General features: G+C 39.0%; 1 protein-coding gene across 1 annotated transcript; it reads left to right on the forward strand.

Annotated features, from left to right (window-relative positions):
- Positions 1 to 8,002: 8,002 nt before the first annotated feature.
- Positions 8,003 to 29,024, forward strand: RPE65 (retinoid isomerohydrolase RPE65). The gene is made up of 14 exons (XM_029229591.1): positions 8,003 to 8,063; positions 9,187 to 9,269; positions 10,938 to 11,088; positions 12,570 to 12,677; positions 12,781 to 12,922; positions 16,375 to 16,522; positions 17,878 to 17,959; positions 18,198 to 18,330; positions 18,441 to 18,580; positions 19,243 to 19,372; positions 26,091 to 26,205; positions 26,303 to 26,397; positions 26,512 to 26,623; positions 27,913 to 29,024. The coding sequence occupies exons 1-14, from the start codon at positions 8,053 to 8,055 to the stop codon at positions 28,062 to 28,064; spliced, it is 1,602 nt and encodes a 533-aa protein (XP_029085424.1). The 5' UTR covers positions 8,003 to 8,052; the 3' UTR covers positions 28,065 to 29,024.
- The last annotated feature ends 43,065 nt before the right edge of the window (positions 29,025 to 72,089 follow it).

The raw sequence follows: 72,089 nt of genomic DNA on the forward strand, positions 1-72,089 counted from the left end.
GTGAGGGGCAGGACCCACCAGCAAGAGGGCACTCTGATATCCCCTGCAGGAGAGAGAGAGGCAGAATGTACATGGTCAGGAGGATGTATATACATATATCCCTCCTTCTCTATGACCTTTTTGGATGATGCAAGGGCCAACTAAGTTCTGGTGATGGGGGAGGAGAAAAGAGGGGCAGGGTGAGTTGCCTCACATGTCATTTTTGGGGGTGCAGGAGAAGTAAGTGCAGAGCTTTTGATAGTCTATTGGTTTTCACCCTGGGGGAGCAGCATGGTGGCTGCCAGTTTCCATCCTGACGGGTGTTGAATGATTTAGCCAAATGTCATTGTGCTAGGGTGATTTAATTCTATCTACAATAAGCAAGAAGCCCACAATCAAAAGTGGAAGACAGACATGCTAACAAATGAAACGACATGATGTGATATATACAAAAATAGACTTATATGTGAGTTTCAGAAAAAGTACAAAAGAGAGCATCCTGTCTGAGGCATCATAGAAAAGCAATGCTCTATCAGGGTTGTGATAGAAACTGGGAATTTACCAGGTGGACAAGGGAAAGAAGGGAGTTCCAAGCAAAGGAGCTAGCCTGTGTGAAGAAAGGGAAGCATGAAACAGTTGACAAGAAGCAGTGAACAGCTTGGTACTGCTGGAGCACAGATGAAAGGGGAGAGTGGCAGATGTTGACACAGAAGTAGGCAGGGGTCAGGTGTGTGAGATCTTATATAGCTGTGCTAAAGTGCTTGGACTTTATCCAGTGGTAATGCAGACCTCTTCAACGGTGCCAAATATAGAAGGGACATGATCTGATTTTCCTTTAAGAGGAATGACTCTGACAGTATGGTTGGGGAATGGTTGAAGGCACACAGTAGGGGCAAGTCAGCTGAGAAGCTTCCAGGGGCATCTGTCTACAAGGAGCGCTAAAATATCACTGAGCATGTAATGAAATCAAGAAAATAACATTTACCGAAACTTCCATTTGTGGATGGAAGTAATACTTATAACAGTACAGACCTTAGAATCCGACTGCTTTGGTTTGAATCCTATTTCTACTGAACAAGTTCCTTCAGGGTAAGGAGGATCAGGGGGTGCTACAGGAGGGAAGAAGGATAGACAAGTAAGCCCCATGGAGAAGATGAACGTTTTATAGCATCTCAGATTTTACTGTGAATTTTTGATATACCCATTCCCACTCAACCTTTCCTCCTTTAGTCTTAAAGAATAGTGTAATATTCATTCAGCTGCTCAAGCAAAAACCTAGAAATCCAACTTGGTTCTCCCAGGTGCCATGCTACAAAAATTGCCCGGGTTTTTCATCCTTTTCTATGTCCGTGGCCTTTGCCATGTGACACTGTAGTTCTCACTAATGACTAAAAAGGCAGAGGCTATTTTCACACCCCTTGATGCATGGACTGGACTCATGACTTGTTGGATTGACCTAATGGAAGATGGCAGAAGTGACAGTGTATTTGTTCTGAGCCTTGGCCTTAGGCAGCTTTTCATGTTTCTACTTGCTCTCTTTCATCTCTGCCATTGCCAGGAGAATATGCCCAGGTCACCCTACTGGAGAGGAGACCTGTGTAGTAAAGCCAAGCTACCCCACGCATCTCAGCTGAGACCTGGATCAGCTGAAAGGCAGGCAAAGGCCAGTTACAAGAGCAAGTCCACCCAATATCAGCAAATCTACCTTAATGTTGTATGACACTGAGGTTTGGTGTTAATTTTTATGCTGTAATTTTTATGCTGCAATATTTGCAATAAATAAATGATATACCCCATTACCCCATTTTCTTTCATCCTAGACATATCAGTTATATCACATGAGTCCTATATTCCTACTTACAAAACAGATCTCAAATCCATTCACTTTTTTCCATCTTCATTGTCCCACTCTAGTTTGAGAACCATCATACCTCATCTGAACTACTGCTTTATCTACTTCCATGCCAGACACTTATAATCTATACTTCAAATACCAGGGAGAGTGATTCTCCCCCAAATAACATATATTAGATCACCTCAGTCACTGCCCTGCTTAAAATCCTTTAATATCTTCTCACTGCTCTCAGAATATAATCCAAACGCCTCATGATGACCTCATGGTCTGCCTAATACCAAGATGAAAAAGTAGCTTTTATTTTACCTTCAGAAATGGTTTCTTCAAAGAAGTGTGGGATCAATTCTTATTTAGAAATCTCTGCTTGAAGAAAGTTGATTTACTGTTTCAACTCATGGAATATTATTTTGGTAAAAGTACCAAAATATATCAAAATGAAACAGTTTCTTTGGAAAACACAGAAATCAAACATGATGATTTGATTTTACCAAATAGCAAAAAATTAAGGTGGAGAATAAGAGGAGGGGATGAAAGAAAAAATAACAATCCATTGGTGGTCCAGTGTATCACATTGAAATGACAAAAGGATACAATTAGACCTGAAAGAGAAGTCTACATTTGGAGCTTTGGAGAGTATATAACCCAGCTGTTCTCTAACTTCACAGGGACCGGAGAACAGAGGAAATAAGTTACCCTGAGGTAGGAGGTATAAGATGGAAGATTAGACATGAAATCAAACTCCCTCAGAATCAGCATTGGTAAGTATTACTTAATACCTACATACAGTACTTAGCTAAAAAGTGCTTTTGCTTATTTTGCTCCGTTTATACCTGAAGACCTTGGGGTCTAGTGAGGTTCAGTGGATAGTAATTAGTTTTCATTCTGACATTAATCACACATGGTAACTTGACAATTCACACGATCCATGAGTCTGTAAGCCTTCCCATAGTGAATTGCCATTATTTGTATTTTTAAAACAAATAGCCATCAAGCAGCGGCCTGATATAAAGCCTACCAAAGATGCAAAATAAAATGCAAAAATCACTAAAATCAGTTCCTGTTTTTAAATAATGTGGCTACAGCCCCAGAATACCAAAGGCAGCACGGGAATACCTAAGAAAGGCATTTGGTGCAGTTGTGGGCACCAGTAAGATTGACTTTAATCTCCCTGGAAGAGATATTCAGTATTAACTGCAGTTTGTCAATGCCCTGTCCCTCAGGGCATAATGTTGTGCAGTAGTGTAGTATAGTGTAGTGTAGTTTTCTGGCACCTGGCTACCGCAAAGCCTTCTCCTTTGGCCCCTTGTAATGGGAGGTGTACAGGAAGAAGAGCAGCTGGGTCCTGGTATTCCTGGAATTTCTCTTCAGTGGACTGCCAGTGTACAGGTATCACAACGTGGCACATGGCTGTACTCAAGGAGATGAGACTCCTTCTGAAAAAATGAAACCCAGCAGAAGTGGTACAGAAGACAGAAAATCCTTCTAGCATGTGCCTCCCAAACTGCCTTCTCTCCCTCTGTTCCCTTCACCAGGAGTGTCCTCTCCATTTTCTCTGCCTTCTCCACACCCTGCCTATCCTTCAGATTCCAACTCATCACACTTCCCTATAAAGCTTTCAACGTATACAACCCCCAGTGACCTCTTTCTTTAATAAACATATATCTCAATCAGAATTTATTCTCTCTGCATCGCTGACACATCACACACAGACTACACTATCCCAATGAACTGTACCATAATTCAAGCCAGAAACCTACTCGTAATCCTTGTCCTGCCTTTTATTTCTCCATACATTCACCAATCACAAAGTTTGATCAGTCTTCCTCTGGAATATCTCTTAAATATCATATCCATCCGCAACCCATCCCCCTACATCAACTACCTTCATTTGTTTGGTCTCTCTCTAATTTATCTTGCCCAAATCTCCCATTCCTACATATTGTCCACAATGGAATTAGAGTGGTCTTAATAAAAGGCAAATCAGATCATGTCACTCTTCTGAATAAAATATTTCAGTGATTCCCTCTGTTCTGGTGATATGGGTATCAATTTCTTTACATAGTTCACAAGGCTCTGCAAAATCTGGCCTATGATTATCTCTAGTCTAGCTTCATCTCTTGCCATTTCCCCAAATCATGCTCGTTTCCAGACTTTTTTAAATTCCCCTAAGCCGTGCCTGAACACTCTTCTCCCTACACTTTTACTGGCTAACATTTACATATTCTTCCTATCTCAGCTTAGATACGTCCTCAAAAATCTTTCCGGGACCTCCATATACCAATATAGATGTTCATTATATGTGATACCACAGTATCCTATATTACCATCATTTTCTAGAGACAGAGCTCTTATCTGTAAACAGTGAAATCAACTCTAGTTAATCAAAGCGGCAAACAAAATTTTTAAATATTAGGTAGCTAACAGAATCTCTGGGATCACTAAAGAATGAGACCTGGGGATCACCAGGCCAGTGATAATGCTCCAGGCTTCACTGTGGAATGGCTCCACACTACAGCTGCCTTGGATGAGTGGAGACAACACTGATGCTAAGCACTGGGTGCTACCACTAGGACCTCTGGCTCTGCCTCTTATTGATGGAGCCCAGGTCACATTCCTGAATCCTCACTGCAAGGCATGCTGGGACAGTAAGGTTTTGTCATCTACCTTGAGAAGTGCTCAGATTGTTTTATAGGTTTGTTGAAGAGCTTGAGGGTGACTAGCCATAACCACTTGTTAATTTTTTATATCAGTTTTTTTAATATTTCTTTTTTTAACATCTTTATTGAAGTATAATTGCTTTACAATGGTGTGTTAGTTTCTGCTTTATAACAAAGTGAATCAGCTATACATATACATATATCCACATATCCCCTCCCTCTTGTGTCTCCTTCCTACCTTCCCTATCCCTCCCGTCTAGGTGGTCACAAAGCACCGAGCTGATCTCCCTGTGCTATGCGGCTGCTTCCCACTAGCTATCTATTTTACATTTGGTAGTGTATATATGGCCATGCCACTCTCTCACTTCGTCCCAGCTTACCCTTCCCCCATCCATGTCCTCAAGTCCATTCTCTATGTCTGCGTCTTTATTCCTGCCCTGCCCCTAGGTTTTTCAGAACCTTTTTTTTTTTTTTTTTAGATTCCATATATATGTGTTAGCATATGGTATTTGTTTTTCTCTTTCTGGCTTAGTTTACTCTGTATGACAGTCTCTAGGTCCATGCACCTCACTACAAATAACTCAATTTCGTTTCTTTTTATGACTGAGTAATATTCCATTGTATATATGTGACACATCTTCTCTATCCATTCATCTGTCGATGGACACTTAGGTTGCTTCCATGTCCTGGCTATTGTAAATGGAGCTGCAATGAAAATTTTGGTACATGACTCTTTTTGAATTATGGTTTTCTCAGGGTATATGCCCAGTAGTGGGATTGCTGGGTTGTATGGTAGTTCTATTTTTAGTTTTTTAAGGAACCTCCATACTGTTCTCCATAGTGCCTGCATCAATTTACATTCCCGCCAACAGTGCAAGAGGGTTCCCTTTTCTCCACACCCTCTCCAGCATTATTGTTTGTAGATTTTTTGATGATGGCCATTCTGACTGGTGTGAGGTGATACCTCATTGTAGTTTTAATTTGCATTTCTCTAATGATTAGCGATGTTGAGTATCCTTTCATGTGTTTGTTGGAAATCTGTATAACTTCTTTGGAGAAATGTCTATTTAGGTCTTCTGCCCATTTTTGGATTGGGTTGTTTGTTTTTTTGATATTGAGCTGCATGAGCTGCTTGTATATTTTGGAGGTTAATCCTTTGTCAGTTGCTTCATTTGCAAATATTTTCTCCCATTCTGAGGGTTGTCTTTTCGTCTTGCTTATGGTTTCCTTTGCTGTGCAAAAGCTTTGAAGTTTCATTAGGTTCCCTTTGTTTATTTTTGTTTTTATTTTCATTTCTCTAGGAGGTGGGTCAAAAAGGATCTTGCTGTGATTTATGTCATAGAGTGTTCTGCCTATGTTTTCCTCTAAGAGTTTTATAGTGTCTGGCCTTACATTTAGGTCTTTAATCCATTTTGAGCTTATTTTTGTGTATGGTGTTATGGAGTGTTCTAATTTCATTCTTTTACATGTAGCTGTCCAGTTTCGGCAGCACCACTTATTGAAGAGGCTGTCCTTTCTCCACTGTACATTCCTGCCTCCTTTATCAAAGATAAGGTGACCATGTGTGCATGGGTTTATCTCTGGGCTTTCTATCCTGTTCCATTAATCTATATTTCTGTGTGTGCCAGTACCATACTGTCTTGATCACTGTAGATTTGTAGTATAGTCTGAAGTCAGGGAGCCTGATTCCTCCACCTCCGTTTTTCTTTCTCAAGATTGCTTTGGCTATTCGGGGTCTTTTGTGTTTCCATACAAATTGTGAAATTTTTTGTTCTAGTTCTGAGAAAAATACCAGTGGTATTTTGATAGGGATTGCACTGAATCTGTAGATTGCTTTAGGTAGTATAGTCATTTTCACAATGTTGATTCTTCCAATCCAAGGACATGGTATATCTCTCCATCTGTATCATCTTTAATTTCTTTCATCAGTGTCTTATAGTTTTCTGCATACAGGTCTTTTGTCTCCTTAGGTAGATTTATTCTTAGGTATTTTATTCTTTCTGTTGCAGTGGTAAATGGGAGTGTTTGCTTAATTTCACTTTTAGATTTTTCAACATTAGTGTATAAGGATGCAAGAGATTTCTGTGCATTAATTTTGTACCCTGCTACTTTACCAAATTCATTGATTAGCTCTAGTAGTTTTCTGGTAGCATCTTTAGGATTCTCTATGTATGGTATCATGTCATCTGCAAACAGTGATAGTTTTACTTCTTCTTTTCAATTTGGATTCCTTTTATTTCTTTTTCTTCTCTGTTTGCGGTGGCTATAACTTCCAAAACTATGTTGAATAATAGTGGTGAGAGTGGGCAACCTTGTCTTGTTCCTGATCTTAGTGGAAATGGTTTCAGTTTTTCACCATTGAGAATGATGTTGGCTCTGGGTTTGTCATATATGGCCTTTATCGTGTTGAGGTAAGTTCCCTCTATGCCTATTTTCTGGGGGTGGTTTATCACAAATAGGTGTTGAATTTTGTTGAAAGCTTTTTCTGCATCCTCTGAGATGATCATATTGTTTTTCTCCTTCAATTTGTTAATATGGTGTATCATATTGATTGATTTGTGTATAGTGAAGAATCCTTGCATTCCTGGGATAAAGCCCACTTGATCATGGTGAGTTTCTAAAAGAATGTTAAAGTTGTCAGCTGGTATAGTAAGTATCTTGTCTGTTTCCAGGGGACTCCTTTGGTCAGTACCATGTCTGTGCTGGCAAACAACTGAGGCTAAATAAAGGAGTGTGGAAATATGAATGAAATAGTGCTATTTACTATCTGAGTGCAGCACACGTACCAATGAGCAGGAAGGTGATGTGGAGATCAGGAACGCATTAGTAACAAGCAAAGATATGAAAGGGGTTCATCTGCAGCAAATCAAAAGAACATAACTGAAGCCCTCAGCCTGGTCGGAATTGGGCCCTGAATGGAGCCTATAAGGTGACCAGGGAGAGTTAGAAGTGCTATAATATGCTTCCATAACACTCCATACTTCTCCAATCATAGCACTTACAAAATTTTATTGAAGAGTTTGTTAGTTTCTTGTTATTCTTGCAGAGTTACAAGATGTGTGAAGACAGAGATGGCTCATCCATGCCTGCTCCATAGAAAATGTGTAATAGATATTTTTAAAAATAAATAAGTGAATGAATAAATGAATGGGGGTAAAAATGAGGGCACAGAAGTGGAAGAGGGAGGTAGGCACCAGAGAATGTTGCCTGGTTCCAGTGGGGTGACCCGGATCAGCACAGGCCTGATGCTAGCCACTCCCACACAACTCCTTTCTTTCTAATCCACTTCTCATTCTCTTTGGGAAGGATTGAGGTCTCTGGAAAATAGCCAAAAAACAATTAAGGGAGCGGCCAGCCCAAATTAATGCTCAAGCATCAGGAGTATCTGAGCACTGAAAGCCACTTCTATTCACACTCTCTCAGATCAAGGGGTGAGAAAGGGTTCCCAAAGCCATAACTCTTTTTAGGTGGATTTAGAAGGCATATAAAGGCCCCTGGCTGAGGACTTGCCTCCTCATTCCACAACTGGTGCCAGTACTCTCAATCCTCCACTGAGAGAAAATGTCCATCCAGTAAGTATCTCTGGGAGATTATTTTTTTAATTCCTTAGTGTGTTGATGGTAAATGGTCTATTTCAAGAGCTCCTGAAGAGGATTGATGACCCTTTTAGGGAAGGCCTTGGCTCATGGTTGGGGAGTTTCTTCCTATTTATGTATTGAAGCAAATATCTAGAATTCAGGTCTAAATTACAGTGGGGTTTGTGTGGCTTGGAATGGGCCTTGGAAGTAGTAGTGAGCATGAAGATTTCAATGAGGCAGACCTGGGTTCCACTTCTTGCCCAGCCATTTCCTGGCTGTGTGATTTTGGGCAAATTACTTTTTGAAGTCTTGGCTTTTCCTTATATAGAATGAGTAGTACTTACCCCCATTATGGTGTTGTGAGATTTAAATGAACAAATAGCATACAAAGTCCTTTTTATAGTATGTGGCACATGGTAAGTGCTTAATAAAAAATAACTATCATAATTAGGCAGTCTGGTCAGAGCTCTCACTCTAAGAAGTTATAACATGGAGCCAAAGTGAGAAGGGAGAAAATAATCAAAAATATAAGACCTAAATCTCCTTGTCTGACTATACTTAAAACGTACTGTAGCTCTTGGAGACTGGTGATGAAGTGAGATGATGGGAAGAAGTGATGGTATAATACGGGTGAATAACAAAGGATGACAAACTGACCCCCAAACCTGTGGTCTCCCAGTGCATAAGAGAGAGAGGAATGAGACCATCTGGAAGGCAAGAGAATAAATGATGCAGTAAAAGCTGAGGGTAGGGACAGGGCAGGCTAATTCTGCAGGAAGGACTCGGTCAGGAAGAGAAGTGACAATGGCGGGATTTTTTGACTTGTCTTCAGAAATATGGGAAAACTACAGAGGGCAAGCAAGTCCACTGTGGCATTAAAAGGGAGGTCATTTTCTCCTTCATCAGAGGACGAGCACTGACCTGGGCCCCTTTGCCAACCTGATACATTTCTACCACCACACCACACCAAAACACTGTGTGCTCCCAGCCCAGGCTAGACTGGCAGTATGCACCACCATTGAGCAGAGAGCATCTTTTCTCCTGGAGCTCTGCCTCTGTCTCCGTGGACTTCCTGAGATTCCACATGAGCTTCCTCCTCATTATTCCACCATTTCAGAGTCGAACATCCTGCTGGTGGTTACAAGAAACTGTTTGAAACTGTGGAGGAACTGTCCTCACCGCTCACAGCTCATGTTACAGGTTGGTCTCACCTATCTTGAAGCCATCTTCTCTTTTCTGTCTCAATCTCTCTTCTCTGTTCTCTTATTCATTGGCATCTCTCAGTACGGGCTCCCCGTGTGGGCTACAGAGAGAGGAATCTGGACATTTGGGCTTTTTATACTAAGAACCCATTTCCTCTTTTCTTTACTTCTCTAATATAGAAAAATGCTACCTAACTGGAATTCCTTAACAACTGGGACTATACCTTTGTCATCTTTAAGCTGTCAGTGCCTAGCTCAGTGCCTGGCACATAGAAAATGTCCTGTAAATGTCTGTTCTATCGGTTGCAGAATAAATGAAGGCCTGGTGACAAGCATCTGGGAATATGACAATAAAGGGTGGTAGGTTTCATGCCCATTATATCAGAAGTCTTGGTTCTGGAGTCAGGCAGATGTAGGTGCTAATTGTAGCTCTATTATTTTACTATCTGTGAATCCTTCAACAAGTTACTTAAACTTTCTGAGTCTCAATTCATTCACCTACCATAAACCAAATTTTACCTCATCGAGATGTTGTGAAGATTAAATGAGATAATGTAAATCGAAAGATTCACACAGTATCCAACACAAAGTTATCAATAGATGGTTGTTATTATTACTACTGCTATCATTATCCAAAGTCACCACATGACCCACATAGCATCCTTGCTTAGACATGGTGTTATAGGAAGATCCAAAGCCTGGGCAGGTCTCTTTCCTCCCAATTGTCTCTTATGCAAAATAGAAGGAATGAGCCCGGTGCTCTTTCTCAACTAGATTCTGATGCTAACAATCTAGGTTCTAGCAATCAAATTAATGCTGTGCCTTTTAGTTAAGCCATGCCTTCTTTTCAAATTTTTATCAGAAATATACATCCTTGTAAAGTGGGCTGCTGAAATTGAGCTATATGAAATAATACATTTGTTTTTTTTTTTAATGGCAAGGATTATAAAAACACTGCCAAATGCTGCACTTTTCAAAGGATCAAAGGGCACAAACCTAACTGTTTAGACTGAACAGACTTAAGGCCTTTCTTGTGTGCCCCTCATTTTGCAGAGAAGGACACGGAGGCCTAGAGATGGCACATAGCAAATCCTGAACCAGAATTCAGGTCTCTGACAGCCCTTTGCACTTTCTGCTACAGCAGGTTGACCTTTATCTGGACAGTAGCCCATATTCTCAAAGGAATATAGGTCTATATTTTAAGAAGCCAGTATTCTTGTTGTTTCATTTAAACAGTTTGTTCTGTAGACACATCTTTGTTTAGTATCTAGATCCCTGCTTCTAATCCATCCCTCCTATATATCAAGAAATTTGAAATTTTTCTTAAAAGTGAGACAGTAAAAAGGCAAATGTATTGGTAGCTGGGGAAATCTGTTAGATGGAAAATCCCATTCCATTCGAGATACTTTTCCCTGTCTCCTTCCAACCCTTTATCTAAACTCTGAGATGTTGCCACATTTCCTACCACTTGGTCTCCTAGTGAAAGGAGAGTAGGCCAGCAGGCATTTCCTGAGAGCTACCCCCCGTGAGAACTGGGAATGGAAATGACTGCCAGCTTTAGAAGTAAGAGGCTGCCCAATCGGGCTGCTTAGATAATCACTGCTCTTTACCTGGGTGAGAAGGGCAGGGGTAAGAAGCAATGTTCTGAGTCTTGCCTTCATCACAGGCAGGATCCCCCTCTGGCTGACCGGCAGTCTCCTTCGATGTGGGCCAGGACTCTTTGAAGTTGGATCTGAGCCATTTTACCACCTGTTTGATGGGCAAGCTCTCCTGCACAAGTTTGACTTTAAAGAAGGACACGTCACATACCACAGAAGGTAAAGAACACTAGGGCCCACTCCTCCTAGGGTTCGGACCTATCTCAGCTCCTCCCTCCATGTACTTTTCAACCTCCTGAACCCAAGAGGAGACTTTTATGCTCGCTTCCACTCAGAATCCTCCTGGGCCAGTGAGTCTGTATGGACACCTCGGAGATGTACTATGGGATAAAGAAGCAGCTAAGAACTAGGGCTTTGGGGTCTGACGTGCCTGGCTTCAAATCCCATATGCCCTACATACCATTTGCCTAGGTGGGTGCCCTTTGGCAAGATGTTAATCTCTAATTCTTTGCTTTGTCATCTATAAAAATGGGAGAAATAAGAGAATTTACTTCAGGGTTTATTACAAGGATTAAATGAGAACATGGTTCCTAGCCCATAGGAAGCATTTAATAATAATAATAGTTATTATTATTAAACCATGGGTCTCTTGATGTCTTTCCTTTTTTATAATCAGAAAGGCCAATGGGAAGGAGGGAGGGGTGTCACAAAGGAGGCAAGGACCAAATATGTCATAATAATACAAGAAAGAGAAGTTTTCTAAAAACAGAAGATTGTTGCTAAAAGGCTTGAAGCCCTAAGCCATCACTCCAATTTCATTACAAAGATTCATTAACACCACAATAAATAGTTTGTCTTATGCCTTAATATTCAGGCCTGTTAGCAGCTTTGTTGATCACCACAGATTTCAGGCATTCTGAAGAGACATCAAAAGAAAGAATAAATGGAGTCTTGAAGTAGTCAGGATAACTTGGACTGTAATAGAAGAGAAATAGATCAGGTCAAGCAGAAATTTAGTTATGAAAGCATATTTTGGAGGTCAGGCAAAGCCTTTATATGCCTTCTAAAGACCTTGGTACTTTTTCCTCTTTATGAAAGTGCAAAATCAGATTTTAATTGGCTCTCCACATGAGAAATCCTAGGCAACGTACGCCATCTAGTCTGGGAGATATGGTTCAGGAGGTCTGCCTGTGCAAGAGACCAGATTCAAGGATATCTACTTTTAAAAGTAGCAAAATAAATTTTTAAATTGAAGAAAAACATAAGAGGGACATGAGGAAGATTGAAAGGAATATAATTCAGCATAACATGTTCTATACTTCCCCGCTCAGTGTAGATTGTTGAATTATAGGCTACAGGAAGTCAGAGGTCCAATGTGAACTACCCATGGGGCTGCATAGTGTGATATGGAACAGGCATGTTTTCTGGCTCTGGCCACATATGCCGATCACTTCATTTCTCTGAACCTTGATTTCCTCATATGTCACTGTGAAGTTTATAAGACACAAATTTAAGCTCGTGGCACATTGTCTCTTTCTCCTTCAGTCACCCCAAGAAAGTTACGAGACTCTTCATTCTTCATGTTGTGGATTTATGATTCTGACTTTAGGAGGTCACATAGAATGACCATTCTAAGCTCCCCATGGACTATACTAATTGCCCTTGTCTGTGACCCTTTCCCGTGTCTCAATGTCCTTCAGGTTCATCCGCACTGATGCTTACGTACGGGCAATGACTGAGAAAAGGATCGTCATAACAGAATTTGGCACCTGTGCTTTCCCAGACCCCTGCAAGAATATATTTTCCAGGTTACTGAAACCCAACTGCAAGTTATTAAAGACATTTTACATTAGCCCTTTTTCTCTCATGGCTTGAAAGTTACTGGACTGAAAAATCCATTTGCTTCTGCAGGTTTTTTTCTTACTTTCGAGGAGTGGAGGTTACTGACAATGCCCTTGTTAATATCTACCCAGTGGGGGAAGATTACTATGCCTGCACAGAGACCAACTTCATTACAAAGATTAATCCCGAAACCTTGGAGACAATTAAGCAGGTAGGACACAGTGCTCAGACCATATCGCTCAGGAATTTAGAATTTGCAACTTAGAATTAAATCAGCTGTGCATTTGGGTTTGAAGAATATGAGAGCCAGATAGATTAAGTTTCAAATCCCTGCTTTGTCATCAACTACTAGCAATGTGACATAGGACAAACTTTGTTTCTCCATCTGCGAAATTTTAAACATTTATTATGTGGATTGGAGGAAAACCGTATAAAATGCCTAACATATTTATTTGTGACACAAATATTTATTGAGTCCCTTCCATGTACCAGAACTTATGCTAGATGCAAAAGATATACCAATGAGTAAGACAACATGGTCCCTGCTCTTCATGGTTTTTATAGACTAGCATGGAACTGGCACATTTAATATTGAAAACCCTACCATTCATTGTTCTAGGAAAGTGTGTTGTACCAACTTGCCCCTTCTTATAGACACTTCTTGTTAGAAATAAAGCTATATCTTAAATGAAAAAGCATAGAGAAACATGTCAGCAGTATTAAAAAGTGATAAATTTTGATGAGAACTTAGGCAATCTTGGTGCAGCATTTGATAAGATAGATCTACATTTTCAACCAATATTTATTAAGATGTAACCATTTGCGAGGCATTGTTCTTGTCTTCAGAAAGCTTAACACCTAGGTGGAGAAATCAAATAAATACATTACTTAACTATAATAGGACACAGAATGTGAGGACTCTTTTTCACAGAGGGAAAACCTTCTATGAAAGAACAAAGATTGCTTCTGGCAGTAGTTGGTGGATGTGAAGTGGGGCAGATCAAGGAAGGTTTAAAAGTCTTGCACTTGAGTTAGAAGTTAAAGGGAAGGCACAACTTCATTGATTTTGGAGAAAGAACATTTCATATACAGGGAGTACCATGATCAGCTGTATAGAGGTGGGAAACTGGAGGATAAAGAATAATTTATTTGGCTAGATTTGCAGTATTTCTCAATGGAGGTGGCAGTGGCGTTGGGCCGGTGGTACTTCATCATTGTGGGGACTGTCCCACCCACTGCAGAGGTTTGGTATCCCTGATTCCACCTACTAAACACTAGACATGTCCTCAATCATTGTACAAACTCCAAATGCTCACCAACATTTCCAACTCTCCCCCTAGGGGGCAATAGCACTCCCAGGTGAGAACTAGTGATCTAAAGCATGCCACGTCAAGGGGAATAGTGAAACACAGGGTAGGGTGAAACTAGAAGTTTGAATAATGGACAAAAATTTGGAATAAGTCATTTAGCTGATGGGAAGCTACTCAAAGTTTTTGTTCAGGGAAGTGGTATAAGCAGAGCCGTACTTTAGGTTATTTAATCTGGAAGCCACATGTAAGCTGTATGGGAGGACAAAAGAGATAAGGGATAGCTAGGAGACCAGTTAAGTGGAATAGAAGACCCGAACTAGATATTCATGTAGTAGGAATAGAAAGGAAAAGGAGTCCCAACAATGGGTGTCAATGTCACAAGCTGATTTATAATCCCCAACAGACTATTTACTAAGGCTTAACATATTCTCGATAGCTCTTTCTTAGTTTAGATGTATGTTTGAAACCACGTATGAGCGTGTGTGTAGATCATTTAGAGAAATACCGAAGCTGAGTTTCTAAACCATCCATTTGACTTTGACAGTGAATCCAATTACCATAGTAATTTAATTGGAAGTGTGAAGTTCATGGTATGGCTCCAGAATAGACTTTATTAGGAGTCAGGTTTCATTGTGAGCAGCACTATACCCTGACTTCGTATAAAAATGTAGTTTTAAAATTTTGAGTGTTTTTTTGTTGGTTTACTATTACTGAAATAGACTCCTAACAAGTTCCTTTGCCTCCAGCCCGATTCCCTTAAATTCAGCTTCCTTAATTCAGTAGAAGCAATTTTCTTTTCTAAAATGCAAGTATAAATGTGTTATTCCAATTAGTGCACCCATAGTTTCCAAGATAAAGTTAAAAGCACAGACCTTTGTGGCTGGCCCATTTTATTTCTCCTCTTCCATGTGTGAGTATCACCACAGCCATGCTGAATGACTAGTAATCCCCAAGCAGCATTCACTTTTTGCAACTCTATGCCTTTACATTAGGGTTCCTACTCCCTAGAACACACTGTCATCCTTCTCCATCTGGTAAATTTTACTCATCTTTCAAGCATGTGTTGGAGTCATTGCCCTTGGGAAGCCCTGCCTAATCCCCTAGTCTGGGTTAGATGGCCTTACTTTACAGATATCATTTTGCACCTACTGCACTGTATACCAGCTTATTGGTCTAATACAGTGCTATTAAATGGAACTTTCTACAACGATGGAAATGTTCTATGTCTTCATTGTCCAAGTGCTATTGAGCACTTGAATGTGGCTAATGTGACTGAGGAACTGAATTTGAAGTTCTATCTAATTATGGTTAACTTACATTTAAATTGCTATATGTGGCTACCATAGTGGACAGTGCAAATCTAGACTGAAGTTCTTGAAAGCAAGGGCCATCTCTGTTTTCCTAGACCCTGACACAGCACCTGGCATATAATAGAAGCTCAAGGAATACTTGATGAATGACTGAATGACTGAATGAATGTCTTGCCTTTTATTTAAATGAGGGTGCTAAAAACTCCCTATGCTTTAAAACATACTCCCCTAATCACATAGAAAGAATTTTGGTTAGACAAATATATACTCCATCGATTATTCATTCAATAAATCTTTATTGAGCAGGTTCCAGGTAGAAATTCTAGTGCTCTACATCCTTAGATAAGTCATTTGATCTCTCTGACACCTCAAGTTCTTCTTATGTAAACTGAGAGGTTTGTGGTAGATTAGTGGTTTTGAATTTTTTATGAGAATCCAAAACGAATTAAAGCACTGAATCGTATCTTCAAAAAGTTTCCATTAACTCCAGGAATTCATGTTTCCCCTGAAGTCTATTTAGGTTAAGACTTTCTATACTAGATGAATCCTGAAGTTCCTTTCAGTTCCAAATTCATTCTGTATGTAAGATACTGGATTTGGTATTTAGGTTGTATCATAAAAAATTGCCATTTTTATAAAATGAAAATTATTGACTATCAGCATACAATTCAATGTAATTCAATAAGGGGAATGTAAAGAAGTTTCAGGATTCAAATTCGTCACTGTTTGAAGACAAACTGCATGTGCAAAAGGAAAGTAACCAACCAGAGTAATATATGGCCTACATCAATTGAAAAGCTCAATCAGGGAGAACTTGAAGATTTCAGAGGCATGAGGGGTCAGCATGGGGGTCAGAGGAGAGCTCAGCACTAAAGATGGGACTTCTATAGACTTAAAAGAGGGTAAGACCCAGAGAGATGGAAAGAAAGAGAAAGCACACTTAGGGTGAGGGTGCAAATGGTAACGGTGAGGTCAGACTGAGGAACCAAAGGTGTAATACGATCTTCCTCTTAACATGGGTGACGTTTGTTCTCCTTCCATAGGTTGATCTTTGCAACTATGTCTCGGTCAATGGAGCCACTGCTCACCCCCACATTGAAAATGATGGGACTGTTTACAATATTGGTAATTGCTTTGGGAAAAATTTTTCAATTGCCTACAATATTGTAAAGATCCCTCCACTACAAGCAGGTCAGTTTACCACTTTGACTCTTTTTAAAACAAGTATCTAGGGGCTTCCCTGGTGGCACAGTGGTTGAGAGTCTGCCTGCTGATGCAGGGGACACGGGTTCGTGCCCCGGTCCGGGAAGATCCCACATGCCGCGGAGTGGCTGGGCCTGTGAGCCATGGTCGCTGAGCCTGCACGTCCGGAGCCTGTGCTCCACAATGGGAGAGGCCACAACAGTGAGAGGCCCGTGTATCGCAAAAAAAAAAAACAAAAAACAAGTATCTATAACATGAGAAAGTTACTGGAAATACAGGGTGTCAGATCAGAAATATCAGGATAGCACTATATGGACAGTTAAATTACTCTCAGATTTTAGGACAACTGCCCCTCACCCTTACCCTACCAGGGGACCAATGCCAAAGAGCACCATAGCAGGAAATGACATCTTCAAAAATAAGTTGCCGTGTTCTATTCTACAGTGTTTCAAAGATGTAGTGTATATGTGACTTTGATCATATAAGATTTAGATTCGAATCCAGCAAATATTTATTGAGCACTTATCCATGTGCCAGACAAAATTAAGATTTTAAACAAACATGTGTATGTATAATAGGATACACACATGTATATGAAAGTGTAGTAAGTATTTTGTGTGTATTTAATTCCCAAAACTAAAAACATAACCTTTTAACTCATATACTATAGAGAAAGAATATTAAAACAGAAGAGAGTACGCTTTAGAATTCTCCGTTCATTGCCAGAAATTTGGTAATGATCTTGATAATAGAATTATTTGAGTATATATGGATTTTTACATACAAATCTTGAGCCCCACCTGAGGTAGACTGAATGAGTAATTCTAGGGGTGAGCCCATCCATAGTCAGTATTTTCAGAAGCTTTTTATGTGGTTCTTAATATACACTAAGGTTTGAAGACACTGCCTTAGTAGTAAATAAACTTATATGTGCTTAAGAATTATTGTAAAGGGCTATGGACCCAAAACACATATGCCATAACTTTATAGAAAACTTAAGAGATTGTAAAAGGCACTTTGACCATACTAAAATTTTGCCTTACTCCCTTGACTTAGAACCCACCTCCAGATGTAAGATGTGACTCCACTGTACCCTGTCTGCCACACACTGTTCGAGTATACTTTCCAAATCTGCTGCTATTTGGATTTTCCTGGGTGATTGCAGCTCCGCATGAAATTTCTCTAAGAAATGCCAGTGACTGAGAAAATGGAAATAAACTCTTTAAAAAATCAAGATCTGAAAATGTATTTCTTTGCTTGCATAAGCTGTTCTAAATGCTTTGTATTTTTAAAAGAAAATAAAAGAGGCTGTTCCACAGCCTTTTGAAACCACTTTATTTCAGACAAGGAAGATCCAATAAGCAAGTCAGAGATCGTTGTACAATTCCCCTGCAGTGACCGATTCAAGCCATCTTACGTCCATAGGTAACTTGAAGGCCTGCTATGAATCTTCAGGAAAACTCAGGTTTAAAGATCTGCTTTGCCTACCTTTGATACCAATCCTGATCATGACATTTTCTTGCAGAAACCTAAATTTAAATGTAGTTAATTTCATGTAGGCACTGTTGATTCATATAACTGAGCGTACCTCATGTGTACATATTTCTCTGTGGTTTGAGAATCAACCCTTCCCACTCACAGGTTTATTTCTGTTTCTGAACAGTTTTGGTTTGACTCCCAACTATATTGTTTTTGTGGAGACACCAGTCAAAATTAACCTGTTCAAGTTCCTTTCTTCATGGAGTCTTTGGGGAGCCAACTACCTGGATTGTTTTGAGTCCAATGAAACCATGGGGGTAAGTCTTACATTTATTTGTCAGCTTTATGGTTCTGAAGAATATGTCTTTCATAATGCACACTTTTTTTTCTTTTTAAATGCATCAAAATATTCTCTTTACTTTTCAAGGTTTGGCTTCATATTGCTGACAAAAAAAGAAAAAAGTATATCAATAATAAATACAGGACATCTCCTTTTAACCTCTTCCATCACATCAATACCTATGAAGACAGTGAGTTTCTGGTTGTGGATCTCTGTTGCTGGAAAGGGTAAGAAAGGACATTGGATAAATGTTACATCTCCAGTTGTTCCTGGAAATTAGGGTTTTTTTCGGAGATGCCGCTCTCAGTATTTAATCTGAATTACATCTAAAAAAGCAAGAAGAATGCTTAAGTCACAAAATATGATTAAAAAGGCTGTAGGGAGTTTAGATAATCAGAAACACTAATTGAACCTCAAAACTATGGTTAATGATTGAAAACTGATCAGGTCCATGAACCAGACCTGAAAATAAAAGATTCTGTGATTTGATGAGTAAACTTAAGCTTAATTTCACTCAAACTTAACAAGATCCTTTGGGGAGCCTAGAACTCCTAGTTCTAGTCTGGGTTTGGGAAAAAGAGATAATGCTTTCTTCAAAACAGCAGGTCACTAAAAAAGACAGTAGCCCCTGAAGACACAGACAGAATGGTGATAGAGAAACAGAGCAGAACATTTTAAAGGCTGTTGTTATTTAAACATATCCATGAGCAGGATTCTTTTCTCCACCCAGAGTGGGCAGGAGAAATGGCTCCAGGATTCCTGAGTCTTTAGCAGGTTCTGGGTTGGGGTCTGAAGAATAGGGAGGCACTTGTGCTTTTAAAAGGCATGAAGCATGTCTCTAAATTATTTGTAATTGGCTGTCCTCATGTTTGACTTCTTATTTTTGCAGATTTGAATTTGTTTATAATTACTTATATTTAGCCAATTTACGTGAGAACTGGGAAGAGGTGAAAAGAAATGCCAGAAAGGCTCCCCAACCTGAAGTTAGGAGATATGTACTTCCTTTGAATACTGACAAGGTAACCACCCTCTACATAGATTTCAGATATAACCAGAATGTTTCATCTCACTCAGGATTTTTTCTCCTGCTGTGTGTTTATACATAAAGTCTTGAAATTTCAGAGCTGGAAGGAACTTTAAAAATTAATTCCACTTGCCTCATTTTATAAGCGAGGAAACTGAAGCTCAGAAGAGTCACATGACTCAGCAAAATCCAACTGTGGTGGAGTCAAAACGAAAACTAGGTTTTGACTCTAAACCTGTTGTTCTTCTATTTACAAAATCCTTTCAAAGTGATTGCAATCCAACTGGTTAGAACATAAGCAAAAACAGTGGAATAAGTGGGCAAAAAAGCTTAAAAAAAAGTAGGTTGGCAGTCTTTGAAGGCTTTCAGGCCAAAAGGTTTGTGCTTTATTTGACAGGTGATGGGGAGATAGTCAAGGTTTTGAACAGAAGAAAGCCATATTCAGAGCTGGTGGACTGGGTATCAAGCGTACTGACTACTCTAGTTGTCCCTGCTACTAAATGTCCGGCTTTCCTGAGCAAGTCACTCAGTGAGCAAGTTCCCCTACAGTTCGGTTGCCTGCTCAGAAACCTAAGTAAATTGGACTAAATAATAACTAAGGTTATTTGCAGCTTTGATTTTCTAAAATAAGGCTGTGTTGTGTGTAAGTAGTATTGGAAGTAAAGAAAGGATGATGATAAGGGACCTGGGATTGGAGACAATGAAAATCACTCAGGTGATAGAAAAATGTAGTGGTAGTAGGAACAGACAAACCGACAAAAGTGAGAGTTCCTACAGGTAGAATTAAAAGGATCTTACATTTGATTGGATGGTAGAATGAATTAAGTCTTAGACATGCAAAAGACCATAGAGATCCTTTAAGCCTATGTGTCTAGAGTGTTGATACCTTTGGAAATAGGAAATGTAATAGGCAGAGCAGGTTTGGAGATAAACCTGAATTGTAGAACTATGAGGAAATGGGGAGAATGAGTAAAAGGGCTGACTTCAAGACAGACCCAGGTTGACCAGGGCTTCCAGCATTCTAGCTGTTTGATTCGCGGCAAGACATTTAATCTTTTTAAATCCCCTTTTCTTTATCTATATCCACCATACAGGATTTTTGTGATCAATAAACGAGGTGACATATGTCAATCACTGAATATAGTCCCTCACACAAAGTAAGTGTTAAATAATATTGATTATAATCATCATCAACAGCAAAATCAGCATCAACAACATTTTCGTGAAGACGTCTTGTAGGCTTTCATATGGAAGTGCGGGTCCTTGCGACACGAAGTAGGGTCAGAAGAAAAGAGCTGACAGTTATTGGAATTGAAATGACGATCAAATATATGAAGATAGATAAGATCGCTAGCAGGAAAAATTCATACTTTAGAGTGTTTTAAAAGAAACATACAAATTTGTTTATTTTAAAAATGATGAACTTGATAGCCATAACATGCTGAAAGAAAAGAAAAGATGGCCAAGCACAAAAGTTGGGGAAACACCCATGTGCAGAAAGTGGTAAGAAAAGAGGAGTCAGAAAAAGAAAGAGAAAAAAGTCACCAAAGGGCCCTAGTTACAGCTAAGAGAGGATAATGCCACATGATAAGGCAAGAGAAGGGTTTCACTGGTGCCCACTGCTATATACAGACAAGTTGAAAAGAATGAAGATGAAGAGCCAAAAACCAGATTTAGTGATCTCCAGGGGAGTAGGGAGAGAGGCAGAAATCAGGTTTCAAGGCAATAAAGGTGAGCAATTGATGAGAATGTGGGAGCAATTACTATAGCCTGCACTTTTAAAAGTTTGGCAATGAAGAGAAAAATAAGTCATAAATTAGGGAAATAAGAGATAAACAGATTGAAGGAAGGAGAGGAAAGAGTATGAGTGAAGTTTCCAGTTTAGTGATTAATATAACAGTGATATCTTTAAAATATACCTTTATTATTTTTGAATAGGCAGTGAATTTAAATGGTCAAAAACTCAAAATGATCTGAAAAGGTACACACTGGAAGTGTCGCTCCAACCTCTCTCTGCCTCCATTCCATACCATTCCCCTTCACTTCTGTGTGTAACTTTTAATGTCTTTCCTTTTCCTTTGTTTATGCAAATATAAGAAAATATAAATATATATAATTATTATTTCCCATTTTTACACAAAAAGTAACTTTCTATATCCACATTTTTGTTCCTTGCTTCTTTTCATTTTAAAATATATATTGAAGATTTTGCTTTCTTCAACTGCACGGTATTCTTTTTTGTGAACATACCCAAGTCCCTCACTGCTGAGCAACAGAGTTGTTTCCATTCTTTGGCTGTTACAGATAATGTCACAAGGAATAACTTTGTATGTATGTTATTTTATATATGTGCAGATATAGCAATAGGATAGACTCTCAGAAGTGAAATTGCTGGGTCAGGGGATAAATGCATGTGTTAAAAAAATAGTGAGGGGGAAGAGTGAAAATAAGGAGCTAGCTTGGAAAGCAAAGATAATGTTACACATCTCTTACGTTAAAAACCCTAACTTAATGGTGGAAAAAATAAGATACGACAGAGTAAAATCATTAAAGTCACAGTTGCATAAGTAATGTGTTCGACATCAACATTTGAACTTACTGAATACATGTATAAATATGTATGTATGCACACATGCCGCTCTCTCCTTGCCAAAATCACCATGAAGTGCCTCGAGGCCCCACTTCACAGAATCTCACAAGACCCATCCTCACCTCCCATCTCTTCCCAATCCTGAAAATCTTTCACTATTTCCTTTTAATTCATTGTACGTACCAGAAAAATTCCATCTATCCTCTGCTCAGAAGGTTCCTTCCACCTTCTTTCTTTTACCAAAAAATCTGACACTCCCTCTAGGACACTGGTCTCTTCAGCAGCAGTTTCCAGGGGTGCAGTTTCTCCTCCTGCAGCGCTTGTACCACTGGGCCTGGGGCTGTGCTACACTTGTTCCACTTTGCTGCTTCCAGACCATTGCTCCTTCCACCCACCCTTAAAATCTTCCAATTTCAAATCTCACTTCAGCTAAGTATATAGCCAAGTGGTATGTCTACATTTACATATATACACCCCTCATTATTATTCTCACCAGTTAACCACCACTCCTTCTCCCTTCTGGCTCAGTGTCACACTCCCCTGATCTACTCCTGACTCTCAGTTATTTCAATATACACATCACAGGTGACTCTTCCAACAACTGGCCTCTCAGTTCCATGACGTCTTCCACTGATTTTGTCTTCCATTCTATCTCAGCCACTCACTCCCCACAGTCATGCAATTGACCTTGCCATTACCTTTGACTGTGCTTCTACCATAACCTTGGTTTCATGCATGACACATTCTGACTACCACCTCTTATCTTTCAAGATTACTTGCCTGACTGCAGTTCCCACCAGGAACCTCCAATCTATTGAACCTATTACCTTCTCATCATTTCTCACTCCCTTGAGGACTTACCTTCCCTCCTTATTTAATAACAATTTCATGGTTAATCATTGTAATCACCCCCTTGAGTAGATCTTCATTTCTCTTCCCTCTTTCTTACTTTATAGAACTTATTTGTCAAAATCATAATCCTAGTTAAATTCAACCCTCCACCCACTCCATGCTTGTACCTCTAAGGCTGAAATTAAGTGCTAAAAACACACAATTGTGTTAATTGGCCCATTTTTAAGTACATGACCACAAACCTTACTGCTACATTTCCCAACTTCACTTTCCTAGTTAAATATTTCACACCCTCCTCTCTTCAACCTTCTAACACCTCCCACCTCCACACTCATACTCAACTGATGGCTCTGCTTCCTATTTTACTGAAACAAATGAAAGAAATCAGAAAAGAACGTAGACTCCTGCCACCACATCTACCCACCCACCAGCATCTGTACTCATACCGAATTATCCATCATCCTATTCAGAACTAGTCTTTCCCATCCTTCCTCACCCTCTCCAGGACAACACTCTACAATTCTCCCCCTCTCTCATATGTCTCACTCTCCTCCTGTTTTCATTAAATCATGCATATCATGCTATTATTTTGCCCTCTTACAAAATCCTTCTTTTAACTCTTCTTGCCCCCACCACCTATCCCCTCATTCCTCTCTTGAAGACCCCTTAATGTTGGAGGGCACCAGAACTCAGCCCTTTGTTCTATCTTCTATCTGTGCGTTTACTCCCTTTGTAAAGACTCATGCTTTAAAGCAGCCTAGAATTTCACTTCCAACTTTCCTTTTAACTCAAGGTTCTTATATGCTACTGCCAATGCCATGTCTTTATTTTGATGTCCAATAAACACTTCAAGTTTAATAAGACAAAACCTAAACTTCTCCTCTTCCCCTACCAAAAATTACCTTCAGTAATCCCCATCTTTGCTGTGACAACTCCAACTTTTAATTATTCGGGCCAAAAACCTTGAAGCCCTTCTTGACTCCTTTCTCAGTTTCATGCCTCTTCCCCACCGCATATCTTAACTATCAGGAAATCCTCTTGGCTCTACCTTGCACTCCTCACTGACTTCAATGCTACTAGCCTAGTCTGAACCATTGTTTTCTTTTGACTGGATTACTACAAGACAAACTGGTTTCCCTGATTTCACTCTTTCATCTCCCCTTTTTTTTTTTTTAATTTACATGTATTTTATTTATTTATTTATTTTTGTATCTCTCACATATATATATATATTTTTTTATATAGCAGGTTCTTATTAGTCATCCATTTTATACACATCAGTGTATACATGTCAATCTCAATCTCCCAGTTCATCACACCACCACCCCCACCTGTCGCTGCTTTGGTGGTTTGGTGGTTTGCTGCTTGGTGTCCATACATTTGTTCTCTACTTCTGTGTCTCAATTTCTTCCCTGCAAACCGGTTCATCTGTACCATTTTCTAGGTTCCACATATATGCGTTAATACACGATATTTGTTTTTCTCTTTCTGACTTAACTTCACTCTGTATGACAGTCTCTAGATCCATCCACGTCTCTACAAATGACCCAATTTCGTTCCTTTTTATGGCTGAGTAATATTCCATTGTATATATGTACCACATCTTCTTTATCCATTCGTCTGTTGATGGGCATTTAGGTTGCTTCCACGTCCTGGCTATTGTAAATAGTGCTGCAATGAACATTGGGGCGTATGTGTCTTTTTGAATTATGGTTTTCTCTGGGTATATGCCCAGTAGTGGGATTGCTGGGTCATATGGTAATTATATTTTTAGCTTTTTAAGGAACCTCCATACTGTTCTCCAAAGTGGCTGTATCAATTTACATTCCCACCAACAGTGCAAGAGGGCTCCCTTTTCTCCACACCCTCTCCATCATCTGTTGTTTGTAGATTTTCTGATGATGCCCATTCTAACTGGTGTGAGGTGACACCTCATTGTAGTTTTGATTTGCATTTCTCTAATAATTAGGGATGTTGAGCAGCTTTTCTTGTGCTTCTTGGCCATCTGTATGTCTTCTGTGGAGAAATGTCTATTCAGATCTTCTGCCCGTTTTTGGATTGGGTTGTTTGTTTTTTTAATATTGAGCTGCAAAAGTGATCTCGACAGAGCAGTCAGGGTGATTCTTTTAAAAATAAATCAGAGCCTGCCACTGCTCTGCTCAGAACCCTCCAATGACTTCCCATCTCTCACTCACAGAAAAAGACCAAGACCTCACAATGACCTATCAGTCTTTACCCCTCCACTCTCCTCTCCTGCTCTTCTCCCCCGAGCTCAGTCAGTGCAGCCACACTGGTCTCTTTAATGTTCTTCAAGGACCTTTGGCGTACTCCTACCTCAGGCCTTTGTAGTTTGTTCTCTCTGCTCAAATGCTCTTCCCCAGATACCTGCATTGCTAGCTTCCTTCATCTCCTACAAGTTTTATCCCAGATTTCACCTTTTCAATGAGGCTCACCCTGACCACCTACTAAAATTACAACTCACCTACTCTTCACATTTCTGATTCTCCTTACTCTGCTCTATTCTTTTTCCTCACATTCATGATGTACTAAACACTTTGTCTATTAATTATATTTATATTGTTTATGTTCCCAATGAAAACTTCATGATGACAGGGACTCTGTTCTCTGAAATATCCCAAATGCCTAGAATAGAGTCCATCACAAAACATGTATTTAAGTATTTGATGCAGGTATTACTAAATGAATATGTTCTTTGAAAGAGCTCATGATATTCATTCCTTTCATAAAATAATCCGAAAAATCACGTGGGAGCAATGTGGGTGACAAGAGATCTTAGAAAACATCTGGTCAGTAGTTTTTTAATTTGTTTTCTTTTTTGACAACTTACGAGCATGATTTTGTTTTCAAATAAAATAAAAATATAGCCTAACTATAAAGGAGACAAACACTGTATGGATACCTAGAGGTTGAAGTCTTTGTTGTTCTGCAGAAAAATACTTCTTTTTCCAGAGCCCATCCTCAGAGCTGTAAATTTTCTTCGAGGTCAGTCTCATTACACTGATGAGAAGACTGAGGGCCTATGAAGTTGTATGACTTTCCCAGTGACACACAGCCAGTGACTGATGTGGACACAGACAGCTTTCCCAGTCATGTTCCTGGGCTCCCCTTTCTAGAGTTTTCTGCACTGCCTCTCCCTACATGTTGACTTAAGAAATGAAGAACGCAGGAGACAAAACTTGGGAAGACTATATTTATGGCTGCTTGATTTTTCTTTCCTGATCCCTGAGGTTTCTGTTATCCTCTTTCTTAGGCTGACACAGGCAAGAATTTAGTCACACTCCCCAACACAACTGCCACTGCAATTCTGTGCAGTGATGAGACCATCTGGCTGGAACCTGAAGTTCTCTTTTCAGGGCCTCGCCAAGGTGAGATGATTTAGGAAAAAACCTCACATGAGAGAGAACAAAATGTTCCATTCAAAGAGATTAACGAGTTTTCCTAAGCACGTGCTCTACTTTGCAGCATTTGAATTTCCTCAGATCAACTACCAGAAGTATGGTGGGAAACCTTACACATACGCATATGGACTTGGCTTGAATCACTTTGTTCCAGACAGGGTAATTAATCCATCTTCCTAATATTCAAACAGTACTTTGAGTCACATGCTAGTCAAGTAGAGCATATTGACTGATTGACTGACTGATTGATTGACTTTTCTTTCTTACAAGCAGCTCTGTAAGCTGAACGTCAAAACTAAAGAAACTTGGGTATGGCAAGAGCCTGATTCCTACCCCTCAGAACCCATCTTTGTTTCTCACCCAGATGCCTTGGAGGAAGATGACGGTAATGAAAGTAATAGATGTGTCTGAACACTCTCTTTTCATTGCAGTTCATATAGTTAGTTAATTAAGAGAGGAGTTATGTTGATTATTCCCTAATGTTCAAAAATAATCCTTTATACTATTGAATGGGACAGCACTAAAGAATTTAAACTTATTTGAAAATAAGTTTTATCTTATGGTCAGGTTTCATTTGGTACTGTTGGAAAAATGCTAAAGCACCATCTGGTGTCATGATGGAACATCAATGTCTGCTCTAGATGAAGGAGAGAAGGAAGTAGGAACAGCATGCGGTCTAGGTTTTTGCCTTTCCTGACCTAGATACATTTCTGAAAAGGGATAGAGTTCTAAGGAGGGAAACTGAGTATTCTAACAGATCCAAGAGAATGAGGATGAGGCTTTGTGTTTCTAGTTTTGGTTTTTCCTTTCAGTAAACTGGGGCTAGAAAGGGATCCAGAGCAACAGCCTATAAAACAGCAACTCAGTTACAAAGAGTCATCTTAGTTAACTATTGATTATCCGGGACAAGGAGGTAGGTTATCCTCTCTGGGATTAAAATATGGAAAACCACAGAGAAATGAATAAAATAAAGAATTGTAGAGCCGTTTTACACTAAGTGATTTTACATATACAGCCTTTCCAGTCAAAACCGCAAAAAGTTTGTTCTTATTTTGTTTGAAGGAAGTAAGCTTCCAGATAGGTCTTGGAAATTATAGAAATAATATACCTTACCATTTTCAAAGTCTTTTTTTTTTTGGCCACACCGCTCAGTTTGCGGGATCCTAGTTACCCGACTAGGGATCGAATCCGCTCCCTCAGCGGTGAAAGCGCGGAGTCCTAACAACTGAACCACCAGGGAATTCCCAGAGTCTTTTAATATACATTTTTCACTTGATTGTCACAACATTTTTTTTTTTTGCAGTAGGTAGAACAGGTGTTAAATCGTATGATACAGATAAAAACACAGAAACATTCATTAAATAAGAATTTAATGGATACTTACTATGTTCTAATCATTGCAGTAGGCTATTGGGATACAACAGTGGGCAAGACAGATAGGGTCACTCCCTTCTTAGAGCTTATAGTCCAGGGGACATGAAAAATTTTAAATCCCTTTCAGGGTTACCACACAGCCAGGTGGTAGAAGAGTCAGAGCAAGATATCAAGGCATCTAGTTTTCTTTATTTGTCAATGTAATGCTTCCTTGCTTCCTGTATTATTTCAGTGACACTATCTATTGCTATGGGCTTTTTTTTTAAATTCAACATTGCCTTATTAACTTCTGATTAACAGGTGTAGTTCTGAGTGTGGTGGTGAGCCCTGGGGCAGGTCAAAAGCCCGCTTATCTCCTAATTCTGAATGCCAAGGACCTGAGTGAAGTTGCCAGGGCTGAAGTGGAGATTAACATCCCTGTCACATTTCATGGACTGTTCAAAAAATCCTGAGCACATTCTAGCCTAATATGTTTCTGGTGACAAAACCCAGAACGACATAGTCAGGTCTGCAGTGAAATTCTGTTCAGTTTTAGCCTGCTGTATATGAGTTTTAACTTGCAGATGCACACAATTTTGCAGTGTTTTACAGAACGCACAGAGTTGAGTAAGCAATTCCTTTTAAAAAAAGTGCATATTTAGGTAATCATACTTTCTCTGTGAGACAGACACATCATAACTAAAAACTCTTTATATATTTACAATCAAAGAGCAAATGAATGTGGATTTATTAAACTGTTTTTTATTCCTATTATAAAAGTGTATTTTAGGTACCTATCTGCTCCAATTATTTTTTAACACTTAAAAGCCAGTCCTCTACACCTGATTTGTATGTGGCTTTGCCAAGTCAAAGCAGTATCTTGCAAAAAGGCTTAATTATTAAATGTCAAACCAAACTTTTTCTCAAACCAGGGACTATCATCTAAGACAATCATTGTAATTGTATGCATATATATATTATTGTTCAAAGATTCTCAAGTTTTATAAACTTTAACATTTCCATTTAATATAAGCAATTACTACTATTTCTGATTTTACAATGAGGAAACCTATCTCTAATCCACTGAGGGCTCTCAACCAAATAATTTCTCAGAGATTAAGTTATCTATTAAAAGCTTACATAACATCCAAGCAATTACACATAGTAGTGACTGTAATTTTTTTGAAAAACAGAGCATAAAATACTGACAAATATAATTTCTGTTTAAAATCAGAGTATGGGGTAATAATATGTGTGGGGGGGGTTATACTTTGTTGCCTCATCTGCTTAATTATATTTAAGCACTGTGCAATCACCTGAAAGTGAAAAAAGAGAAATATTGTCATTAACTTTCCAATATTAATATATTTTAAGTATTTATGTTTTTAAAATTATTCTCTTCTGAGCTAGATATTGCAAAAAAATGAAGATTGTCAAAAATGTTTATTCTATATCTTAATCCTGGCATCTATTTTATGCTCAAAAGTATTACATATCATTGTATTTAAGATGATCAGTATTGTGTTTGACTAAGTAAAAACAGATTGAAGGAACAGACTGACTAGTGTACTTGATGCATCCATTTGATTTCTTTATTTAGATAAAATGCAAACTCGTTTTTTAAAATTATAAATATTCATTAAAACATACTTTTCAAAGAAAATCTAAAATTACAAGAAAGTGGAAATTATAAAGTAAAATCATACATAGCTGATCTAAGCTCAACTACTGGTCTTTTCCATCATTTTTCCCCCTGTGGATTTTTAATGTAATCATTATTTCTTTGTGGGTAATTCCTAGGTAGAGCTAGATATCTCAAAAAATAAAAAGAAAAATGCCAGAAAATAACATGGAATATGTGACTATAGATAAACATCAGTCTGTTGTTTTTGTCTCTAGACATGGCACATGAACATAGTTCCACATAGAAGGCTATTTATCCATTTCTTTTAAAAATGAAGAAAATAAATTACTGAATAATTACTAAGTTTTATACTTATTTAAGTCTTTAAATTTTAGAGAATTCCCCAAACTGTCACTTCCTACACTTGCCAATCAGTCCCTGCCTTCTTCCCATTCCTTTTCCATAAGCAAGTCTGGCAATTTGGTGTGCCCACTTCTCCTGTTGCAGGATCCCATTTTGAGCCCTGTGCTCTGTGGAGATCACCACAGTGTTAAGAAGGGAGAGAGGCACATCTGACTAAAACATTCTGACAATACCATTTCACCAAAATTGGAATTGTCTATATAATCATTGCTAATATTATACCAAGAAGGCTTAGGAGCTGTTTTTTTTTAATTGCAAAGATGGAATTTGAGCTTTAAAATCTTACATTAGAATAAGAGAGATTTAAGTCAGGCAAGAAGGATTAACTTGGAAAGTCAGATTGAAAAAATTAAGTAACCTGGTTTCTAAGAATCAGAGGTATTCATCTAGGGGAATCTAGAGAATCATGTCCCATCCATAAACAAATAAATCTGTTTTAAGGGGAAAATTCAATTGAATTAAGATAAATAAACCTGCTAATAAGTAGTTATTTTTAAAATAAGTTGTTTGAAGTCAACCTTTTTCCATTTGGGACACCTTACATTTGTCATAGCCAAGGAGAAAGGATAATAACATCTTTGACAATATCAAAAAGTAATTAGTAACTGATAACTGCCTCATGGCAGATAATCTAGATAGAGTTCCTATACTACATGCTAAACCAGAAAAGATCAACAGACAGCAAAGCCAGCCTACCTTCCAACTAGGATTAAGAGAAAATATCCCCTAAAGGACCCCCTAGGGAATGCCAAATCTGGTACAATTCAGTCTCAGTGGAAAAACAATCTCTGAAAGACAGGAGAAAAGGAAACTTTACTCATTGAGTGCCTTTTACTTTTACAGAAAAGTGGAAATTACTCCTAATACTATACCCACCATGATACTATAGTCACCATTTTAAAGATGAGGAAAGGGAGGACCAGTTACTTTTCTAATAATAGCAAAACTTAAACTGAAATCTAAACCTATCATTTCTTCCACTAAAAATTTGGTTTCTGATACTTTCTAAAATATTTCTACTAATGTAAAATTTATTTCACCACTATCACACTACTTAGTCATCAAGTCTGGATGCAAATAAAACCTTTGACTGTTCAGTAATTCTCACTATTGATTAGTGGGCCAAATGCCTCTTGAATAATAGTAACCAAGTAACAAGTATATATTATGCCAGGGATTCCACTAATTTGTCTTTATGTACAGATCTGATGATTCTATTTTGCAGATGAGGAAAGTGAAGCTCAATAAAATTAAATAACTTGGCCAACTTTCCACACAGGATGAAAATCTGATTCCAAACATCATTGGGCACTGTGAACTACTACCTTGAGGTAGTTCACAATTTCAACATTAGATCACTACATTCCTTTTGATGACATTTTAAAAAACTAGTTTTCCATTGGTTACTGTGAAAATATAAGTACCATGCAAAAATTAATGTGGAACACAAAATAATAATGACTGTGTCCAATCTGATTCCAAACTTTGAGAAGTTCTGCCATGTCCAAAAGGTACTAGGCTATTAGAACAAATGTATATATTATGTCACTTGGACTTAACTATGTAATAAGCAGAGGTGTTACATATTTCTTTTAGAGTGCCATAAAAAAGTTACTCAGACATTAAAGTCTTTGTGAAGCTAGAATGTTAGAGAATCTCTGTTCAAGACTCTGGTTTTTAACTTAGTAGGTAAATCTCTAACCTCATAGGACCTAGTCTACAGAGTTGTGACTTAAATAACTTCATAAATTCATCCTCAAAACAAGTCATTTTATATCAGTTCCAACATTAAATTTATATCAAAGAGCTTTACTTATTTAAGAAAAAGAAGAAAGATGAAACAATCATATCCAATATTTCTATGATTAGTCTGTTTGTGGACATTTCTTGTTCTAATACGTTCATAATATTATACTAGGTGGATGATAAAATAAGTTTAAGAAGCTACCAACAAAAATCTCAAAACTTGCTGTTTCTCAAGTTTCTTTAACTTGGATTCATTCATATACATATCTTCATCTCCTTCCAGAAGGTGAGCAAAGTGGTATCTCCCATTTACAAGAGCAACCCTTGCAATGGGACATAGGACTAAGAATTCAGGCTCAAATGATCTACCACACTAAAAGAAGAAACATTGCCAAGTGTTAGGGAATTATGTGAATAGTGCATTTGTATTAATGATCAACTAATCCAAGAAGCAATACATTATTGCTGAAGCTATTATAAAGAGAGTTGAATAAGTACTTAAAAACCTAGATGTGAAGGCTAAGCTGATGTGAAATGTACAAGAGACTTAAATATTCTTCATAACCATGACTGGTTATGAGTTATTATTTCAGTGGCATAATAGGAAATAGTACTAGACCTGACTTTGATTTGGGGGAGATATTAAGTACCTAACATAGTGCCTAAGACATAGTAGCTACTCAACAAATGGTAGTTAATATTTTTAATCTGGGGTTTCAAAAAACTTAACAGCTTTCTTTGCTACATGATTTTTCATTAATATTTAAAGTATTTTATGGGAATTCCCTGGTGGTGCAGTGGTTAAGTCCGCCTGCCAATGCAGGGGACACAGGTTCGAGCCCTGGTCCTGGAAGATCCCACATGCCACAGAGCAACTAAGCCCATGCACCACAACTACTGAGCCTGCACTCAGAGCCCGCGAGCCACAACTACTGAGCCCGTGTGCCACAACTGCTGAAGCCTGCAAGCCTAGAGCCCATGCTCCACAACAAAAGAAGCCACTGCAATGAGAAGCCCACGCACCACAACGAAGGGTAGCCCCTGCTTGCCACAACTAGAGAAAGCCCGCATGCAAAAATGAAGACCCAACACAAACAAAAATTAATTAATTAAGCAATTTTTTAAAAAAATAAAATAAAGTATTTTATGATATCCTACATGGGAGAGAATATAAAACAATTCTCAATCTTATACAAGGATAGAGCCATTTTTATTGACACATATCATGAGACGTATGTTCCAAAAATAAGCTAGAATGCTGATAAACATCCAGTGCTTTCAAATTAAGATGTTAAGTGTAATCACCAGGGCAACCACTAATAAGGTAACTAAAAAAATGTACTAAATATTAAAATATACACTAGAAATATTTAACAAAAAAGAACACAAGTGGAGGAAGAAGGAACAAAAAAGACAAAAGATACAGAAAGCAAATGGCAAAATGTCAGACAAAAATCATGTCAGCAATTACATTAAATATAAATGGATTAAGCATGCCAATCATAAGGCAGGGATTGGCAGTATGTATTTTTTTTAATGAGCTAATTATATGTTATCTACAAGCAACACATTTTAGATTAAAAGGCAAAAATAGGTTAAAAAAGGGGATGGAAAAAGATATACTATGCAAAAAGTAAGCAAAAGAGAACTGAAATGGCTATACTAATATCAGAAGAAATAGACTTTAAGACAAAAATTGTTACTAGAGATAAAGACATTTTATAATGATAAAAGGGTAAATTTATAATGCATAAGGGAATTCTATGAACAACTCTATGCCAATAAATTAGGCAACCTAAATGGAATAGACAAATTTCTAGAAAGAAAATAGCAACAAAAATTGACTCAAAAACAAATAGAGGGGCTTCCCTGGTGGCACAGTGGTTGAGAGTCTGCCTGCCAGTGCAGGGGACACGGGTTCGAGCCCTGGTCTCGGGGGATCCCACGTGCAGTGGAGCGACTGGGCCCATGAGCCACAACTACTGAGCCTGCGCGTCTGGAGCGTGTGCTCTGCAACAAGAGAGGCCGCGATAGTGAGAGGCCCGCGCACCGCGATGAAGAGTGGCCCCCGCTCACCCCAGCTAGAGAAAGCCCTTGCACAGAGACGAGGACCCAACACAGCCAAAAATAAATTAATTTTTAAAAAAATAGAAAATCTGAATATACCAATAAGAAGTAAAGAGATTGAATTAGTAATTTTAAAACTTCCCCAAAGAAATATCCAGGCCCACACTGCTTCACTCATGAATTGTACCAAACATTTAAAGAAGAATTAATACCAATTATTTGCAGACTTTTTCCAAAAGTGTACATAGAAGAAATACTTCCCAACTCATTCTATGAGGCCAAATTTACCCTGATAACAATATCAGACAAAAAAATCACAAGAAAAGAAAACCACAGACCAATATCACTTATGAATTTACATGAAAAATCCTCAATAAAATACTAACAAACAAAATTCAGCAATACATAAACAGGACTCTACACCATGACCGAGTGGGATTTCTCCTAGGAATTTAAGAATTAGCTTAATATCCAAAAATTAATATAATGTACCATATTAATGGAACAGCAGACAAAGCCACATGATCATCTCAATAGATGCAGACAAAGCGTTTTGAAAACATTCAACAATCATTCATTTTAAAAAATGAAGAAAAAAATCACAAATAGAAGGGAACTTCTTCATCCTGATAAAGAGTATCTATGAAAAACCCACAGTTAACATTATACTTTATGATGAAAGATTGAATTTTCTCCCCAAGATTAGGAACAGGATGTCTGCTCTCCCACTACTATCCAACACTGTACTGGAGGTTCTAGCCACAGCAATTAGGCAAAGAAAAGAAATAGAATGTATACAATTGGAAAAGAAGGAAAACAATTTACAGATGACATGATTTGTATGTAAAAAATTCTAAGGAATTCACTTTAAAAAACCTATTAGAACTAATAAACAAGTTCAGCAAAGTTGCAGGATACAAGATCAATATACAAAAATTAGTTGTATTTCTATATACTAGCAATGAACAACCTGAAAATAAAATTAAGATAGCAATTCCATTTAAAATAGTATCAAAGAATAAAATATTTAGAAATAAACTTAATAAAATGTTTCAAGGCTTGTACACAAACTACAAAACACCATTGAAAGAAATTAAAGAATTCTTAAATAAATGGAAAAAATCCCATTTTCTTGCATTGGAAGATTTAATATTGTTAAAATGGCATTACTACCCAAAATGACCTACAGATTCAATGCAATTTACATCAAAACTCCAGCTGTCTTTAAGCAGAAGTTGACGAGCTGATCCTAAAATTCATAAGGGCATGCAAGAGACCAAAAATAGCCAAAATGATCTTAAAAGAAAGAACAAAATTGAAGGATTCATACATTCCCACTTCAAAACCCACTACAAAGCTGTTGTAATTAAGACAGTGTGGTGCCACCATAAGGATAGAGACATACATCAAATTAACAAGGTCAAGAGTCCAAAAATTAACCCTCACATTTGGTCAAATGATTTTCAACAAGGGTAGCAAGATAATTCAATAGGGAGAGAATAGTATTTTCAACAAATGATGCTGGGAAAACTGGATATACACCTGCCAAAGAATGAAGCTAGACCTCACATCATATGTAAAAATTACCTCAAAATTGATCACAGAATTACATGAAGTGCTAAAACTTCAAAACTCCTAGAAGAAATCATAAGGGTAAATCTCCATAACCTTGGTTTAGGCAGTGGTTTCTTAGATGTGATACCAAAAGCATAAACAACAAAAGAAAAAGGTAGATAAATTAGACTTTACAGAATTTTTTTTTTTTCTTTTTGGCCATGCAGGGAGGCATGCAGGATCTTAGTTCCCCAACCAGGGATCAAACCTGCACCCCCTGCAACCGAAACAGGGAGTCTTAACCACTGGACCGCCAGGGAAGTCCCCAATGGAAATTTTAAAAAATTGTGCTTCAAAGAACTCCATCAAGAAAGTGAAAAGACAACCTACAGAAAACATCTGCAAAAAATATAGCTGATAAGAAACTGGCGTATCGGGGCTTCCCTGGTGGCGCAGTGGTTAAGAATCTGCCTGCCAGTGCAGAGAACACGGGTTCGAGCCCTGGCCCGGTAAGATCCCACATGCCGCGGAGCAACTAAGCCCATGCGCCACAACTACTGAGCCTGAGCTCTAGAGCCCATAAGCCACAACTACTGAACCCACGTCCCACAGCTACTGAAGCCTGTGTGCCTAGAGCCCGTACTCTGCAACAAGAGAAGCCATGACAATGAGAAGCCCGCGCACCGCAACAAGAAGTAGCCCCTGCTCACCGCAACTAGAGAAAGCCCGTGCGCAGCAACAAAGACCCAACACAGCCAAAAATTAATTAATTAAAAAAAGAAACTTGTAGGGCTTCCCTGATGGCGCAGTGGTTGGGAGTCCGCCTGCCGATGCAGGGGACGCGGGTTCGTGCCCCGGTCCGGGAGGATCAAAAAGAAACTCGTGTATAATATATACATATATACATTTTTATATATTCTAATAATATTCCTAGAAATATTTATTAATAATTGTTATTCACTCGTATTTCAAAGCTCGCTTTGACGAAAGCGTAGTCGTTTAAAAATTGTACGTGTCATTGTGTCCACTTTCCATCATATATTTTATAAAATAGAGAATACATAATACTTGACATCCTTTTAGAATAACAGAATCTTAAAATTGAAAGAACTTGAGAAGTCATCCAGGCCAGCCTTTATCTGGTAAAAATCTTTTTCACATTTTAGGGAAGGGATTATCTAATCTCTTTTTCAACCCCCTGGTGACAAGAACTCATTATTTCTGAGACAGTGGGTACACTAATTTACAAATCTATTTGTGAGAAAACTAGTTTTTACTGAGACAAAACCTACTTACATTAGGATTATAAAAAATAACTCTGTTACCAAGAGGAACAGCAGGAAAATCTTGCTTTGTTCTAAGAAAGTGGTGCTTGTGAATATTTTTTATTTTAGCCTTTAGATAACAGGTATATTCAAAGTATATAAACCACAATATCACAAACAGTCCAATAGTAAATAATCACTAAGATATTAAATTTTGTGGCCTTAAAAATTAAATGGTAGAACCATAATGCCTCAAACTAGAAATGTGTTTAAGCATCATGTAAGAGAGATGTGTCAGACGGAGACATTTTTTTTTTTCTGACTTCAGGGGAGTTCACTTGCAACTAATAAACTTAACATTTAAGAAAAATATTAGTAAATTAACTTTATGGTATAAATAGCTTGAGTTTTACATGAAGTTATAAGTAATCCTTGACAACGTAAATGTTGAAGATAAAAGTTACTATAAGACATGTAATAAAAGAGCTTTGGCAAGGCTCTATTGCTATCCATAGGATTGTGAAAGTCTCCCACCTCTCTGCTCTCCAGTGTCCTCAAAATGAGAGGGACTGGACCATATTATCTTTATGGTTCCTTCTAGCTTTGATAATTCTGTATAGGATGCATACATTAGGAGAGCATAGGGGTTATTCTATATTGATTTAGAATTAAATAATATCTTCAGTATTTACTGATAATCAGCTGTATGCCAGGCTCTATATACCAAGCACAGTGGTGAAACCAAATAGGCAAATATCCCTGACATCGTGTAGCTCATGTTCTAGTGATTGAGCAGAAATGAACAATGTAAGTAAGTAAAAAATATGTATGTTTGACAGTGGTTAGTGTTAAGGAGAATAAATAAAGTAGGAAGGAGGTATATGAAATATTGGGAGGGGATTAAAACTTTAGATGGGATGGCTAGGCAAAGTCTTAATTAGGTGAAATTTTAGTCATGCCTGAGGAAAGAATCTACAATGGAGTGAACTAGTAAAGTATGAAGATGAAAGCAGAGAAGTCTCGGGAACCGGGAGGTTGGTGAGATCATGTGGACTTTCAGATTGCAAGCCATTGGAGAGTTAAACAGAGGTGTAAGGTGATCTGGTTTACAATTTAACATCATCTTTTGGGTAGCTATTCAGAGACTAGACTGCAGTGGAGCAAGCCAGAGATAAGGAGGCTGTTAAGAAGCTACTGCAGTAATCCGAGTGAGAGAGGATGGAGGTTTGGACTAAGGAAGTGATGAAGGTGATGAGAAGTGGAATTCTGGATATATTGTGAGGATAGGGCCAACACAATTTGCTGACAGATTTGGTTGAGGGGAAACAGTAAAGAGTCAAAGATAACACCAAAATTTTTGTCCTGAGCACCTGGAAGGACAGAATTACCATTAATGAAAAAGTCAGTATGAGGAGCTGGTTTAGTGACAAATATCAGAAACGGGTTTTGAAATGTTAAGTGTGAGATGTCTATAGCAATCCACATGACATATCAAGTAAGCTGCTGGTTATAAGTTTCTGGAGTTGAGGAGAATTCAGGTCTGCAGACATATATTTGAGAGTCATTACCACATATACGGTATTTAAAGCCATGAAATTAAGTAAGATCAACAAGGCAAAGGATAGAGAAAGGGAAATAAAGAGTTTCAAAGACTGAGCTCTGGGGTGCTCCAACATTTAGAAGTCAGGGAGATGAGAAGGAATTAACAATGAAATTTTTTTTTCCCTTTTATTTATTTTTTTTTTTTGGCGGTATGCGGGCCTCTCACTGCTGTGGCCTCTCCCGTTGCGGAGCACAGGCTCCGGATGCGCAGGCTCAGCGGCCATGGCTCACGGGCCCAGCCGCTCTGCGGCATGTGGGATCTTCCCAGACCGGGGCACGAACCCATGTCCCCTGCATTGGCAGGCGGACTCTCAACCACTGCGCCACCAGGGAAGCACAACAATGAAAATTTTAAAAGGGTAGACAGAAATGTATAAGAAAAACAGTCAAGGTGGGTGTTACAGAAGCAAAGTGTTTTAAGAACAAGTGGGTGACCATCTGTGTTAAATACTAGAAGAAGTCAAGTTAGAGAAGGATTGAGAATTGACCTCATTTCATTTAACTTAGCAATGTGGAAGTCATTGGCTGACTTTGTTAAGAGTAGTTTCTGCAGAGTGGTGGGAAAAGATACTTGACTGGTATAGGTGCAAAAATGAATGAGGGGGAAAATTGGAAATATAAAGCATAGGAAACACCTTCAACAAGTTTTTCCATAAAGGGAAGGAGAGCAGTGAGATGATAGTGGGGGTGACTGGGAGAAATTTAGATCCAAAAATCTCTTTTTAATTGAAGAAGTTATGGCTCATTTATATGCTGTTAAGAATGATCTGGTAGAGAGGGGAACATGATGATTTGGTAGAAACAGTGGGAAATTTCTGGAGCAATGTCCTGAACAGGCAAGAAAAAAATGGAATCTGGGGCACATATACTTTGGATAGGCTGAGGAAGTTTAGTATTTATGCAAAAAACGTATTATAATGAATAGACATGGAACTTAAGCAGAGTGAGACAGGAAGATAAAAAAAGATCATGAGGATAGGGTCAGTGGTCATGTCAGGCCAAACTATTTTGGGAGTAAGAGAAAATAGAAGGCAATGGTTGCAAAATGGAGTATGTGAAATTGAGATTATAGACAGTTTGCAGTAAGGGGTATAACAAGATTAAGAATAGGACATGGGAATGAGTGACCAAGGAAGGGTAAAGGAGAGGAGTCAAACAACCTATGATACCAGAGCACAGGTACAATCATCTAAATGAATGTTGAAATTCCCAAGAATTATGACAAAAGTGGCATTGAATGGGAAGAGAGTGATCTAATAGCTAAATGCTCAACAGATGAAGGGTAACAACCTAGAAAATGCTTAAATAATTACATTAGGAGAAATAAGAGATGGTAAAATCCGATAACATGAGATTTAAGCTGGATGATTTTTATGAAGGAGAAAGAGAGAAACGGCCTGAAATGCCAGGCCCCATGGTAATGTTTCTGGGAACATATGTCCTCTTAATACATGATTCTTCTCTTTGTTCCCATATGCCTCATGTACCTTCCTGCTAATTCACTTACCATAATTGTTTCATAATTAATTGTTACTCACTAGACTCTAAACTCCTTAAGAGTAGAATCCTTGTTTTATTTATATTTGTGTCTCAGTAGCTAGCACTGTGCCTGGTACTTAATAAGGACTTAAATATGCATTGGGTGAGTGAATGAATGAACAAATGAATAAAGACCAAACTGCTATTTGTATCTATGAATGAAAATCTCACATGAAATTTTAAATGTAAGTTTCTTGACCTTAAATATCCATTTGACTATTTCCAAAGACCAAATGTATAAGGCGTTTACAAAGTTGTCCACATCAGTCTCTAAACATAGACTCAGTCTCCATTTGCTATTCTCTTATCATGAGAGTTGCTAATAATCTGTATTTCAGTATATTTTCATTGTATGAAGGAATCCTAGGTTCCTAAGAAAGTGGTGTTAGACCACTAACAGTAGCATCTAAGAAAATAAAAGGTTAGGGTTTAAAAATCCTAAGAAGCAAAATAACTTTCACTATAATGCTAGCCCTTTCTCATTGTGGTTATAGCTACAGGCTTCATGGTAGAACTATTCCAGAACTTTTACAGCCACATCCTTCATTTGAACCAAGCAACCATTCTCTAAACAGCCACTGCAATCAGAGCCCAAGAAACTCTAGAGCAGGAGGTCTCCATGGGGGTGAAACAACCATAGGGGAATTTTGGAAATATATAAGGCACATTGTATCATCAGGAAGATGGGAAAAGGAACACACTGATAACATTTTAAGCCAATCCAGAGATGTCAGTTTTCCTGTAATCTAGGGAACTACTGACCAAAGAAGAACTCTGTACTCTTTGTAACTTCAAATGTCGTGCTAGACATTTAGAAGAGCGAAAAACTTGCTCATAATTATTAGAGCCTAGAACATGGCTCAATTTTACATTTAAATCTAGTATTTTTTCCTTGATTTTAATATACACAGAAATTGCCAGGAATACATGACCATGTGTAAAGAGGGAATATTGTCCTTTATTGGTTTGAGATTTTGACTGTTGACAATTTCATATGATTATGTCACTGATGGCAAAACCACTCTGAGTTGCCAATACAGCAAAGCTGTGTGAGTTTATATTTGCAGCTGTTGCATTTGTGGTGATTCTGCATAAAGGTGCAAGCCTCTAGGCACTCATGTGTTCTAATGCAGTCGTTCCCCTATATTTCCTACCGAAATACATATTATTTTATCAAAATTTGTTTTTTCACATTTTCTCATTCATATATATATATATATATATATATATATGAATTGTGTGATGTTATTATATAGCTTTAAAATTATGTGTACAATTGGGTTATATCACCTATTTCACTTCAAATTAGTAAAGGTGATGTTACAAAATCTAAGTTATTAAAAACTGTTCTATAGAAATACTGTTTGAAATCATGAAGGTTAAGAAATTCTGCTGTAGAGCAGCAGTGTCCAATAAAACTTTCTGCAGTGATGGAAATGTCCTATATCTGCATTGCTCAATGCAGTTTGTACTAGCTACTTGTGGCTATTGAAATGTGAGTATAAGGAGCTGGATTTTTAATTGGCATTTTTATAAGCAAGGAAACCCTGGGTCAATATCCTTTTGAGGATATTGAGAAGGAAAAACAGGGCTCATGACAGGGAAAAGTAATGGATATGTCTGGACCAATTCAGAGGGCTCTGTGTAAGGATTTTGGTTTTGATCTGCTAGAATGTGAGAAATCATTGTTGATATGACCATATGAATCAAATTATTAGTATAGTATCAGGCCAAATTCAGCTTACTCTCTTTTTCATTATGGTTGAAGCTATTACTAGAAGATTGATTTTTTTTTTTTTTTTTTTTTTTTTTTTTTTGTGGTACGCGGGCCTCTCACTGCTGTGGCCTCTCCCGTTGCGGAGCACAGGCTCCGGATGCGCAGGCTCAGCGGCCATGGCTCACGGGCCCAGCCGCTCCGCGGCATGTGGGATCTTCCCAGACTGGGGCACGAACCCGTGTCCCCTGCATCGGCAGGCGGACTCTCAACCACTGCGCCACCAGGGAAGCCCCTAGAAGATTGATTTTTAACAGAAAAACCGTAGATGAAATTTTATAGTAGAATGTCTTATAGCCATAAATCATCATTGAAAAGTCCCATTTCCACAGAATAAATAAAAACGTTTCCACATAACTGAAGCATGTGTAGGAAATAAATATTGCCTCAGGGATCAAGATTTTCATCACGTATATTTTTTAAAAATACTGGCTTTGTGTTGGATACTTTGAACAGCTAAATAATTTAAATCTCCTACATAGTAGCTACAAATAGCTTTTGTTGGTTATCTGAAGGAATAATATGCTGAAATATGAATGAGAGAAGTCATTAATCACACAAAGTGTCAGTGCACTAGAATTTGGGAGAGCTATTTCTCCATATGTGGATGTTGGGCGGGAAGACTAGGGCAGGTTCTCCTCTAGCGAGTGGTGAAGAGTTAGGTTTGGTGATAGACTCCGGTTTGAATCCTGGCTCTGCCATTTCTGAGCTAGGTCTGGTGCCCCATTGGTAGAAAGGGGTTAATGAAAGCCCCTATTTCACATGTTTACTGTGAGGATGAAACAAGAGAAAGCATGTGAAGTGTTAAGAGCAGTATCTGAAACTGAAGGAGTACCAAGTAAATGTTCGTTGTCATGGTTAGAGTGTTCGTAGAGGGGTAGGTTTTGGGGAGGTTTTCTCAGATGTTCTCTCAAGCAGCAAAAAGGGTTTTAGAGTCAGATAGATCTGGACCAGAATGCACATTCTTCCGTATATTATCTTTGTGAACTTTGACAGTTTATTTAAAACTTGCATCTATGAAATGGAACAACAACGGTAAGTACCTTGTTTCCTTCTCTAGAACGTAAGTACCTTGAAGGGAAAGGCTACATCTTATCATTTTTCATATCATTCTTGACATACTTCTGTACTTAAGTTCTCAATAAACAGTATTTGTTCACTAACTGATAGAGTGTACTCAGAGCCTCAAAGGACAGGAACACGGGCTCTGCATTCTGAGGAGCCTTGCATGGCACATTTTGGGACACATAGTAGATACTTAATAAGTAGGTCTTTTGAGAGCACATGGGCTGCCTAAACTTTTTTTGTTTGTTTGTTTTTTTGCGGTATGCGGGCCTCTCACTGTTGTGACCTCTCCCGTTGCGGAGCACAGGCTCCGGACGCGCAGGCTCAGCGGCCATGGCTCACGGGCCTAGCTGCTCCGCGGCATGCAGGATCTTCCCAGACCAGGGCACGAACCCGTGTCCCCTGCATCGGCAGGAGGACTCTCAACCACTGTGCCACCAGGGAAGCCCCTGCCTAAACTTTATCTGAGATCTGTCATTCGCTATTTAATTCTGAAAGGGAGAGAATGACTGCTGTATTTATAAAAAGCTTGCTAAGTCATAGTATACTGGTAAGGTAGCTAATGTTCCTGATTTGCTAATTTGCTTTTTAATGAGTAAACCAAAGTTCAGAAAATGTAAGTAACTTGCCCAAATGTACTCAACTAGTAAGTAGTGGAGGAGACATCAGAACTCAAACCTATCTGACTTCAAAGTCCATCCTTTCCTACCATTCTTCATTGCATCTAAATTAAGGAAAGATAAAAGAATGGCAAAAACACAACCCCGTTTAAAGGGTATTAGAGGAAACTGAAATAGGCTCAAGTCAGTGTCTATATCTACTACTACCTACCCACGCGTTCATCCCCCTTCATAGTAAACTAGGCTGCAGAGTGTAAAGGAGTAAGTATCAGAAGCCCTGGGTTCTAGCCCTATTTTGCTTCTCATAAGCTATGTAACCTGAAGCAAAACACTCACGTAAAATGCCCTGAAGTTTGTCCACAAAGTTGCAAGAATTATACCAGTCCTAACAGCCCTCCAAGATTATTCTAAGACAAGTGAGATGACATATATGAACATCTTTGGTAAACTGCGGAGATGGATTCAAGTGTAAGGCACTGATTCAAATAATGTAACTGTTCGTTTTGAGAGTAATTAAATAGACCAATTAGCCGTAAAGTTTTAAAACCATAATAAACAAAACCAAATCACAAAGAAGAAGTCAAGTCACTTTTACTCCTGTTATTGAAAGCAGCTTTTTTGTCATCCACAGAGGTTGCTTGGGAAACCACTGCAAGTGGATTACAAATATGTTGACTGCCAGCTCTGCTCACAGCCACCACACACACACACACACACACACACACACACACACACTTCACATTGTTTCCCCAACACAGACTCGCTTCACAAAATGTTTGTAAGAGTGATCCCAAAGGGGTTTTGGAGTGAGAATCAAAAGGTTGAAGAGAAAAAGGAACAAGAACAAACAGGGCCATACAGTTATGTCAAGTTCATCCTGTTTCCTGTAATCAAAAGGGAAGGTTTGTTTAACTGCACAAACAGTGGCCATGAGGAAACACCATTCCTAAAAGACAAACAGTAAAAATTCATTCTGCCTCCACAGAACAAAAGGTCCTCCACTGAAGTATTTGTTGTTTGGAAGCCACCATGGAGAAGAAGATTCTTCAGCATGCCCAGATCACTCACCATTTGAAAAGAGCTTTGATTCTCAAAAAACTCTGTGAAGTAGGCAAGGCAAATAAATATTCTTTGTTTACTCAAACCTTTCGCTCAACTAATATTATTGAGCAACCACTATGTTCCAAGTACTGTCTAGACCAGTGAAGGTGGAAATGTTCTGTACCATGTTGTCTGATGCTATAGTCACCGGCCACATAGGACTGTTGAGCACTTTAAATGCGCCCAGCATTTTTACCCACCCTCCCTAAGCTGGGCCCCAACAAGAGTCCAGCCCCGTGTTGTTTGAGCCAGAAGAACGGAACCAAGTTTTGTTCAGAAGCAAAGGAAAGTTTTCTTCTTTGATCAAAGAATGGACAGATGAGAGTTGCGCTCTAGAGCGCAGGCTCTCCCCGACAGGCCGTGGGCGGGGCTGCTTTATAGGGGTCTCTCTCATGGGTCTGGCACTGCCACGCAGCTCCCGGCACTCGCTGCAGACCTCTGGTGCCGGGGTGCAGCGTCTCTGCACACGGCCCGCCGCCACCAGCTTGGGTGGAGGTGTCCTGCATGGAGTCTCGACACAGACCCCTGAGCGGAGGTGCTGGCTCAGCTGTTTAGCACTAGGAACTCTGGTCTGAGGAGCTGGGGGCTAGGCCTCGGCACATGGCACCCTATAAGCAAATGAAACTGGACGAAGCACAAAGGAAAAGGAAAAAAAAAAAAGAGGTTAGACTTTATCTTATTACCCAAATTCTATTTTTTTAATTTATTTATTTATTTATTTTTGGCAGTGTTGTGTCTTCATTGCTGCGCGTGGGCTTTCTCTAGTTGCTGCGAGCGGGAGCTACTCTTCGTTGTGGTGCACGGTCTTCTCATTGCAGTGGCTTCTCTTGTTGCAGAGCACGGGCTCTAGGCGTACGGGCTTCAGTAGTTGTGGCTTGTGGGCTCTAGAGTGCAGGCTCAGTAGTTGTGGCTCATGCACGTAATTGCTCCACAGCATGTGGGATCCTCTCGGACCAGGGTGTGAACCTGTGTCCCCTGCATTAGCAGTCAGATTCTCAACCACTGCGCCACCAGGGAAGCCCTATTATCTTTTTGATTAATTTTATTTTTCATGGAGATATGACATATATGCTAAACATATAAAGTGCATTATATTAATTATACAATTTGAAGATTTTTTTACACATGTAAAATATCATGTAACCACCACCAAGATAAAGACATGGTAACTCCTATCATTACAGATTAGTTTTGCCTATTCTTGAATTTCATGTAAAGTAAATCATGCAGTTAGTATTCTTTTGTGTCTGGTTTCTTTCAATAACATATCTGTGACATTCATCCACATAGGTAATTGTATTAGTAGTTCAAATTCTTTGTCAGTTTCCTATTGATAAACATTTAGATTAGTTCCAGTTTGAACCTGTTAGTAATAAAGCTATTGTGAACATTCTTGCACATGTCTTTTGGTGGGCATATATACTCATCTTGGGATCACTGAGCAATAGAATGTCTTTAGCTTTAATAGATATTTCCAAGCAGTCTTCCAAAGTGCTATATTAATCTATACTCCCATGAGCAATGTATGAGAGTTCCAGTTGCACAATACCCTTCCTAACAGTGGTTGTTGTCAGTCTTTTTAATTTTAGGCATTCTCTTGGGGGGTTGATTATATCTCCTTGTGGCTTTAATTTGCATTTCCCAGATAAATAATAATATTAAGCACCCTTTCATATGCATACTGGTCATTTGAATATCCGCTTTTGTGAAGCATCTACTTCTAATAAAATTTGAAATGCACATACACCTTAACCTAGCACTTCCACTTCTAGGAATTATTCTACAAAAATACTCAACCTGTTTCTGCAAGAAATATGTATATTGGAGCATTGCTTATAATACCAAAACACTGAAAACGACCTACGTGTTTTGTATAGGGAAATATGAGAAATTAGGCAGCTATCTGTATAATGAAGCAAATCCATGAAAATCAGAGTTTGAACACGTTTCTTGCTCTAGGGGATATATAGAGTACAGCCAGAGATTTTGCGCACTTTTTGAGGTCTACACTTCCTATATATATGACAATCTTCAAAAAAGGATAATACTTTTCCTATCAATCTCACTGATATTTTAACACTCTGGCCACACCAGACCCTCCAGCATCATCAGCCATCATTTTCCCTTGCTCTCTCTGATCCAGCTACAGTGGACTACTCTCAGTTTGTCAAATATATATGCTCTCTTCTACCTACGGGTCTGTCCACATACTTTTTTTTTTTTTTTTTTTGGTACGCGGGCCTCTCACTGTTGTGGCCTCTCGCGTTGCAGAGCACAGGCTCCAGACACGCAGGTCCAGTGGCCATAGCTCACGGGCCCAGCCGCTCCGCGGCATGTGGGATCCTCCCAGACCGGGGCACGAACCCGTGTCCTCTGCATCGGCAGGCGGGCTCTCAACCACTGCGCCACCAGGGAAGCCCCACATACTTTTTCATTTACCTGTAAAGCTCATCTCCATCCCCTACACCTTGTCCTCATCTCCACCCAGTTAACTCCTATCCATCCCTCAATTTTAGCTAAAGTATCAGTTCCTCAGGAAGGACATCTCTGATTCCTAGACTAAGTTAGACATCCTAGTGCATGATCCCACAGCTGATTTAACTGAAATATCTAACATATGTATTATTAGTTAATTAATCTATATCTTTCCTACCAAAATAAAAGCTCCAAACATGCTTACCTTATTCATCATTATATCCCCAGCCCCCAGCAAAATACCTATTCCAAATCAAGTACTCAGAAAATATTTATTGAAACTGATTGCAGAATTCCAAATAGGTGAAACATTACCACATTATCATTAGTTAGCTCCATCATATTATTGAAGAAAAAAGACCCCAGACTTAAAGAAATTAATCCCCTTAATTACTTTCATAGCTAGGAATTAGCATAGCTGAGAGAGAATATCATCAATGTTCCAGAATTCAAAGATTATGAACCTCCTGCCATGAGTGAAAATCATCAACAATGTCCAGTGATAACAACTGATATGAATCTATACAGAAACCAAATGACTAATAATTCATCATTCTGATTATCACTTACATAGTAGCAAGAATGCTCCTCCACTATCGATGAGGTACACAATTACAAGGTGGTTCTTGATTGCATATCATGTGCTCACAGTTGTTTCTTCACCATAACTGGGTATAGTGACACATCTTTCACTGTTGCATCATTTGCTACTAACATACACCAGACTCCATATATCTTTCCAGTTCCTGTAGGATAATGTATAATTAATTGGATCTTAAAACAAGAAAAATGTTGGTGTTCATCCACAAATGCTGTTATCTATTCTCTCCCTCTATGTTCACCTTTTCTCCCTCAAAATAATATAAAGTTGGCTCAGCCATTAACACCTGTTGCAGAAAAGCGTCTGGGCTAACAGTGATTTTCTCAGGCAGCCTGAATAAGTTCCTTCTAGTCCACTCTCTGGTTTTAAGTTAAGCATACTTTTACACTATACTCTTAAAAAACAGAGAGACTATTTGTTGGGTGTGTGGTAGATGTGTGGTAAAAATTGGCAAGAAATTCTCTCCATCCCATTATCCACACCCTTTTGCAAAGCAACTGTGCAGTTTTTCCCATTGAGATGGAGTACTTCTCCACCCTCTAAATCTGGGCTTGGTCATGTTCCTTCCTGTGACCAATGGGATTTTAGTAAACACGATGCAACTAGAGTCCTGAAAGGTGCTTGGGTTTTGAGGCTTGCTCTCTCTTGCTACCTTTAGGAACCCTATCACCACCACCATGTGAACAAGCCTGGCAATATTCATTTCCCCTGATGACAGTTAACTGCCAAACAAGTAAGTGAGGCTATATACGATTGCTAGGTGACAACACACGTGTGAGTGAGGCCACTCAGACCAAATTGCTAACATACAGAAGAGTAAGCAAATAATTATTGTTTTAAGCCACCAAGTTTGGGACTGTTTGCGACACAGCACAAGTTGATATAGGATTATCAGAAAGAAATAAACAGACTCAGCTGCATATAATCCTATATTACCAGTCCTGGCCCTGGGGTGGAGTTGTCCATGGGTCTGACGGTATTATTCCCCTCAGAGTGATGTAGTGTTCACAGAACCTGAAAGCACAATGGCTTCGTTGTTTGCGGGCATCTTTCCAAGCCCAGCAGGAGCAAGAGAAGTGGGGTTAGTTCACAAACATAACGCCAAAGGCAAAGACATTTCTTTGGTGATACCAATCTCTCCAACAATAGTATATTAGAAAGGGGGGAGAAGGATTATTTTTCATTAACTAATGAAGAGTAACAGAATATGCCACTTTGGCTTTGATTATTTTGAGCTGTAGGTACTTGAAAAACAGCAAATGCAGGGAGAATCTTTCTTTGAACTCCTCTTATCTTCCTAAAGACAGATCCTCCTAAAGGAAATCCCCTGTTCTAATGCCCCTCCCAGGAACTTTCATCAACCAGGGAAATGGACTCTGATCACAGGAGAGGAGACCAGAAGTCAACACCACACCAAGACAAACTTTGTCACAATCTATCATACCTCCTAGCTATTCTTCTGAAGGTCCATTCATCTTTCCTCAAAATCATTTACTCTCCCCTAAGAGGCCTATATCTCCCTGACCCTTTCCCTATTAAGATGGTAGTTAAATCTGAATTCTAAGCCTCCTCAGGGAGTTACTCATTTTTCCTGGGTGTTTCCCATGGGTACATGAAGTACACATGCTAATAAACTTCTGTTTGTTTTTCTCTTGTTAATTTGTGTTTTATTACAGGAGTCTCAGCCAAGGATTCAGAAAGGTAGAGAGAAAGTTATTTTTCCTCCCCTACTCTGATTAAAGGAACAAAATCTGGCAACACTCAATTGAAATATACTTCTGATTGGCTTGTATTAACTAGAAGGATAAAGCTAACTCTAAATCAAAATTATTTCAAGGCAAAATATATTTTGTTACATGAATCCTTACTATGTCAGTATATTTTTGCTTCCGTTTTAAGGAGGAAAAATCCACACTAATATTAAGAAGGAAATGTTATTATACATGTTTTAAATTTTTCTTCCCTATCCCCAGTACTTTTTCTGAGAATGGTTCCCTCTAGCATCTCCTCTCCCCCACAGCACTCTGCTTCTCATGGTCTTTACTCTTATCGTAACACTTCATTGCCCTCCCCCACCCATACAATATACTTTGGTGGATGGGGATAAGAACTGATCCATTCCTGATATCATATCCCTCAGCACTTAGCACAATGCCATGACAGGCATGCAATACATATCTATTGAACAGAAATGAATCTGAGAATAACAAAAGAGCAAAGGCCTGGACAAGTAGCCAGTGTTCAAAAATACTGGTTTGTAGATTGCTATTGCTTGGAGTTATCGGTCATTTCACAATGAACTCAACTGTCACATGGTCAACCAGCTTCAGGTTTTTTTTTTCTTAATTTTTATTATAGTTGATTTATACTGTTGTCTTAGTTTCTGCTGTATAGCAAAGTGAATCAGTTATACATATACAAATATCCACTCTTTTTTAGATTCTTTTCCCATATAGGTCATTACAGAGTATTGAGTAGAGTTCCCTGTGCTATACAGTAGGTCCTTATTAGTTACCTATTTTATATATAGTACTGTATATATGTCAATCCCAATGTCCCAATTTATCCACTCCCTTCAGTTATTTTTAAGATGTAGTTTTTAATCCTCCTTCCCTTGCCTCTTGGTTCAAGAATGGGTATGTGACCCAAACCTAAGACAACCAGTACAGAGTATTCCCATGGCCATCGCAATAGGACATAAGATGACCTTATCAGAGCAAAGCTCAGGACCCTTGTGGAAAAGACTCCCTCTCTGTCCCTGGTGTGAACAAAGAGGCATGTAGCCCTTATTGCTGAGGGCAGCCATCAGGCAACCATGAAGGAAGACAGTCTGAGGATAAAGAAGATGAGGGCCAAGATAATTGAAAAGAAATATATCCAGGTCCTTGATCAAACTGTGTTTGATGTCTACATTACTAGTGGAATTTTTAGTTTTGTTAGTTAACATATTTCCTTTATCATTAAAGCCACTTTGGGTTATATTATTCATTAGTTGCAACCAAAATGATCCTAAATAATACAAACTCTAAGAGGATTGCCTCAAGATCAAAATATCTGGCTATGGCCTTTCTTCTATTTCAAAGACTATCTCAAGCTTCAACTCCACCATGAAGGGTTCTCAGACAACTCCAGGAGAGAGTATCACCTCCATCCAAAGACTCCAGAGTATCTCTTGTTTATGTCCTTTGTCTGTTGTGCACTGTTTTGTAATCTCTACTATATATTTATATTGTAAGATGTTTCTCTCATTATTTTAATATATAGCATTCTCAAAAACATTGTAATTTCATTGAGCTCGTGACCATCTTTGTATCTTGGACAACATTTTGTAGTCAGTAGACTGCTGATTAAATTCAATCAGAGGTTAAACAATTCTTTCAATTTCCTATATCAGTAGGAAAGACATACCTATGGTGTTGAAGGAAAATGTCAAAGCCAACCTATTGAGAATGTGTATCTGACAACAGCACCTGAAAGCACTTTAAATGCTTGTACTGAGGACTTTACCCAATGCCACATATGACATGAAACACTTTTCCATGTTATAAAACATAACAGAGTACTAAAGGTTTACTGAGTACTAAATTTTACAGAACACTGTGTATTACTGTACCAGGCAGTTCTACCTTGCCTCAGAGACTTTTCCCTTGTCTATTCTTTTTTAAAAATTTTATTTATTTGTTTATTTATGGCTGTGTTGGGTCTTCATTGCTGCGCGTGGGCTTTCTCTAGTTGCAGCAAGCGGGGGCTACTCTTTGTTGCGGTGCACGGGCTTCTCATTGGGGTGGCTTCTCTTGTTGCGGAGCACAGGCTCTAGGTGCGTGGGCTTCAGTACTTGTGGCTCACGGGCTTTAGAGCATAGGCTCAATAGTTGTGGCGCACGGGCTTAGTTGCTCCGCAGCATGTGGGATCTTCCCGGACCAGGGCTCGAACCCGTGTCCCCTGCACTGGCAGGTGCCACTGCGCTATCAAGGAAGTCCCCCCTTGTCTACTCTTATAATCTGATGTGTCACTACTCATATTTTAGGATTAACTTTCCCTGAATCTCTAGATTAAGGTAGATTCCCTTATTATAAATTCTCATTGCGTTCTACTTATGCCCTTCATTGGATCTATTATATTTGCTATTCCATTAATATCTGTTTAAATTCATCTATTCTGCTGCACTGTAGCAACCACTAGAAAAAGAGCTAGAGCCATTTTACTCTCCTGTGTATTAACATTGACTAGAACACAGCTGGCAAATCCTCAATAAATACCTGTAGAATGAATTAACACTTTGGGAGACGGTTGCAGATTAAGAATGGTCCCTCACTCAAGAACAATGCCACTGTGCCCTTCACCCCTGCCATCTTTGGTAATTGGCCAAAAAGCAAGGCTCTGTAATCCACTATTCCCTTATGTGCTATCCTTTCTATACTATGCTATACTCTTCCTCACCTCTGATTCTTCTTTCCATAGCTGTCCTACTTCTCAGTGCTCTACAAAACTCTTGATTTTATTTCAACCATCCTTTTTATATCCCCAACCTAGTTACAGGATGTTCCTTCACCTTTCTAGTCTTACCAGAAACCTGAATCCCCCATGGGAATTTGTTTTCCCCTAAGTCCTCTTAAGGCTGCTTATTTTCTCACTCCAAATACCACAGAGTCCAGGTTCTCCCATATCCTTTTGTGCATTGTTACTTTTCCATACTCAGGCTGAATCACTTACCACTTTGATATCCATCTATACCACTCTTTATCCCAAATTATTGATGTCATCTACAGACATCCTAGCTACTCTCCCTCATTCACTGAGCTCTTTGACTTTTAGTCCAAGTCTTCTTTTTATTTAACTTCTGCCTCCTTTATGTATAATTTTAAGGTTCACATATAAAATTAATCCGCAAAGCCACTGGCAATCTTGGGGACCATTTCAACACAAACAATCTTTATTTACCCTCTAGTCCAATGAATCATCTCTGTACACATGTATGCAAATGACTCCTAGGCACCTCCACTTGGATATCCGTATGTTCATTCAACAAATGTTCATTTAGTTTTAGGTGCTGGGGATGCAGTGATAAACAAAATATGTAAGGTCCCTGCCCTGAAGAAGCTTACTCTAGTAGAGAAATCAACAACCAACAAGAAAATAAAGACTTGCTTCTCTTCTCAGTGAAATAATAATTGGGGCAAGAGACATCTCACCAGTGAAGTTGCCTGCATTCTAGGTAGTGTCATAGGTAAGTCATGGCTTGCTAAGTGTGACACCTCCAGAAAGTTTTCATCATCCAGGAGTAAAATGAGTTGCTCATGTACTAGCAGTTTGTAATTAGTGCCCTTGTGTCTCAGATGTCCTTGTTCTTTCTTTGTCTGGATGCTGTCAGTAATTCTGAGTATCTGGCTTAAAAAAAAAAAAAAAATGCATGAGAACTAATAATAGCTTTTGAAAATATATTACTACATTATACATTAATATATTACATGTTAATACATTCCAGTAATTTATAAATACAAGATGATTTTGTTTGGTTGATTGTGCTTTTTTACATTTTTATTTCAATGTTGAAGAGAGATGAAGAAGCCCCTGCTTGTATATCCAGGATTATTTTTGTTTCTTTATACTTTATGGCTCTAGAGTACCCCAACTACTTGTAATTACCCTATGTAGTGCATAATATTTGTTTCACACCTCCAAATCGTTGTGCATCTTGTTTCCTTTGATTGGAAGACCGTTTTCACCCATTCTAAGCCTAAGTAATTCCTACTGTTTTGTCAAGACTCAGCTCAGCACCATTCTCTCCAGAAATACTAGGAATCCCTCTTATGTGCACTCATAAACATTTTCACATTGTATTAAAATTATGTGTTTCATCTACAAGACTGCATGCATTTATTCACTCACTCAAAAAATTTTATATCTATTACTAGACAGATGTTCATTCACCAAATATGTACTGAATGCCTACTAGGAAACATGTACTTTCTTCTTGGCGTTCAAGATACAATAGTGAATGAGACAGTAAATTGCCTGCCATCATGAAAGTGGCATTGTTGTGTAACGTTTTGGATAATGATTAAGAGTGGGGTAAGAGGGCTTCCCTGGTGGCGCAGTGGTTGAGAGTCCGCCTGCCAATGCAGGGGACACGGGTTTGTGCCCCGGTCTGGGAAGATGCCACGTGCCGCAGAGCGGCTGGGGCCGTGAGCCATGGCCGCTGAGCCTGCGCGTCCGGAGCCTGTACTCCGCAACGGGAGAGGCCACAACAGTGAGAGGCCCGCGTAACGCAAAAAAAAAAAAAAAAAAAAAAGAGTGGGGTAAGAGCAAGTCAATGACTGGGAGTGGGTGGGATCTATTAGGTAGGGTGGTCAGAAAAGTCCCCTTCGAGAAGATGGTATTTCAGAAGAGATATCAATTAAGGCAAAAGAAATGCCAGGGAAAGAATCTCACTAGCAGAGAAAAGAGCAATTTTCTAGTTTCAAAGGCAGGAAGGAATTGCTCTATTGTAGGGCAGCAAGGAGAATGTTGTAGGTGGATGGGAGTGAATAAGGCAGGAAATGGTAAAGATGAGGTTTTGTAGTCAGTAGCCAGATTGCATCACACCTCATAGGAGTTTGGATTTTATTCTGTGAGATGGAGAGTCACTGGGGGTTTTGACAAGGATAGTAATTTGATCTAATTGTTCTTAAATATTATTCTGGTGGCTGTGCAGAGAATAGATCAAAGGGGAGCAAACAGGAAAGCTGAGTGGCCAGACATGATACCCAGTACTAGGGATGCAACGATGGGCAAGAAAGAGACATAACAGAGAGCCACACAGGAGAGTGATAAGGAATATAGACTCCAGCAAGTCTCCGTGAGTTTGAACCCTGGCTCCTCCATCTTATGCTCTGTGACCTTGGGCAATTTGTTTTTCAGCTTTTGCTGTATTTCCAGTCTTCATTATGCTGTACTTTAAAAAAAATTAATTTTATTTATTTTTGACTGTGTTGGGTCTCCGTTGCTGTTCAGAGGCTTTCTCTAGTTGCGGCGAGTGGGGTCCACTCTTCATTGCAGTGCACAGGCTTCTCACTGATGTGGCTTCTCTTGTTGAGGAGCACGGGCTCCAGGCAGCGGTCTCAGTATCTGTGGCGCAAGGGCTTAGTTGCTCTGTGGCATGTGGGATCTTCCCGGACCAGGGCTCAAACCTGTGTCCCCTGTCTTGGCAGGCGGATTCTTAACCACTGCACCACCAGGGAAGTCCCTATTATGTTGTACTTTTCAGACCAATACCTTCAGTCCCAAGTTGAATAAAGTATGTTGATAATGACCGTCCTTGTCTTGTTCCTCATCTTAATGGGAATGTTTTCAGCATTTCACTATCAAGAATTATATTTGTGGGGCTTCCCTTGTGGCGCAGTGGTTAAGAATCCATCTGCCAATGCAGGGGACACGGGTTTGAGCCCTGGTCCGGGAAGATCCCACATGCCGCGGAGCAACAAAGCCCGTGTGCCACAACTACTGAGCCTGCGCTCTAGAGCCCGCGAGCACAGCTACTGAGCCCGCGTGCCACAACTACTGAAGGCTCCGCGCCTAGAGCCTGTGCTCCGCAACAAGAGAAGCCACCGCAATGAGAAGCCCGCGCACCGCAACGAAGATTAGCCCCCGCACCGCAACGAAGAGTAGCCCCCACTCGCTGCAACTAGAGAAAGCCTGCGCACAGCAACGAAGACCCAACACAGCCATAAATAAATAAATAAATTTATTTTTTAAAAAAGAATTATATTTGTGGGTTTTTTTTTTTCTTTTTTTGAGGATGTCTATTATCAGGTTATGAAAGTTTCCTTTCATTCCTAGTTTGGGAAAAATTTCTTGGGCAATTTAATGTCTCTGTGCTTCAGTTTCTTTGTATATAAAAATAGGGGTAATGATAAAATAATAAGTACTTATCTCCGAGCATTGCTGTAAAGATTAAATAAGTTAATACATGTTTAGTGCTTACACCCAGAACTTGGCACAAAATAAATTCAGTACAAATGTTAGCTATAAGCATTACAGACTGTGAGGAGGTTAGATATACCAGATGGCACTGGAACTGATCATTTATAAAAGCAACAGTGAGTGTTAGTACAAGGTGCTGGGGAAGCTCATAGGAAGAGTTCCTACCTAGTCCTCGGTAGTCAGCACAGTGGTTGGGCACATAGTAGGTGCACAAATAAATACTTATTGTGGTCAAATTTTATGGCCTTTCATTTTCAGATAGATCTTTTGGGTATCAATTTTAATTCCATAAAGTACTATTACTGGTATACAACAGTCATTAATCTCTGTGTTTATTTGCTACAGTAGAATTCATCTCCACTTTTAAGTATTTTTAATTAGTATTTCCTCTTAGGATCTTATTATTCATTTAAGCCTAGTTATTCTCCTATGAAAAAAGTTACTCCTTGATAACAAATAGATACTGAGGAAGATACAATAGCTCTACAGGTTACAAAGTTAGAATCTGCACCAATGGTTTCCTAAACGTTCCCCCACCTTTAGCCTGAAAGCACCCTTGCCTTCCCTAATTTATTAGCAATGAGTCGTTACAGCACAAAAGTAGCGTCCAGATTATGTATGGAAATAAAATGAACGAAAGAAAATGGCCTTGTAAGAAAATGTAGTGAATGACTCTGTGTAATTACTAAAATACCACCATAGGAGGGCCCAGTGTCTTTCCTTGAGTGTGGTGTGTTCTTTGGAAGAAAGACCTCTAAGCCTCCTGACTCCCAAGGACAAGCACATAAAGGAGATGAATCACTTTCCAGTTTTCATCAGTGAATCACGGTTGAGATCACCACTACTTAATTTGAGCTTTTCAAATGTATGAGTCACCACACAAGTCTCTGCATTCTAAATTAGAATGAGAACAGATTTCGTGATGTTCGGTCAAGTAGCTCTTAAGGGGTCTTTCTTCCTGGAACCAGGGCAGTTTGCCTGGACTGGAGGAATGGGGATAGTACATCATATGTATTCCAAACAGCCAGTTCAGGCCTAAATACGCTATCCCAGCAGCTCTCTGGTAACTGGCTCAATAGAAGTCAGGGGATAAAGAAAACTCTGTCAACGGTATAAATAGTACATGTAAGAGCTCTGCTAAAACCACAGGGTCCAGAGACAATTTCAGGCATGGGAATCCCACCAACCAAATTCAGGTATTTCCTTCTTTTATTAAAGATGTTAGCACTTAACTCACACTTGCCTCCTCTAATCCAAGGCATGCTGTCATCCACCCCAGGAGTCCCATAATCACATGGATGACCCCCTGGATTCCTCAGTCTGTGACTTCTTTGACCTTCTGAGCGCTAATGACCTTCACCTCACATCTCCCTCCCCCATCTCTCATGTCACATCACTCACTCCCACGTCCATCCTGGATTGCTACCTATGCTCCTATTCCATCTCTAAAGGCTTAAATTCAAACTCTCCACTCACTGCAGACTTCCTTCCATCTCTCTCATTCAATTACTGCCACAGTATTATTTCTTCAACTTCATCATGACTTCCAGGTACCCTCTGATTCCTCTCAATAGCATCCCCTCTTGTCTTCACCACTTCTTCAATAATATAGTTACTACAACAGTAGTAATTACAATAACAAGTAAGTAATAGTACAATAACAATTAAGTAATAGGGAAGTAAGGTGTAAAGGGCCTTAGTCAAGCCTTCCATTCTGAGCCCTCTCTAGGTCTCGAACTGAACACATATACACTGCTCATCATTACAATGTAACTGCACACAAGAGATGCACAGCCGTCACTCTAAAACCTAGGACAATGTAGCAGGATGGCACTATGGCTTAGTAAGGGATTATACCTGGAACCTATGTTGTTTAGATACAGGTAACGGGACTTGCCAAAGGAAGTTTTTTCAGCCTTATAAAGTAATTATACTGGAGTTTGGGTGTGACATATTATGGAATATAAGAGGCTTGGTAAGCTCCCCCTCAGGGCTTCCTGCAACCTGGCAGGATCTCATCCTAGACAGGTGAAACATCATCACCACCAAAGTAGGCAGTTCTGTGAAGAACTAGGGAAACCAGATGTTACACTTACTTCACATATATTCGGTGAGATAATCTGGGCATCCTTTGCTTAAAATGTTTCCTTTGCTCTTATAACATCCATACATTTATGTATTAGAGTTTGCCAAACCTCCAGCCTGAATACCTTATACAGATGTTATCCCCATTTTACAGATAAATAGCCTAGATTTTATCATTGCAACCACTCTCTTGCCGACAGTTTCAATCCCTTTCCCAACAGTAATTTCATTGCACCTACTTGTCCAAACCTCTAACTAGACCAGATTTTTCTCCTGACTTGTAGAACAATATTAGCAACTTCCTACTTAACATTTCCCCTTGGTATCCCACATATATCTCACACTCAACATGTCCAAAACTGAGCTCAGCTTCTCCCCAAAACTGCTCTTCCTCTCGGTTCCCATCTTTGTGACTGATGCAACTAGTTACCCATCCTCACAAGCCAAATAACTGGACATTAACCTTTGTTCTTCTCCTTCCTCACAGTCCAGGTGCAAACAAACACATGTTGCTCTTATCCCTATTACCTCTCAAGGCCATATCATCCTCTTCATTCCCACCATCACTCAGTTCAGGTATCTCTAACCTGGGAGAATTTGGTCTGATGTCCCTGCAATTTGATCTTTTCCCTACAAAAATCCTTCAGATTTTTCTGAAGGGAAAGTTTGATAACATCCTTGCTATGCATAATACTTCTAATGGTTTTTCCCACTAGGGCTTCCCTTGTGGCGCAGTGGTTAAGAATCCACCTGCCAATGCAGAGGACACGGGTTCAAGCCCTGGTCTGGGAAGATCCCACATGCCGTGGAGCAACTAAGCCCATGTGCCACAACTACTAAGCCTATGTTTTAAAGCCCGTGAGCCACAAGTACTGAAGACCATCACCATCCCCCTCTCATGTTTGGATTAGGTCATCTTCATATGTGCTCCTGTATTACCCAATTATAGTAGTTAACACATTATATTGCGATTATATAGATAGTTGACTGTTACACATATCCAACATAAACCCCCTGGAGGGCAAGAAATATTTATCATTCAATCCCCAGTGCTGAGCCCAGTGTCTAGTGATGCATGCAAGATTCTCAATAATTTATTGGAATGATTTTGTTTGATTGAGATCTCAACTCTCTGAGAGTACTTACTACCCAGGTATATTCCTCACAGAATCTCCCAGAAGCATAAAGCAAGAAGAAGCTTAAACCTAGAGCTATCTCTTTTTATTAAGGGCTTTTAAAAATTTATTAGAATCATATGTGTACAATAAAATTCATTTCATCACTGACCTACCAAATTGTTCTATAAACCTCTGGCTAGACTGATTCTATATTGTTTGGTAAAAATGTAATCTCTTTTGCTTAAGAGAATACACGCATGCACATGCACGCGCACGCGCACACACACACACACACACACACACACATTGGTTTTCTATTGCTGCATAACAAATTACCACAAACTTACAACTGTAAATAACACAAATTTATTATCTCACAGTTTCCAGGAGTCAGGTGTCCAATACACTTGAACTGGGCCCTTTGCTGAGGATCTCAAAGGTTGACTAAAATCAAGAGGTCAGCTGAGCTGAGCTCTCCTCAGGAGATTCGGCGAGAAAAATATGCTCCCAAGGCCATTCCTGTTGCTGGCAGAATCCAGGTCTTGTGATTGTGGGGCTAAAGTCTCCATCCTCTCACTGGGGGCTGTTGACCAGGTGTCACTCTTGCTCACATTCCTCAGCTTGTGGCTCCCTCCGTCTTCAAGCCAGCAATTACATGTTGAATTCTGACTTCTGCTTTTCCAACCAGAGAAAAACTCTATTGAGTTAAAGGGTTCATGTGATTAGAACAAGTCTACCTTGCTCGCGTAAATATTTATTTTATTTATTCATTTTGGTTGCACCAGGTGTTCGTTGCAGCAGGCGGGATCTTCGTTGTGGCATGGGGGATCTTTTTTAGTTGTGGCATGTGGGCTCATAGTTTCAGCATGAGGACTTCTTAGTTGTGGCATGCAAGCTCTTAGTTGCGGCATGCATGTGGGATCTAGTTCCCTGACCAGGGATCAAACCCGGGGCCCCTGCATTGGGAGTGTGGAGTCTTACCCACTGGACCACCAGGGAAGTCCTACCCTCACTCTCTTAGGGACAACCAATTAGTAACTTTAATTACATCTGTAAAATCCCTTTTCTTACGTAAAATCATATAATCAGAGAGTAACATGAGAGGACAGAGATCAAGGGGCCATCTTAGAATACTGCCAGAATACTTATATCCAAATTTCCCTCTTCTTATAAGGACATCAGTCAACAGACTAGGGCCCCCTCTAATCCAGTATGACCTCATCTTAACTTGATTATATGTCCATACACCCTATTTCCAAATAATGTTACATTCATAGGTTCCAGGTAGACATGAATTTGGGGGGAAAACTATTCAACCCATTCTATTGTCCTTGCATTAATTTCACAGGGTTTTGCTCCATTAGACAAGAGTCATACCCACATATCTTTTTGAGAAGGTCTCCTCTCTATCTTTGGCTTCTGCAGAGATAGCTAAGGGATACACCCCTAAGCTTCTGAGAGACCCTCTGGTTTGATTAATGGGATCTGTGCATCACACTCTTAATCTCTTAGAAGAGGCTTTTGTATGATTGAATACTTTGACCTGTTGGTCTTTCTGTTGTTTTAGTAAAGACCTGTATAGACACGGAGTCCTTCTTTCCTCTATGTCATGCTTTCAGAAGTCATTTCTGACATTTAGCATCTCTTACCATCTGAAAAGCCTGAGAACTTTCAAGATTATCCAGTCCTCATCTCTTTATGTTTACCAGATTTTCCCAAAAATTATTTCTTTTTTTCTTTTTCACATTTTAGTATAAGCCATAAGGAGAGACAAACCAGCACCTTTAACACTTTGCTTGGAAAACTCCTGAGATGTATATCTAAGTTTGTCATTTACACATTCTGCTTTTGACATAACTGCAGGTCACAATTTTTCTAAGGTTTCTACCACCACACAACAAGGATTCTCCTTCCTCCTGTTCCAATAACATGTTTCCCACCTCCTCCTGAGTCCTCACCAGCATTGTTCGTAAAGTCCAGATTTCTAAGAACAGTCTGTTCATGGTGATTTAGGCTTTCTCAAAGAAAATCTAAGTTTTCTCTATAATGCTTCTCACTTCTTGCTGAGTTTTCACCAGCTGAATCTTTAATGTCCATATTTCTGCAAACAGTCTGTTCAAGGCAGTTTGGGTTTCTCTTATCATGTTCCTCAAAATTCTTCTAGCCTCCAGCCACTGCCTAATTCCAAAGCTACTTCCACACTAGGTATTTGTTACTGTGGGGCAGTACCCCACTTCTAAATACCAAAATCTGTATTAGTCCTCTATTGCTACACAACAAATTACCACAAACTTAGCAACTGTAAACAACCCATACTTATTACAGACATATCTTGTTTTATTGTGCTTCACTTTACTGCACTTCACAGCTACTGTGTTTTATACAAAATGAAGATTTGTGCTAACCAGGCATCAAGCGACTCTATCGGCGCCATTTTCCCAACAGCATTATATTTTAGTTAAGATATGTACATTGTTTTTTAGACATGTCACTGCACTCTTAATGGGCCACAGTATAGTATAAACATAACTTTTATATGCAATGAGAAACAAAAAAATCTGTGTGACTTGCTTTATTGTGATATTCGCTTTATTGCAGCGGTCTGGAACCAAACCTATAACATGTCCGGGGAAAGCCTGTACCTGACAGTTTCTGTGAGTCAGAAGTTTGGCGTATCTTACCTAGGTCCTCTGCTTGGGATCTCAAAGGCTGAATCAAGGCACTGGCCAAACTTGAGGCTCTGAATAAGAATTTTCTTCCAAGTTCATTAAGGTTGCTGGCAGAATCCAGTTCTTTCTGATTGTAGGACTGAGCTCTCCATGCACTTGCTGGCTGTTGGCTGGGACTCAACTCTAACTCCTAGAGGTCACTCACATTCTTCAGCTTGTGGCTCCCTCCATCTTCCAGCCAGCAATGCTATGCTGAATTCTTCTCATGCTTTGAATCTCTGACCTCTGCTTTTCCAACTAGCCAGAGAAAAAATTGCTTTCAAAGGGTTCAAATGACTAGGTTAGGCCCACCTGAATAATCTCCTTACCTTAAGGTCAACTGACTAGTAACTTAAGTAAAATCTCCTTTGCCACGTAACCTAATCGTAGGCATAACCTCAGAGGGTGGAAATCATGGGGGCCATCTTAGAATTCTGTCTTTTACACATCCTCACACTGAAAATACTCTAGAAATGTATTCATAGTGACAACTCTGAGTTTTCATTTCTTTCTGCTTTTTCATTTTGTGCAATAAAAAAACATATGACTTGGCAATCAGGAAAAATACAGAATGACACCATTATTAATTTAGTTCAAATCACTGTGACCTTACAGAATCTTGGAGCTGTTTGCCCATTTGCAATAACTACGACTGCATGAATTACTGATTACAAAAGATAGTCCATTTTTAGAAAACTGCTTTTGTTACATTGGAAGGTTTTTCTGCAAACACACACACACAGGCACACACAGGCACATATAAGTATTTCTAATAAAACAGATGTATTGTTAATGACAAACCTTGAGACTAGGTGGTTTAAAATAAGTGTGCCTAACACTTTTATTAGGTCTCACTTTACCTACTTTTATAGCAAAAGAAATACAGATGCTGACGTCCTATTAGCTGTAACAAACCAGCAGAGCAGGATTGCATAATACAATTGGCTTTCAGTTTCTCTGTTCATGCACCAAATGTTTATGAACTCCCACTATATGCCAAGCACTTGGGTACAGAGATACAGATGGTATCACCATGAACCCAAATGAAGAGCTCAAAATTTCTCATTTTTCCCAGCAGGCAAGTTTCTAATTTCACTATTTCACCTAAACATGTATACCTTAAATATTAGTTGCCAGATTCTGGAGGGCATTTGAGAGATCCTAAAAATGTTTTCATAATTAAACAAAAATACACCCGCATTACAATCAGTGTTTATTCCTTGTTTCTTAAGAAACTTATGTTTTAAAAACAGAATTTGGCAAATTGTAATTTTTCTTTAAACATGACCCTTGATCAGACATTTTCTTGACTATTTTTTTCAGAATCAGGCAAAAGACCAAGGTCACCTGTCTTTGGGGTCACGTACCTTTAAGGTCACATCTCTTTGTCAACATCGTCTGTTCTTTGGAAACATATAGTAGTTGGCCCCAAATGCCACTTACTTTGAAAAGATCTTCTTGGCTTAACCTCAGCCTAACCCAGCCAACCCACTGAATCAACCCAGCAGCAAGCCGGGCAGACGCTGGAAAAACGGAACACCAGGCTGCTCATGGGCTGTTTCCACTACAGCATACTGCATTTTATGGGTGAAAGGTGATTAGTCATTTAGAAGGATACCCCTTGCGGACATTTTAATGCAGCCTGGCATTTCTGACACAACTTTAAATTGCTTGGCTGTTTAGTTGCCGTTCTTCACCTGCTTACAATTCCCCATCCTGAACTGCAATTCTTCTGACCAGAAATGGAGCAAGTGGGGAAGGACTACAAAGAGAAACTCCAAAGTGTTCAGTGACCTGGAGCTGAGAGGAGGGAAAAAGGAAGAACCGAGTCTGACAGATGGGGATTCTTCCGCTATTCCTCTTTTCTATTCTCCTGCCCCATTTAACTGTCTTCTACTTTCTTCCATCCCTTTCCTCATCTGAGAGATCTTCCTTGCCACCGTTAATTCTCAAACACTACCCAAACATCCCCACCTTCTTATCCTTCTACTAACACTGGTGCTACAGGTGCTAACATAGCCATGCTGGGCTTCCAATGGTAAAAGTTAAAAATCACAGCCTTCCATTAACTTACTGTTCACCTCTTCTTTCACTCATTCAAAGGACATTTACCAAGTGCCTTCAAGGTGTCAGGCTCAGGGCTAGGTGCTGGGGATAAGCAGGGGAACGATACCTGGTCTCTACCTTCAAGGAGATGGAAGGAACAGTCATATACACAAGGGTCTGTAATACATTGCATTAAGTGTTTATGCAAGAGCACGGAGAAAGTGTTGGACTCATCCTAAATAGGTGCACTAAGGGGGGGCAAATTTTAACACTCCTCCACCCAATAAAACCCTATATGCTAAAACAAACAAACCAGTCCAACTCAAGTACAAAATAATAAGAATTTTCCAAGGATATCTGGGAACTGGGTTGAATTGGGGACAGAACTGCTTTCCAGGGAACAGTCACAGGTAAAATAAGCATATTTCTAGAAAGAGGTTTGTATGCCAGGAGAAATGGAGGTCAAATTTGTGAAAGACGTGCATTGCAGGAGGATTCAGGATATACCATATATCTGTTTATCTTGGTAAATTTTTTGCTCAGAGAGAAGAAAGAAGTATGAAATGAACTTAAGTTCACAAATATGGGAGGCAGGATATGCATCAATGCATTTTTTAGAGTGCTTACCTTGGCTAAGAACAATGCAGTGTGGTCTCTTTGCAAATCAATAAGTAGAACCATAGAGACAGAATTGGTGAGACTTAAAGGTCACCCTCTTCCCCAGCCTCCTTGTAAAACATTTGAAGAACCTTGATATTCCCTTGCAATGTTATAAAGACTACTCTTTGTAACAATATCAAATGTCCTTTCCATGGAAAGATCTCCCCATTCAACCTTTTCTTCATTGCTAACAACCAGAGACACATATTTGCAACTTAATTCTAGGCTTGAAGGCCATGATCTTGAAAAATCACTTTCAACATTGCAAGTTTCAACCTATAATAAAAACATTTTTTAAAAGTGGGCTGGAAACAGCACCTATTCCCACAAAGGGTTTGGCAACCTAGACCAACTAGGGGATGCAGGGATGAGGTAAGAGGAAACTTCAAAGTTTCCTTTGGAGCCTGGCCTCTTTCATTCTTTTTTCAGACATTCCTTATTCATTAATGAAATATTTATTAAAAGCTTTGTCCATGCCAGTCACTGTACATGATACTAGGAGCACAGAGATGAACCAACAGTTCAGTTCAGTCTCTCAAGATAGTCCTCATCTAAGGCTGATGACAGAGAGGTATATCATAATACAATGTGAGGAAGACAAAAACCCGAGATGGGTGCCAAGCTCCAAGGAGTATAAGGGAGAGTGTGCTGCATTAAGGCTAAAGGGGTCAAGGAAGGCTTCTCAGAAGAGGGGATATCTGAGTTGAATCTCAAAGGTGGTAAAGGATTTCCAAGTGAAAGAGGATGCAAAAGGGGAGTGTGTGCAAAGGTCTGAAGACAGGACCCCTCACAAAGTGCTGGGAAAAAAAGAGTAACTTGCAATGGCTCCCTTCTTTCCCACCATCCTCACATCACTAATGATGATAGTGATGACTTTAACTTTCTCATGACTCAGTTCAGGCTCACAGATCCCATTGGGGGATTTACCAGCCACCACAGAGTCACCCCTGTGTGTGAAATTACCTCTTTATACAGGCTTCACTGTTCTTGAGGTTTGCTTCTCTGATGGATCTGTGGGCTGGTTGATGGATCCAGCACTGGGAAGGATGCACTGACCCTGGGGTTGCCTTTAGGGAAGCCAAAAGATACAGAATTCCAGGTATCCCGGAGGTTGTCTAGCTGCTATGTACCACACCCAGGTTCTCAGCAAAGGCCAGGGCCCCCTGTGGCTGGTAAGGAAGAACCTAGAACCTGGGCCTTCCCTGGAGAAGTTCTCATGGCAATAGCAGAAGCACAAGATGGCAAGTTCAACCTTGTAATCACACTTTAAGCCTCCGCCTACATCACATCTGTTAACTCCCATTGGCCACAGCAAATCACATAGCCAAGCCCAAGGTCAGGAGTTTAGAAGTACATTCTGCTCAGCTGAGGCCAAAGCAAATCATAGAGTATCAAGCCCAACATCAATTGAGTTAGGGAAGAGAATTCTTCCCATGAAGTCACGGGCAGGGAATAAATATTTTGAACAATAATATAGTTTGCAACACTTCCTTTTAGAGGGCATCTGAAACTTCACCTCATCTTGGGCTACACTGAGTTAGCCCAATAAATTATAGCATTTGGTCTTTAATCAAGTCTCGGATAAATCTTTGAAGTCAAAAAAATAATTAATAACTAATTAAATTAATAATTAACAATTAATTGAAGCCCAATAAATTATAGCATTTGGTCTTTAATCAAGTGTTGGATAAATCTTTGAAGTCAAAAAACAATAATTAATTGAAAAAACAATAATTAATAATTATATTAATTGTATATCTAAGTTTATTCTCTGAGAGCAATAGTCCTGTCCTTGAAGAACAAACAATCTGAATGGAAAGTCAGGAAATAAACTTATTTATATAAATTGAGCACCCCCTTCAATTTTTTCAGGAAGCAGTTGCCTTTTCTGTGAAATGTTCATATTAAGCTATTTGATCACTAGAGATATGTATCTTTAATGATTTTAAAAATCATTAGGATATTTGTTTGCTGGATATGCTATTAATCATTAACTCTTCTAGGGAGTAAAAAAAAATTGTTTAATGCTTTAAACAGCTTTATTGACACATAATTCACAATCAGAAAATACACTTCCCCCCAAATTTGCCCATATTAAATGTAAAATTCAATGATTTTCCATAAATTTAAGTTTACAGAGCCATCATGACACTCCTATTTTAGAACATTTCCATCACTCCCAAAAGCTTTCTCAGGCCTATTTGCAGCCAAACCACTTTCTCACTTCCAGCCCTAGGCAACCGCTAATCTATTTAGTCTCTATAGATTTGCCTTTTCTGGGGATGTTTCATATAAATAGTATCATAGAACAAGAGGTCTTTTGCATCTGGCTCTTTTCAGAGCATAATGTTTTTAAGGTTCATCCACGTTGTAGCAGGTATCAGTAGTTCATACCTTTTTATTGTTGAATACTATTCCATTATGTAGACATAACACATTTTGTTTATCTATTATAAATATTCTTATCTTAAATTCTATTTTCCCTTATATTATTATAGCTGCTATATCTTTTTTAAGTTTACTGCTTGCATACACTCACACAGGTACATATATATTTTTTAAATCAACTATTTTTAATGTTTTAGATTTATAGAAAAATTACCAAGATAGTACAGAGTTACTGTGTAACTCACATCCATTTCCCCCTATTATTAACATGTAGGATGTTAATAATATCCTACATTATTAAGGTACATTTATTAAAATTAATGAACCAACATTAATACATTATTATTAATTAAAGTCCATTCTTTAATCAGATTTCCTGTTTTTCTCCAATGTCCTTCTTATGATACAGGATCCCATCCAGGATGACACATTATGCTTACTCATCGTGTTTACTTAAGTTCCTCTTGACTGTGACAGTTTCTTAGATTTGCCTTGTTTGTGATAACCTTGACGTTATTTGAGGAGTACTGGTCAGGTATTTTGCTTAATGTCCCTCTATTGGGGTTTGACTTATGTTTTTCTTATGATTAGACCGGGGTTATGGGTTTTGCAGAGGAAAACCACAAAGGTAAAGTGCCACTTTCACCACATTTTATCAAGGATACATATTATCAATGTGACATCACTGTTGGTGTTGACCTTGATCCACTGATCAAGGTAATGTTTGTCAGCTTTCTCCACTATATATGTACTCTTTTTTAACTCCTTTCCACACTACACTCTTTGGAAGGAAGTCACTATACACAGCCCAAACCTAAGGAGTGGGGAAATACGTTCCACATTTTTGAGGGAAGAGTATCTACATAAATTATTTGTAATTCTTCTGCATGGGAGATTTGTCTCTTCTCTCCCATTTATTATTGATTCAATTATTTATTTATATCATTATGGACTCATGGATACTTATTTTACAGTTAGGGTTATGATCCAATAGTATTTTATTCATTTTGTTCCTCAAACTCTTCCAGCTTTGGCCACTGGGAGCTCTTTCATTTGCTTCCTGTGCCCCAGACATATCCCCAACATTGTACATGTAGATTGGTTGGTTGGTTAGTTTTTTTGAGCACTTTCTTACTTTCTGGCACCATAAGATGCTCCAGGCTCATTTTGTGTATTTCCTGTCCCAGTTCTAGAATCAGCCAGTTCTCCAAGGAACCCTGGTTCCTTTGATTGGAGAATAGTTTCAGAAACCAAGATCTGGGGACTAGGTGTGCTCATTTCTACTGGAGTGTTATTGCTTCTGGGCCTGCTCAGCTGACAGAACAAGGAAATATATGTGTATATACTAACCTGTGTATATACACATTTCTATGTGTAAACATCTCTACTGATATTAAGCTAAACCTGAGTTCATACTGACATCTCAAACTCTAACCCATTTCCACTTGAATAATTCTAGCCTCCTCCCTTTGCATATCTCTAACTTTTCAGTGCAACAGTGAGACATCTTCTGACATCATCTAACACCTGATTCCCATCATCTGACATCAATTTACTTAACTGATCAATTCCAGAATAGCAGTATCAGAACTGTTAAGCTATATGCCCGTAGGTAATAACATTATCAACTAGTGACAGTGTTTATGCACAGTTTCTTTTGTCATTAGTTTTACAGACTCCACTCATTTCCAAAGTTACTTAGGTTAGTACCTCTTACCCCCACCCCCTTCAGTGAGGTTGCTTCATACATCTGTAACACATACAGTTTGATTGTTCCTTCACATACATCATTCAATCCTGAGACTCCTCCAATCTCCTAATTGATTTTTTTACATTTTTGTTCTTTTTGTTCCTGAAGTTTTGACAAACATATAATGTCACATAACCACAATTATATTATCACACAGAATCCTTTCCACATCCTTAAAAAAATCCCTGTGCTTCACCTACTGAATCTCCCCCCAACCCCACCACAGCCTCATGCCAAACCCTGAAAATTACTGACCTTTTACTGTCTCAGTAGTTTTGCCTTTTCCAGATTGTCATATAATTAGAATCATAGAGTATGTAGCCTTTCTAACTGGCTTATTTCACTTACCAACATGCATTTAAAATTCATCATGTCTTTTTTATGACTTCATATCTTTTTACCACTGAATATAACATTCTATTCTATGGATGTACCACAGTTTATCTCTTCACCTACTGAAGGACATTTTGGTTGCTTCCAGAGTTTGGTTACTATAAATAAAGCTACTATAAACATCCATGTGCAGGTTTTATGTGGACATAGTCTTCCAATAGGTTGGGTAAACACCTAGGAGCACAATAGCTGGATCATATGATAAGATTATGTTTGGTTTTGTAAGAAATTGCCAAACTGTCATCCATCCAAACTGTCATGATGCAAAGTATCTGCGTCATTTTACATTCCCACCAGCAACGTATGAGAGTGCCAGCAGCTGGTGTTCCCAGTTTTTGGATTTTGGCTATTCTAATAATATGTTTTTTCCACGCTTTTGCTTTCAACTTATTTGTTGAAATTTTATTTGTATTTATTTATCTACATATTTCTTTTTTTTTTCCTGTTCTTTATTGCCTGTATTGTATTAAATTTTTTTTTTTTTTAGATTTTTATTTATTTAGGCTGTGCCAGGTCTTAGTTGAGGTACGTGGGATCTTCATTGCGGTATGTGGGATCTTTTTGTTGTGGCATGCAGACTCTTAGCTGCACATGTGTGCAGGATCTAGTTCCCCAACCAGGGATCGATCCTGGGCCCCCTGCATTGGGAGCGCAGAGTCTTACCCACTGGACCATCAGGGAAGTCCCCTGTATTAAATATTTTCTAGTGCACCATTTAAATTCATCTGTAGGATACTGTGATGGACTGAATGTTTGTCTCCCTGCAAAGTTCATATGTTGAACCTCTAACCCTCAATATGATTGCATTTGGAGGTAGGGGCCTTAGTGAGGTAATTAGGTTTAGATGAGGTCATGGGGATGGGGTCTCCTTGATGGAATTTTTGTCCTTAGAGGAAGAGGAAGAAAGATCAGAGCTCTCTTTCTCTCTGCCACATGAAGACACAGGAAGAAGGCCACCATCTGTAAGCCAGAAAAAAGGCTTTCACCAGGAACTGAATCTGCCAGCACCTTGATCTTGGGCTTCTCATTCTCAAAAATTGTGAGAAATAAATGTCTGTTGTTTAAGCCATGCAGTCTATGATATTTTGTTACGGCAGCTTGAACAGAGTAATGCAGATGCCTTTAACTATATATATTTTAGTTATTATCAGGCACCATTTGTTGAATATTTTTTCTTCCCTTTTTTATCTCTCCTGAACTTCTGGAACACCTGTGCTGGATCACCTGATGCTGTTCCTCAGGTCTCTGAGACTGTTCATTTTTCTTTCTGTAATTTATAATTTTTGATCCAGCTTCAATTTCATTGATTCATTTGATTCTGCCATCTGAAATCTATTGAGCCCCTCTAGTAATTTTTTTCATTTTAATTATTGTACTTTCAACTCTGGAACTTCTATTTGATTTTTAAAATAATCTTTGTCTCTTTACTGATAGTCTCTACTTAATGAGTCCTTGTTATACCTCCTTTACTTCTTTAACTATTGTTTCCTTTATTTAACATGTTTACAGTAATTGCTTTGAAGCCTTCCTCTGCTAAGTCCAATATCCGACCCCCTCAGAGATCATTTCTATTTATTGCTTTTGTAGGGGAGGCAAAAACCTTACCTCTACTCTCTTAAAGTGTCTGGCTACTCCTGAGAATTAAATTGACAAAAGACATTATAACAGGAGAAAAGCATACACGTTTATTTAAGGTTAGTTTTATATGACATGGAAGCCTTCATAAGGAAATGAAGGACCCAAAGAAGTGGCAAAACCTGAATGCTTATATACTGGATTGAATAAAGAGTGGCAAGTGTGGAAACATAACTAAAATAAATGAAGAAACTAAAGGAAGATAAGAGTTATTTTAACAATGTCTGTTAGTACAGAATTCTCCTGGCCTTGACTCCCATTTCTGGTGATAAGAATGTTTCTTTCCTCCTGGCACAGGGAGGGCAGATCTCACATTGGAGATTTAACTTCTGCTTTCAGGAAGAAAAAGGAGAATCAGAGTGCCTTTCTTGCACACACTGTTTAAGTGCCTTTAACTCAAAATTATCAATATATCAAGGCAGCTTATTTTGGGTAGCATGTCCTTAACCCCTTCATCTCCCCAATTTGGAAATTCCCCAAAAGTTTCACATATGAAAAGCTGAGTTGGAGGCCGAGGAGAGAAGGAACAGGTTACTAGCTGATTGGCAAAAGATCTTCAAAGGAAGAGAATAACATAGATAAAGCACTAATAAATAAGCAGAAAAGAAAAAAAAAAATCTAAGTATGTTTCCCCATATCCCTTTAAACCAGTCTCCCATCCCTGGGAATAGGTCAGTACAATTAAAAAAAAAAAAGGTTAAGACTCATTTATCTGATGATTTATCTGATGGAGAGTGTTTATCTTGTCCTTTAAAAGGACAATAATGTAGATTAGACATTATTTGTTCCAAGTGATTTACATAGAAACCACATTCTCCACAGATGATCACACAAGCTCCTCCTTGTTGGGCTATCAGTGTGTCCAGAGCACAAAGATTTTGGAGTTAAACAGAAGCTAAAGTATTAAGTCTAATTGAAGTGCTTCCAGTATTTGCACATTAATGCTGAACTCTTGTTCTATCACTATGAAAAGATTTCAAACTGCCTTTTCCAGCTCATAAGTTCCAAAGCCTGGGGAAAGGGATCTCAATACTGAAAAGAATTTAGAATTGTGATACACAAGTGGGTTTTCTATGACTTCCTGCCTAGTACATTTAGTATGAATATGTGGCACTCTTTTAAGAACAAAGGTGCCTAAGTTTGTAATTTTATTTAAAGTAAAGTACCTGGTGACAGAAGGCATCAGGCATCCAAATCCACATTGTCCCGACTATCTAGATGGGAATCCTTCAAATACCTTGTCATTGCATAAGCCAAAAAGACCAGCAATGCTCATGGTTAAGGTCAGAGTGGAACTTTTGACCCACTAGGATGGAGTTTGTTGTGTTTTTCATCTGTCATATTGGCATCTGCACAACTCCATCTTCCACATATCCCCATCAGTCTGTAGGAATGGAACAGGTTGCAAAATATCTAATATAGGAGAGCTGCAGTTCAGCTTTGGTAGTTATGAGGCTTGGTTTTGTCACGTGGCGAACCTAGTCCAGAATTTTGGTCTACTTTGGTCTACAAAGACTACCCCATATGTAATCTTTGGCAGTGAGCATCCTAATTAGGGGAGCAGCTGAGCTGCTGAGCTACCCAAGATTGCACAAAGGTGTCTTGTGACCTAGCCACAATATTTGATGATTTGGCAAGTGTTTGTACCATAAGTGCTAGGACCATCTATAACCTTTGTGTGAGGCTTGAGCATGTCACCTGTGGAATCAAACCACAGAGTCTGATTGAAACATTGCCTTTGTATGTCACCTAGGAAGGGTCAAGCACCATGACTGTTTTCAGTGCAAAGGGAAAAATTCCCTTCTAATGACTTCGTCTGAGCAAAGGACGGTCCTTGAGATTCTATAGAGATTTTTTTCATGTCCAATGAACTCAGCAGAAGGAGAAGTAGGTGATGTTGTTTACTTGGCTGTGGATACCATACACCCATTTTCTAGAACTGTTCTACCAGATGTTCACACTGGTAAGAACAAAAATTAGGTCAGGTTCTTTTGCATGATCTAGATGTTGACATAACGAGTAATTAGACTGGTTAGCTAATGTGGCTAAGGTTTGGGAAAACAATGTAAAGGAGTGTCAGGTCTGTCCCTGACCTATTGAGAAAATAGTAAGTGTTAATAAGAATGAGATACAGTTTGAAAGAAAGGCCCTAGTGGAGGATCAGAGGGAGAATAGGACAGATTGGGACAAGTAATCTCAGTCAACCCTTAATATAATGGCCAAAGAAAGGAGAGGCTTCATTAAAAGGAAGAGGGTTGTTTTTATGTGTTTGTTTTTCTGTGGAGTTGGAAACTTCG

The sequence above is a fragment of the Monodon monoceros genome, unplaced genomic scaffold (assembly GCF_005190385.1).
Source record: "Monodon monoceros isolate NGI ecotype Baffin Bay Population unplaced genomic scaffold, NGI_Narwhal_1 Super_Scaffold_18, whole genome shotgun sequence".
In the NCBI taxonomy this organism is placed as follows: Eukaryota; Metazoa; Chordata; class Mammalia; order Artiodactyla; family Monodontidae; genus Monodon; species Monodon monoceros.

Bases quoted from the DNA above. Each gene is read 5' to 3' on its own strand.
- RPE65 (XM_029229591.1), top strand. The intron at 12,923-16,374 runs GTAGGACACAGT...CTCCTTCCATAG, and splicing joins CCTTGGAGACAATTAAGCAG to GTTGATCTTTGCAACTATGT. The intron at 26,206-26,302 runs GTGAGATGATTT...TCTACTTTGCAG, and splicing joins CTTTTCAGGGCCTCGCCAAG to CATTTGAATTTCCTCAGATC.